The sequence below is a fragment of the Ochotona princeps genome, chromosome X (genome assembly GCF_030435755.1).
Source record: "Ochotona princeps isolate mOchPri1 chromosome X, mOchPri1.hap1, whole genome shotgun sequence".
NCBI lineage: Eukaryota > Metazoa > Chordata > Mammalia > Lagomorpha > Ochotonidae > Ochotona > Ochotona princeps.
Window position 1 is genome coordinate 39799163 of NC_080865.1, and position 72089 is coordinate 39871251.

Here is a 72089-nt window from a genome sequence, read left to right on the forward strand (position 1 = left end):
ACCCTAACCCTAACACAAACCCTAACCCTAACCCTAATTCTAACCCTAATTCAAACCCTAAATCTTAACCCTAACCCTAAACCTAACCCTTACTCTAAAATTAACCCTGACAATAACACAAACCGTAACTCTAACACAAACCCTAACCCTAACCCTAACCCTAACACAAACCCTAACCCTAACCCTAACTCTAATCCTAACACAAACCCTAAACCTAACCCTACCCTAATGCTTACTCCAATCTAACCCTAACCCTAACACAAAACCTAACCCTAACCCTAAGGCTAACACAAACCCTAACACTTAAACTAACATTAACCCTAAACCTACCTGGAACCCTAACCCCCACTGTAATCCAAATGGTTACAGCAACCCTAACCTGAACCCTAACCCTGACCATAAACTTAACCATAACCCTAACTCTAACCCGAACCATAACACAAACCCTAACCCTATGCCTACCTGAAACCCTAACCCCAACCGTAACCCAAAGGTTTACACCAAGTCTAAACCTAACCCTTCACTCTCTAACCTTAAGCCTATCCCTAATGCTACCTCAAACCCTAAACTTAACACTAACAAAAACCCTAACCCTAACCCTAACCCTTACCCTTACCCTATCCATAACGCTAAACCTAAACCTAACCCTAAGCCTAACCCTAACGCTAGCACTAATACAAACTCTAACCCTAACCCTAATACAAACCCTAACCCTAACCATAACTCTAACCCTTATTCAAACCCTAACCGTAACCCTAACCCTAAACCTAACCCTTACCCTAACACTAACCCTAACACTAACACAAACCCTAACACTAACACAAACCCTAACCCTAACCTAAACCTAACCCTAAGCCTAACCCTAACCCTAACTCTAACCCTAACACAAACCCTAAACCTTACCCTAACCCTAATGCTTACACCAAACCTAACCCTAACCCTAACACAAACCCTAACCCTAAACCTAACGCTAACAGAAACCCTAACACTAAAACTAACATTAACCCGAAACCTACCTGGAAACCTAACCCCCACTGTAATCCAAATGATTACATCAACCCTATCCCGAACGCTAACCCTGACCATAAACCTAACCCTAACCCTAACCCTAACCCTAACCCTAACACAAACCCTAACCCTAAGCCTACCTGAAACACTAACCCCAACTGTAACCCAAAGGTTTACACCAAGCCTAACCCTAACCCTTCACTCTCTAACCGTACACCTATCCCTAATGCTAACTGAAACCCTAACCCTAACACTAACACAATCCGAAACCCTTACCCTAACCCTATCCCTAACACTAACCCTAAACCTAACCCTAAGCCTAACCCTAACCCTAACACTAACACAAACCCTAACCCTAACCGTAACCTAACCCTAACCCTAACTCTAACCCTAATTCAAACCCTAATCTAACCCTAAACCTAAGCCTTACCCTAACACTAACCCTTACACTAACACAAACCCTAAACCTAACACAAACCCTAACCCTAACCCTAACCCTAACACTAACCTAACCTTAAGCCTAACCCTAACCCTAACGCTAACTCTAACACTAACACAAACCCTAACCCTGACCATAAACCTAACCCTAACACAAACCCTAACCCTAACCCTAACACAAACCCTAATCCTAAACCTAACACTAAAACTAACATTAACCCTAAACCTACCTGGAAGCCTAACCCCCACCGTAATCCAAATGATTACACCAACCCTAAACCGAACCCTAACCCTGACCGTAAACCTAGCCCTTGGGCTCGGCAGTGTGCCAACTGCTGCTCCTCACAGTGTGGCGGCTGGGGGCGTGTGCCCCTGCCGGGTCGGACCCAATGCTGAGGGCTCATGCCAAACACACTGCCACAAGGCAGTGAACGAGTCCTTGGCCTCACCCAGGACCCAGGAGAGCTCATTCCTCAGGGTAAGTGTGCCATGAGGGAACTTGGGAACTGGCTTAAAATTCCTAGCTCCACCCAGCTGCTAACATCTGGCAGCTAAGTGAGTTTGGGAGGGGTTTGGGCCTTGGGATTCGGGGGCAACTGCCGCTCCTCACAGTGTGGCGGCTGTGGGAGGTGCCCCTGCCGGGTCGGACCCAATGCTGGGGGCTCATGCCAAAGACACTGCCACAAGGCAGTGAACGAGTCCTCGGCCTCATCCAGGACCCAAGAGAGCTCATTCCTCAGGGTAAGTGTGCCATGAGGGAACTTGGGAACTGGCTTAAAATTCCTAGCTCCACCCAGCTGCTAATATCTGGCAGCTAGGTGAGTTTGGGAGGGGTTTTGGCCTTGGGATTCGGGGGCAACTGCCGCTTCTCACAGTGTGGCTGCTGTGGGGGGTGTCCCTGCCGTGTCAGACCCAATGCTGGGGGCTCATGCCAAAGACACTGCCGCAAGGCAGTGAACGAGTCCTCGGCCTCATCCAGGGCAGCCAGTGCACCATGTGGTTCCAGGCTGTGCCTGCTGGCCGCCTGGCCAGGAAGCTCTGTGGTAATGGAAGTCCAAATTGCTGCTTAGATAGCTCTAGGGTGACCCCACTGTTTCTGGGTTCTGAGTCAATCCTAAAGATTCCCAACGCCAGTAACTCTTCTTTTGGAGAACTTCTACTTACTCAATAATGCTGAGCTTTGAACACCTATAATGCAAAAGATAAGCCCCGGATTGTCTAGCAGGATATTTTTTTGCCTGACATGATGTTGGTTCAGGAGACTGGTCACATTCGGCAGGTCCATAATTTTAACTAGCACTCTAGAACCTTATCCTGGAGTGGACTCTGTGCAGGATGTGTGGGCCACACCCTGTAGAAAGTTTGGCCCCACTGGTAAACCTAAATTTTAGGTGGTTATGGACTAAGCTAGGTGTGACCAAGGAGCCTGCCATCAATCACAGGTAAAGGGATCCGCCATAGACTGGACTGGGCAAGGCAGCAGCACCCAAATGTGCATCCTGAATAGGCTGTGGGGTGGACCGTGCTGCAACATTCAGCAGCTCATACAAGGCCAAATGGGAGGCCAGAGTACACCAGGCACTGGCCTAAAAACCAATGGCATGTATGTAAACTGGGTTTGGGAGTGGATTAAGTGGAGGTACTTGGGAAGCTCCCCTGGCGAGTCATAGCTCTCACTGGTGAACACGCCGTCCAGATCTGGGGGTCAGACTATCAGGGCATAGTAGCTCCAAAATGTCTAAATTGGTAATGGAACGTAATGTACTGGGCAGGACTGAGCAAACCTTTGTTTACAAGCAAAACTAGAAACCAGCATGGAACACAGGTCATACCGAGCTAGGCTCTTTCACCTACTGGCCCTCAAAGCAACCACGGGCAGGTGCATGATTTACAGCTAGGAACAAGCCCAATCGGGGAGGTAACGGGACACCCTAACTAGGTTGAGGTTCCAACCAAGGGGCGTATGTGCTAGAATTGGAGCTGCGTTCTATCTAGGAAACAGTTGCAGTCACCCGAGGCACTAGTGTGGGCTGGGATTGGATGCACCAGGCCAGTTCAGACCCCAACACCATCTGGTGTCATGGAGAACCAGAGGGTAGATGTGGGACTGACTAGGCTGGGTCTCAACCCCAACTGAGCCATGCGTGAGCTGTATGTGGGTATGGACGAGCCATGGCCGGGCTGAAACATCCAACAACAAGAACCAGAATAGGGTGAAAGCCAGCCAGGAAAAGCCACTGTTCCTGCTAGGACAGGAGGTGAACTGAGTTGGATTGGCTCAAGGACCCCCTGGCATGCGCAAAACCTGCCATTGGGAGGGGTTCTGATGGAGGAGCCTGGGCAACTCCTCTGGCAGAACACAGTCCCTGCAGGTAAGCGCAAGAAGCATGATAGGAAACAGCCCAGAATAGGCCATGGAAAGTTTCCCACTGGCACACATTCAGCATGGGTCAGGAGCAGACCAGGCTGAATCAGTCCATATCACCCAGTGGCAAATCCGATCACCAGATCAGAGTGTGGGATGAGCCGAGTTTGGTCGCGACAAAACCAGTACACATTATGGAATGCCAGGGCGTGGTTGCCTGTACTGAATATGAATGCAGCACCCAACCAGCACGCATGAGATCCAGGAAGGAAGGGAGGGGCAGAACTGGCGGGGGGATTAAAGGGCTGGTTCCCTCGCCGGACAGCTACTCCCACTGGAGAGCGTGGGCTGGGATAGAGACAGACTAGACTATGCAAGGCTACAACACCTGTGCGCTGCATGTGGAATAGATCAGGGAAAAGCCAGGCTGGGCTGATTATTCCTGCTGGTGCAAGCATAAATTAGAGTGGGTGAGGGATGTTTGGGCATAGCAGCAGAAGCTGGCACTGGGGACTAATTCTGTCAAGTCAAATCACAGAACCACCTAAAGAGTGCATAAACCGGGACAGAAAGACCTGGGAGGGAAAAACTGGGTTCCCCCTTCTTGGGTCACTAGTCCCGTGGGAGGGCATGAAAACTAGGATGGGGGCTGGGATGGCTAGATAGAGAGGCACTCAACAACATCCATGAGGGCTGGATGGTTGAGTTGGTTAGATAGAACTAAGCTTTAATACCCATTGACAAGTGCCAGAGCCAAATGGGATGGGGGACAGACTGGTCTTCTGCTACACATACTAGCAAACCAGGGTAGGAGGTGGGCCTGGTGTGGGTTATCGTGGGTCGCCCCAACTAGGCTGCAGCTCCCACTGGTTAGTGTGAGGGCCGTGTACGTGCTGGGCAGAACCAGACTGGACTGCAACACCCATTGGTTCCAGTGCAACTCGGGACTGAAAACAGAACCAACCCAGCAATTGCAACCACCAGCTGATCGGGGTGATGGACTGTGCCGGGCCCTGTGCTTGCTAGAACATGCAAGAAACTAGTCTGGGAATACCTCAAAGTATCTTTGGAGATCTCCCCAATCGAACTGCTGGACTCAGAACTCTAATCAAGAAAAGACAGAAGACAGAGCAGATCAATCATTCATCTCAGCTATATGTTGGAAGAGAAAAATGGGGCAAACGGAGATTTTATGATGGACCATATCAATCAGTGGACGACGTCATAGAGTGAAACTGGCAGCGATTCATAACTGGAGAACTATTAACACCACTCGAGCACATATCTCAGAGCATGCCCCACATGTGGAACGCAGGGTGGGCAGGAAACTGGGTGGGGCTTCTCCCTCAATATCCACCTTTTCCTCACATACAAAATGGAAACAATATGCACATAATAGTATTACACACTTCCCTATCCCCCTGAAACATTTTTTCCTTCTTTTTTTTCTTTCACTGTAATTAACTATGTAAAGATTGTCAATACAACACAATAAAATAGAGTATAAAAAGAACCTAACCCTAACCCTAACACAAACCCTAAACCTGACCCTACCTGAAACCCTAACCCCAACCGTAATCCAAAGGCTTACACCAAGCCTAACCCTAAACTTAACACTTTCTAACCCTAAGCCTATCCCTAACCCTAACTCAAACCCTAACCATAACCCGAACCCTAACCCTAACCCAAACCCTAACCCTAACACTAACACTAACCCTAACACCAACCCTAACCCTAACCCTAACACAAACCCTAACCCTAACCCTAACGCTAACATAAACGCTAATCCTAAAACTAACACTAACCCTAAACCTCCTGGAACTCTAACCCCCACATTAATCCCAATAATTACAACAACCCTAATCTGAACCCTAACCCTGAACATAAAACTAACCCTAACACTAAACCTAATGCTTACACCAACCCTAACCTTAAGCCTACCTAAAACCATAACCCCAACCGTAACCCAAAGGGTTATACCAAGCCTAACCATAAACCTAACACTCTCTAACCCTAAGCCTATCGCTAACCCTAACTCAAACCCTAACCTTGACCCTAAACCTAACACTAACACAAACCCTAACCCTTACCCTAACCCTAACGCTAAACCTAACGCTAAACCTAAACCTAACCCCAAGCCTAACCCTAACCCTAACACAAACCCTAACCCTAACCATAAACCAAACCCTAATGCTTACACCAACCCTAACTCTAACCCTAACAAAAACCCTAACCGTAACCCTAACCCTAACACTACACCTGACACAAAACTGAACCCTAACCATAAAGCTAATGCTTACAATCACCCTAACCCTAACCCTGAACCTAACTCTTACCCTAACCCTAAGCATAAACCTAACCCTAACTCTAACCTTAACCCTTACACAAAACCTAACCCTAACCCTAATGCTTACACCAACCATAACCCTAACCCTAACACAAAGCCTAATCCTAACAATGACGCTAATATAAACGTTAACCCTAAAACTAACATTAACCCTAACCTACCTGGAACCCTAACCCCCACATTAATCCCAATAATTACCACAAAACTAACCCAAACCCTAACCCTGACTATAAACCTAACCCTAACCCTAACCCTAACCTAACCCTAACCCTAACACAAACCCCAACTCTAAGCCTACCTAAAACCCTATACCCAACCGTAACCCAAAGGCTTACACCACCCCCACGCTAACCCTAACACTCTCTAACCCTAAGCCCATTCCTAACCCTAACTCAAACTCTAACCATAAACCTAACAATAACACTAACACAGATTCTAAACCTAACCCGAACCCTAACCCTAACACTAACCCTAAACAAAAACCTAACCCTAACTCTAACCCTAACCCTAAGCCTACCCTAACCCTAACCCTAACACAAACCCAAACCCTAACCCTAACTCTAACCCTAACAAAAACCCTAACCCTAACCCTAACCCTAACTATACCCCTAATTCAAACCCTAACCCTAACCCTAAACCTAACCCTTACCCTAACACTAACACAAAACCTAACACAAACACCAAACCTAACCATAACCCTAAGCCTAGCCCTAACCCTAAATCTAACCCTAAACATAACCCTAAACCTAACACTAACGCAAATGCTTACACCAACCCTAAGCCTAACCCTAACACAATCTCTAACCCTAACACTAACGCTAACACAAACGCTAACCCTAAAACTATCATTAACCCTAAACCTATCTGGAAACTTCACCTCCACAGTAATCCCAATTATTACACCAACCCTAACCCAAACCCTAAACCTGACCATAAACCTAAGCCTAACCCTAACCCTAACACAAACCCTAACGGTAAGCCTACCTGAAACCCTAGCCAAATCGTAACCAACAGGCTTACACCAACCCTAACCCTAACTCTCTGTAACCCTAAGCCTATCCCTAACCCTAACTCAAACCCTAACCCTAACCCTAACCCTAAACCTAAACCTAACCCTTACCCTAACACTAACCCTAAACCTAACGCAAAACCTAAAGTTAAACCTAAGCCTAACCTTTACCCTAACACAAACCCTAACCCTAACGCAAAACCTAACCCTAATGCTTACAACAACTCTAACCCTAACCCTAACACAAACCCTAAACTAACCCTAAAACTAAACCTGACACCAACCCTAACCCTAACCATAAAGCTAATCCTTAAAAAAACCCTAACCATAACCTTAACCCAAACCCTAACCCAAACACTTACCTTAACCCTAACCCTAAACCTATCCTTAACAATAACGCTAACCCTAACACAAACACTAACCCTAACCCTAAGACTAACACAAACACTAACCCTAAGTCTAACCCTAACCCTAAACCGAACCCTAAACCTAACCCTAAGCTTGACCCCAACCTAACCCTAACCCTAATGCTTATACCAACCCTAACCCTAAACTTAAAACAAACCCTAACCCTAACTCTAACCTTAACAAAAACCCTAACCGTAATGCTAACATTAACCCTAAACATACCTGGAACCCTAAAACCCACTGTAATCCGAATGATTACACCAACCCTAATCCGAACCCTAACCCTGACCGTAAACCTAACCCTAACCCTCAACATAACCCTAACCCTAACCCTAACACAAACACTAACAGTATGCCTACATGAAACCCTAACCCCAACCGTAACACAAGTTTTACACCAAGCCTAACCCTAACCCTACAGTCTCAAACACTAAGCCTAACCCTAATGCTAACTCAAACCCTAACCGCAACACTAACACAAACCTAACCCTTACCCTAACCCTATACCTAACGCAAACCCTAAACCTAACGCTAACACAAACCCAAACCCTAACACAAACCCTAACGCAAACCTAACCTTAACCCTAAACCTAACACAAATCCTAGGCCTAAACCTAACCCTAACAAAAACCCTAACCCCGACCCTTACCTTAACCCTAACACAAACCCTAACCCTAACCCTAAGCAAAACCCGAACTCTAACACTGACCCTGACGCTAACCCTAACATTAACCCTGACCCTTACCCTAAACCTAATGTTTACACCAACCCTAACCCTAGCAATAACCCTAAACCTAACCCAGAGCCTAACACCAACCCTAACCATAACCCTAACCGTAATATTAATCCTAAACCTACCTTGAACCATAAACCATACCATAACCCAAATGCTTACCCCAACCCTAACCCTAACCCTTACCCTAAACCTAACCCTAAGCCTACCTGAAAACCTAACACCCACTGTAACCCAAAGGCTTACACCAAGCCTACTTCTAACCCTAAGACTCTCTAACTCTAAGCCTATCCCTAACCCTAACACAAACCCTAACCGTAAATCTAATGCTTACACCAAACCTAAAAATAACCCAATCTCTAAAATAACCCTAACCCTAAATCCAACATAAACCCTAACCTTAACCGTAACCATAATCCTAATGCTTACACCAACCCTAACTCTAACGCTAACCCAAACACAAAACCTGACCGTAACCCTAAACCTAACACTAAACCTAACCCTACACTACTGCTTACATCAACCCTAACACAAACACTAAACCTAAACCTAACCAGAACACAAACATCAACCCAAACCTAAACCCTAACCATAATGCTTACAAGAACCCCAAACCTAAACCTAACGCAAACCCTAACCCTAATCCTAACCCTGACATAAACCCTAACCCTAACCTTAACTCTAACCCTAACACAAACCCTAACCCTAACCCTAAGCATACCCTAACCCTATGGTTAAACCTACCCTAAGCCTAACCCAAACACAAACCCTAACCTTAACCCGAACACAAAGGAAAACCCTGAAACTAATATTAACCATAAACTTACCTGGAAACCAAACCCCCATCGTAATCCAAATGATTACACCAACCATAACCTGAATCCTAACCTTGACCGTAAACCTAACCAAAACACTAACTCTAAACCTAACACAAACCCTAACCCTAAGCCTACCTGAAACGCTAACCCCAACTGTAACCCACAGGTTCACACTAAGCCTAACCCTAACCCTCACACTCTCTAACCCTAAGATTATCCCTAACCCTAACTCAAACCCTAACAATAACCCTAAAAGTAACACTAAGCCTCACCCTAACCCTAAACATAACCCTTACCCGAAACCTAACCCTAACGCTAACACTAACTCTTACACAAACACTAACCCTAACCCTAAACCTAAACCTAACCCTAACCCTAACCCTAAGCCTAACCTAACCCTAACAATAACCCTAAACCTAACCCTAACCCTAATGCTTACACCAACCCTAAGCATAACCCTAACACAAACCGTAACCCTAGCCCTAACACTAACACAAACGCTAACCCTAAAACTAACATTAACCCTAAAAATACCTGGAAACCAAACCTTCACAGTAATCCCAATGATTACACCAATCCTAACCTGAACCCTAAACCTGACCATAAACCTAAACCTAACCCTAACCCTAACCCTAACCCTAACACAAACCCTAACCGTAAGCCTACCTGAAACCCTAACCACAACCGTAACCCAAAGTCTTACACCAAGCGAAACCCTAACCCTAACATTCTCTAACCCTAAGCCAATCCTAACCCTAACTCAAATCCTAACCCTAACACTAACCCGAACACTAACATAAACCCTAACACTAAACTTAACACTAACCCTAACTCTAACCCTAACACAAACCCTAACCATAACCCTAACCATAACCCTAAACCTAACCATAAAGCTAACCCTAAACCTAAACATAAGCCTAACCCAGTCCCTAACACTAACGCTAAAACTAATGCTTACACCAACACTAACCCTAACCCTAAAACAAACCCTAACCATAAGGCTACCTGAAACCCTAACCCCAACCATAACCCAAAGGTTTACAACAAGCCCAACACTAACCCTACACACTCTAACCCTAATCCTATCCCTAATTCTAACTCAAACCCTAACCCTAATTCTAACAATAACACAAACCCTAACCTAACCCTAACCATTACCCTAATTCTGACCCCAACCCTAACCCTAACCCTAACCCTAACACAAACCCTAACCCTAACCCTAACCCTAATCCTAAACCTAACCATAAAACTAACCCTAAACCTAACCCTAAGCCTAACCCCAACCCTAACCCTAACCCAAAAACTAATGCTTACACCAACCCTAAGACAAACCCTAACCCTAACACAAACCCTAACCCTAACCCTAATCCTAACAATAAGCATAACCCTAACACTAACATTAGCACTAAACCAACCTGGAACCCTAACCCCAACCGTAATCCAAATTATTACACCAACCCTAACGTGAATCCTAACACTGACCGTAAACCTAACACTAACAATAACCCTAACACAAACCGTTACCCTAAGCGAACCTGAAATCTCTACCCCAACCGTAACCCAAAGCTTTACACCAAGCCTAACACTAACCCGACACTCTCTAACCCTAAATCTATCCCTAATGCTAACTCAAACCCTAACACTAAACCTAACCCTAACCCTTACCATAACCCTATCCTTAAAGCTAACCCTAAACCTAACCCTAAGCCTAACCCTAACCCTAACCCTAACACAAAACCTAACCCTAACCTCAACCCTAACACAAACCCTAAACCTAACCCTAACTCTAACCCTAATTAAAACCCTAACCCTAACCCTAAAAATAATCCTTACCCTAACACTGACACTAATACTAACACAAACCCTTACCTGAACCCTAACCCTAACACAAACCCTAACCCTAACCCTAAGCCTAAGCCTAACCCTTTCATTAACACAAAACCTAACCCTAACCCCAAACAAAACCCTAATACTTACACCAACCCAAACACAAACCCTAACACAAACCCTAACCCTAACCCTAACCCTAATGCTTACACCAACAGTAACACAAACCCTAACCCTAACCCTAACACACACCCTAATCCTATCCCTAACCCTAAACCTGACACACACACTAACCCTAAATCTAATGCTTACAATAATCCTAAACCTAATGGTAACCCTAACCCTACCTCTAACCCAAACCCTTACCCTAACCCTAACCCTAACCCTAGCACAAACCCTAACCATAACCCTAACTCTTACACAAACCCTAACCCTAACCCTAACACTAACACAAACCCTAACCCTAAAACCTACATTAACCCCAAACCTACCTGGAACCCTCACCGTCACTGTAATCGAAATGATTACAACAACACTAACAAGAACCTTAAACCTGACCGTAAACATAACCCTAACACTAACCCTAACCCGAACAAAAACCCTAACCCAAAGCCTACCTGAAACCCTAACCCCAACCATAACCCAAAGGTTTACACCAAGCCTAACCATAACTCTAAACCTCTCTAAACCTAAGGCTATCCCTAAAGCTAATTCAAACCATAACACTAACCCCAACACTAACACAAAACCTAAACCTAACCCTAACCCTAAGCCTAACCCAACCCTAACCATAACCCTAACACAAACCCTAACACTAACACTAACGCTAACACAAACAATAAACCTAAAACTAACATTAACTCTAAACCTACCTGGAACCCTAACCCCACACTAATCACATGATAACACCAACCCTAACCCGAACCCTAACCCTGACCACAAACCTAACCCAAACCCTAACCCTAACCTTAACACAAACCCTAACCATAAGCCTACCTGAAACCCTAACCCCAACGGTAACCCAAAGGCTTACACCAAACCTAACACTAACCCTAACACTAACACAAACCCTAACTGAAACCCTTTCCCTAACCATTACACTAACCCTAACCCTTTCCCTAACCGTTACACTAACCCTATCCCTAACCCTAATGCTTACACAACACTAACACAAAACCTAACCCTAACCCTAACACAAACTCTAACACAAACCCTATCCCTAACCCTAGCACAAACCCAAACTCTAACCCTAACCCTAACATTAACCCTAACTCAAACCCTAACCCTAACACAAACCATAACCCTATCCCTAACACTAACTCTAAACCTAACCTATACACAAATCCTAAACCTAACCCTAAACAAAATCCTAACATAACCCTAAGCCTAACCCTAACCTTAACCATAACCCTAACACAAATCCTAACCCTATCCATAAAACTAACACAAACCCTATCCTAATCCTAACACTAACTCTAACCATAATACAAACCTAACCCTAACCCTAACCCTAACACTAACACTAACCCTTACACTAACACAAATCCTAGCCCTAAACCCTAACCCTGACCAAAACCCCAACCCTAAACCTAAACCTAACCCTAACCCTAAGCCTAAGCCTAAACCTAAACCTAACGCTAAATCTAACCCTAACCCTAATGCTTACACCAACCCTAACCCCAACCCTAACCAGAACGCTAACACAAACCCTAGCCCTACAACTAACATTAAACTTAAACCTACCTGGAACCCTAACCCCCAGAATAAGCCCAATGATTACACCAACTCTAACCCGAACTCTAACCCTCACCGTAAATCTAACCTTAACCCTAACCCTAACCCTAACACAAACACTAAACCTAAGCCTACCTGAAACCCTAACCCCAAACGTAACCCATAGGCTTACACCAAGCCTAACCCAAAACCTAACACTCTCTAACCCTCAGCCTATCGATAACCGTAACTCAAACCCTAACCATAACCCTAACAGTAACACTAACACAAACCCTAACGCTAACACTAACCCTAACCCTAACTCTTACCCTTACCCTAAACTGAACAATAAACCTAACGGTAACCCTAAACCTAACCGCAAGCCTGACCCAAACCCTAACACAAACCCTAAACCTAACCCTAACACTAACACTAACCCTAATGCTTACACCAACCCTAACACTAACCCTAACACAAACCCTAAACCTAACCCTAAACCTATTGCTTTCACCAATCCTAACAAAAAACCTAATGCTAACACTAACCCTAACGCTAACCCTAATCCTAACCCTAACCCTAACACTTTCCCTAACCCTAACACTAACCCTAAACCTAAACCTAACCCTAAGACTAACCCGAACCCTAACCATAATAAAATCCCTAACCCTAACCCTCACCCTAACAGAAACCCTAACCATAAGCCTACCTGAAATCCTATACCCAACTGTAACCCAAAGGTTTACACCAAGCTTAACCCTAAAGCTAACACTCTCTAACCCTAAGCCTATTCCTAACCCTAACTCAAGGTCTAACCATACCCTAACAGTAACACTAACACAAACCCTAACACTAACCCTTACGCTAACGCAAAACCTAAACCTAACCCTATGACTAACCCTTACCCTAACACAAAACCTAACCCTAACCCAAATCTAACCGAAATGCTTACAACAACGCTAACCCAAACCCTAACACAAACCCTAACTCTAACCCTAATGCTTACACCAACCATAACACAAACCATAACCCTAACCCTAACACAAACCATAACCCTAACCCTAACCCTAACCCTAAGCCTTAAACTAAGACTAACCCTAACCCTAAACCTAAACTTAATGCTTACACCAACCCTAAACCTAACCCTAAAACAAACCCTAACCGTAAACCCTAACCCTAAACCTGACACAAACCGTAAACCTACCCTAAACCTAATGCTTGCAATAACACTAATCCTAACCCTAACCCTAACCCTTACCCTAACCCTACCACAAACCCTAACCCTAACCGTAACACAAATTCTACCCATAACCATAACCCTAACACGAAACCTAACACTAAACCTAACACTAAGCCTAACCCAGCTCAAACACTAACCATAACCCCAACCCTAATGCTTGCACCAACACTAAACCTAACCCTAACACAAACCCTAACCCTAAACCTAATGCTTACACCAACCCTAACACAAACCCTAAACAAAACACTAACCCTAACACAAACCATAACCCTAACCCTATCAATAATCCTAAACCTAACACAAACCCTAACCCTAACCCTAACCCTAACCATAACCATAACTTTAACCCTAAACCTAACACAAACCCTAACCCTACCCCTACCCCTACCCCTACCCCTACCCCTACCCCTAACCCTAACCCTAAACCTATCCCTAACACAAACCCTAACCCTAATATTAAACATAAATCTAACCTTAACACAAACCCTAACCCTAACTCTAACCCAAACCCTAACCCTAACCATAAGCCTAACCCTAACCCTAATGCTTACACCAACCCTAACCCTATCCCTAACACAAATTCTAACCCTAACCCTAACGCTAACACAAACCCTAACCTTAAAACTAACATTAACCCTTAACCTACCATGAACACTAACCCCGTCAGTAATCCAAATGATTACACCAACCCTAACACGAACCCTAACCCTGACCGTAAACCTAACCCTTTCCCTAACCCTAACCCTAACACAAACCCTAACAATAAGCCTACCTGAAACCTTAACCCCAACCGTAAACCAAAGGCTTACACAAAGCCTAAACCTAACCCTAACACTAACACAAACTCTAACCCTAACCCTAAACCTAACCCTAATTCTTACACCAACATAACCCTAACCCTAACCCTAATGCTTACACCAACCCTAAACCTAACCCTAACACAAACCCAAACCCTAACCCCAACCCTAAACCTAATGCTTAAAATAATCCTAAACCTAACCCTAACTCTAACCCAAACCCTTACCCCAACCCTAATTCTAACCCTCACCCTAACCCTAACACAAAACCCTAAACATAACCCTAACCCTAAAACAAACCCTAACTCAAACCCTAACCCTAACACTAAACCTATCCCTAAGCCTAACCCTAACCCTAAACCTAACCCTAATGCTTAAAGCAACCCTAACCTTAACCCTAACACAAACCCTAACCCTAACACTAACCATAACCCTAACCCTAACACAAACACTAACTCTAACGGTAACCCTAACCCTGACACAAACTGTAACCCTAACCCTAAATCTAAACCTAACACAAACCGTAACCCTAACCCTAACAGTAACTCTAAACCTAATCCTAACACAAACTGTAACCCTAACCCTAACCCTAATCCTAAACCTAACCCTAACACAAACCCTAACCCTAACCCTAAATTAAACCTAATTCTAACCCTAAGCCTAACCCTAACTCTAACCCTAACCCTAAACATAACCCTAAGCCTAATGCTTACACCAACCCTAACCCAAACCCTAAAACAAAACTTAACGGTAAAAGTAACATTAACCCTATACCTACCTGGAACCCTAACCCCCACAGTAATCCAAATGATTACACCAACCCGAACCCGAACCCTAACCATGACCATAAACCTAATTGTAACCCTAACTCTAACCCTAACACAAAACCTAACACTAAGCCTTCCTGAAACCCTAAAACCAACCATAACTCAAAGGCTTACATGAAGGGTAAACCTAACCCTAACACTCTTGAACCTAAGCCTATCCCTAACCCTAATTCAAACCTTAACAATAACCCTAACCCTAACACTAACACAAACCCTAACCCTAAACCTAACCCTAACCCTAAACCTAACACTAAGCGTAAACCTAACCCTAACACAAACCCTAAACCTAACACTAAAAGTAACCCTAACGCTTACACAAACTCTAACCCTAACTCTAACACAAATCCTAACCCTATCCCTAACCCTAAACCTAATGCTTACACCAACCCTAACACAAACCCTAACCCTAAGACTAAACCTGACACAAACTCTAACCCTAATCCTAAACCTAATGCTTACAATAACCCTAACCCTAACCCGAAACCTAACACAAACCCTAAAGATAATTCTAACCCTAACCCTAACCAAAACTTAACCCTAAGCCTAACCCTAACCCTAACACGAACCCTAACCGTCAGCCTCCCTAAACACTAACCCCAAGCATAACGCAAAGTTTACACCAAGCCTAACAATAACCCTAACACTCTCTAAACCTAAGCCTATCCCTAATGCTAACGCAAACCCTACCCTAACCCTAACACTAACATAAATATTAACCCTAACACTAACCATTACCACAACCCTAAACCTAACTCTAACGCTAACCCTAAATCTATCCCTAAACCTAACCCTAACCCTAACCCTAACACAAACCTTAACCCTAATCTTAACCCAAACACAAACCCTAACTGTAAGCCTACCTGAAACCCTATACCCAACCTTAAACCAAATGCTTACACCAAGCATAACCCTAACCCTAACACTCTCTAAACCTAAGCTTATCCGCAAACCTAACTCAAGCCCTAACAATAAAACTGATCCTAACACTAACACAAAACCTCACCCTCACCTTAACCCTAACCCTAAATCTAACGCTAACACTAAACCTTACCCTAACACAACCCTGAACATAAGGCTAACACAAACTCTCACCCTCACCCTAACCCTAACCCTAAACCTAACACTAATGCTTACACCAACCCTAACCCTAACCCTAACAAAAACCTTAACCCTAACCATAACCTTAACCGTAAACCTAACTCTAAACCTAACCCTAAGAAAAACCCTACCCCTAACCCTAACCCGACCCCTAACCCTAACACTGACTTTAACCCTAACTCTAACCCTAACACAAACCGTAAACCTAACACAAAACCTAACGCTAACGCTAACACAAACCATAACCCTAAACGAACATTAACCCTAAACCTACTTGAAACCGTAACCCCCGCAGTAATCCCAATGATTACACCAACCCTAACCCGAACCCTAACCCTGACAGTAAACATAACCCTAACCCTAACCCTAACACAAACCCTATCTGTAAGCCTACCTAAACCCTAAACCAAACTGTAAACCAGAGGATTACACCAAGCCTAACCCTAACCCTAACACTCTTAATCCTAAACCTATCCCAAAACCTAACTCAAACCATAACCATAACCCTAACCCTAAGCCTAACACAAATCCTAACCCTAACCCTAACACAAATCCTAACCCTAACCCTAAACCGAACACTAATGCTTACACCAACCCTAACCCTAACCCTAACACAAACCCTAACCCTAACCCTAATGCTTACACCAACCCCAACAAAAACCCTAACGCTAACCCTAACCCTAAAACAAACACTAACACTAAACCTAACCCTAAACCTGAGAGAAACCCTAACCAACCCTAAACTTCATGCTTACAATAACTCTAACCCTAACCCTAAGGCTAACCCAAACTCTCAACCTAAACCTAACCCTAACCCTAACCCTAACCTTAACACACCAAAACCATAACCCTAACCCTAACTATAACACAAACACTAATCCTAAAACTAACATTAACCGTAAACCTACCTGGAACCGTAACTCCCACAGTAATCCCAATGATTACACCAACCCTAACCTGAACTCTAACCCTGACCATAAACCTAACCCTAACCCTAATGCTTGCACCAACCCTAACACAAACTCTAACTCTAACCCTAACCCTAACACAAACCCTAACTCTAAACCTAACCCTAACCCTATCAATAAACCTAAACCTAAGCCTAACCATAACCCTATCCCCAATCCTAACCGTGACCATAAACCTAACGCTAACCCTAACACTAACACAAACCCTAACCCTAACCATAATCCATGCCGTAACCCTAACCCTAAACCTAACGCTAACCCTAAATCTAACCCTAAGCCTAACTCTAAACCTAACCCTAACACAAACCTTAACCCTAATCCTAACCCTAACACAAACCATAACTGTATGCCTACCTGAAACCCTATTACCAACCATTACCATAAAGCTTACACCAAGCCTAACCCTAACCCTAACACTCTCTAAACATAAGCCTATCCGTGATCCTAACTCAAACCCTAACCATAACCCTCACCCTAACACTAACACAATCCCTAACCCTAACCCTAACCCTAACCATAACCCTAACCCTAAAGCTAACCGTAAGCCTAACTCTACCCTTAACCCTAACCCTAACCCTGACTCTAACCCTAACGCAACCCAAAGACTAACCCCAACACAAACCCTAACCCAAACCCTAACGCTAACACAAACCCTAATCCTAAAACAAACATTGACCCTAAACCTACCTGGAACCCTAACCCCCACCGTTATCCAAATGTTTACACCAACCCTAACCTAACGCTAACCCTGACTTTAAACATAACCCTAAACCTAACTCTTACCGTAAACCTTACCCTAACACAAACCCTAAACCTAAGCCTACCTGAAACCCTAAAACAAACCGTAACCCAAAGGTTTAAACCAAGCCTAACCCTAACCCAAACACTCTCTAACCCAAAGCCTATCCCAAATGCTAACTCAAACCCTAACACTAACCCTAACACTAACACAAAACCTAACCCTAACCCTAACACTAAGCCTTACCCAAACCTAACCCTAACCCTAACACAAACCATAACCCTCACACTAACGCTAACAGAAACCCTAACCCTAAAACTAACATTAACGTTAAACTTAACTGGAACCCTAACACCCAGAGTAATCCAAATGATTACACCAACCCTAACCTGAACCCTAACCCTAACTAGAAACCTAACCCTAACCCTAACCCTAACACAAACCCTAACAAAAACAGTAAGCCTACCTGAAACCCTACCCCAAGCGTAACCCAAAGGCTTATTCCAGGCCTACACCCTAACCCTCTCTAACCCTAAGCCTATCCCTAATGCGAACTCAACCCTAACCCTAACCATAACCTTAACGCTAACCCTAAAATTAACACTATGCATAACCCTAACCCTAACCTTAACACAAACCCAAACCTTAAGCATAACCCTAACGCTAATGCTTACACAAACCCTAACCCTAACCTAACATAATCTTAACCCTAAACCTAATGCTTACACCAACCCTATCACAAACCCTAACCCTAACACTAACCATTACAAAAACCATAACCCTAAGGCTAACCCTAACCCTGACACAAACCCTAACCCTAACCCTAATACTAACCCTAACACAAACCCTAACCCTAACTCTAACCCTAACCCTAACACAAAGAGTAAGCCTAACCCGAAACCCTAACCCTAACCCTAACTTTAAACCTAACACTAACCCTAACCTTAACCCTAACATTAAACCTAACCCCAAACCTAATGCTTACACCAACCCTTACACAAACCCTAACCCTAACCCTAACACAAACACTAACCCGAACTCTAACCCTAAACCTGACAGAAACCCTAACCCTAACCCTAAACCTAATTTTTACAATAACCCTAACCCTAACCCTAACCCTAACGCTAAACCAAAACCTTCAACTAAACCTAACCCTAACGCTAACACTAACCATAATAGTAACCCTAACACAAACACTAACCCTAAGCCTAACACAAACCATAACGCTAACCCTAACCCTAACACTAAACCAAACCCTAAGACTAACCCTAACACTAATCCTAAGCCTAACCCTAACCCAATTCTAACCCTAACCCTAACACAAAACCTAACCGTAACCCTAACGCTAACACAAATCCTAACCCTAAAACTAACATTAACCCTAAACCTACCTGGAACCCTAAACCCCACAGTAATCCCAATGATTACACAAACCCTAAACCGACCCCTAAAAATGACCATGAACCTAACCCTAACCCTAACACTACCCATAACACAAAAACTAATCGTAAGCCTACCTGAAACCTTAACCCCAACCGTAACCCATAGGCTTACACCAAGACTAACCCTAACCCTAACATACTCTAACACTAAGCCAAACCATAACCCTAAAGCTAACCTTAACCCTGACACAAACCCTAACTCTAACTCAAAACTAACCCTAACACAAGACCTAACCCTAAGCCTAACACTAAACCTAACCCTAACCCTAACTCTAACACTAACCCTAACACAAACCGTAACCCTAACCCGAACCCTAACTCTAACCCAAAACGTAACCCTAACACAAAACCTAACCCTAAACCTCAATATAACCCTAACCCTAAGCCTAACCCTAACCCTAACTCTAACCTTAACGTTAACCCTAAACCTATACCTAACCCTAATGCTTACACCAACCCTAACACTAACCTTAACCAAATTCTAACCCTAACATTAACCCTAATGCTTACCCAACCCTAACACAAACCCTAACCCTAACCCTAACACAAACACTAACCCTAACCCTAACGCTAACACAAACCCTAATCCTAAAACAAACATTGACCCTAAACCTACCTGGAACCCTAACCCCCACCGTTATCCAAATGTTTACACCAACGCTAACCTAACGCTAACCCTGATTGTAAACCTAACCCTAACCCTAACCCTTACCATAAACCTTACCCTAACACAAACCCTAAACCTAAGCCTACCTGAAACCCTAAAACAAACCGTAACCCAAAGGTTTAAACCAAGCCTAACCCTAACCCAAACACTCTCTAACCCAAAGCCTATCCCAAATGCTAACTCAAACCCTAACACTAACCCTAACACTAACACAAAAATTAACCCTAACCCTAACACTAAGCCTTACCCAAACCTAACCCTAACCCTAACACAAACCATAACCCTCACACTAACGCTAACAGAAACCCTAACCCTAAAACTAACATTAACGTTAAACCTAACTGGAACCCTAACACCCAGAGTAATCCAAATGATTACACCAACCCTAACCGGAACCCTAACCCTAACTAGAAACCTAACCCTAACCCTAACCCTAACACAAACCCTAACACAAACCGTAAGCCTACCTGAAACTCTAACCCCAAGCGTAACCCAAAGGCTTATTCCAGGCCTAACCCTAACCCTCTCTAACCCTAAGCCTATCCCTAATGCCAACTCAACCCTAACCCTAACCATAACCCTAACGCTAACCCTAAAATTAACACTATGCCTAACCCTAACCCTAACCTTAACACAAACCCAAACCTTAAGCATAACCCTAACGCTAATGATTACACAAACCCTAACCCTAAGCTAACATAATCTTAACCCTAAACCTAATGCTTACACCAACCCTATCACAAACCTAAACTAACACTAACCATAACAAAAACCATAACCCTAACGCTAACCCTAACCCTGAAACAAACACTAACCCTAACCCTAATCCTAACCCTAACACAAACCCTAACCCTAACTCTAACCCTAACCCTAACACAAAGAGTAAGCCTAACCCGAAACCCTAACCCTAACCCTAATTTTAAACCTAACACTAACCCTAACATTAAACCTAACCCCAACCCTAATGCTTACACCAACCCTTACACAAACCCTAACCCTAACCCTAACACAAACACTAACCCGAACTCTAACCCTAAACCTGACAGAAACCCTAACCCTAACCCTAAACCCTAAGACTAACCCTAACCCTAATCCTAAGCCTAACCCTAACCCAATTCTAACCCTAACCCTAACACAAAACCTAACCGTAACCCTAACGCTAACACAAACCCTAACCCTAAAACTAACATTAAACCTAAACCTACCTGGAACCCTAAACCCCACAGTAATTACAATGATTACACCAACCCTAACCCGACCCCTAACAATGACCATGAACCTAACCCTAACCCTAACACTACCCATAACACAAAAACTAATCGTAAGCCTACCTGAAACCCTAACCCCAACCGTAACCCATAGGCTTACACCAAGCCTAACCCTAACCCTAACACACTCTAACACTAAGCCAAACCATAACCCTAAAGCTAACCTTAACCCTGACACAAACCCTAACTCTAACTCTAAAACTAACCCTATAACAAGCCCTAACCCTAAGCATAACACTAACCCTAACCCTAACCATAATCCTAACTCTAACACTAACCCTAACACAGACTGTAACCCTAACCCGAACCCTAACACTAACCCAAAACGTAACCCTAACACAAACCCTAACCCTAAACCTCAATATAACCCTAACCCTAACCCTAAGCCTAACCCTAACCCTAACTCTAACCTTAACATTAACCCTAAACCTATACCTAACCCTAATGCTTAAACCAACCCTAACACTAAGCTTAACACAAATTCTAACCCTAACATTAACCCTAATGCTTACCCAACCCTAACACAAACCCTAACCCTAACCCTAACACAAACACTAACCCTAACCCTAACCCTAACCCTAAACCTGACAGAAACCTTAACCCTAATCCTAAACCTAATGCTTACATAACCATAATCCTAACTTTAAGCCTATCCGTAACCCTAACACAAACCCTGACCCTAACCTTGGACAAACCCTAACACAAACCCTAACACTAACCCTAACCCTAATCATAAACCTAACCCTAAGCCTAACCCTAAGCCTAACCCTAACCCTAACCCTAACCCAACCTTACCATAACCCTAACACAAACCCTAAATCTAACCCTTTCGCTAACACAAACCCTAGCCCTAAAACTGACATTAACCCTAAACCTACCTGGAACCCTAAACCCCACAGTAATCCCAATGATTACACCAACCCTAACCGCACCCTAACCCTGACCATAAACCTAACCTTAACCCTAATACTAGCCATAACAAAAACCCTAATCGTAAGCCTACTTGAAACCCTAACCCCAACCTAAACCAATGGTTTACACCAAGCCTAACCCTAAACCTACACTCTCTAACAGTAAGCCTATCCCTAACCCTAACTCAAACCATAACCATAACCCTAACCCTAACACAAACCCTAAACCTAACCCTAACCCTAACCCTAAACGTAACGCTAAGCCTATACCTAACCCTAAGCCTAACCCTAACACTAACAAAAAACCTAACCCTAACCCTAAACCAAACCCTAATGCTTACATCAACCCTAACCCTGACACTCTGTAACCCTAAGCCTTTCCCTAATGCTAACTCAAACCCTAACCCTAACCATAACACTAACACAAACCCTAACCCTAACCCTAACCCTAACCTTTCCCTAACCATAAGCCTAACCCTAACCCTTACCATAACACAAACACTAACTGTAAGCCTACCTGAAACCCTAAACGCAAATGTAATCCACAGGTTTACACAAAACCTAACCCTAACCCTAACATGCTCTAACCCTGTGCCTATCCCTAACCCTGACTCAAACCCTAACCTTAACCCTAACCCTAACTCTAACACAAGAACTAACCCTAACCCTAACCCTAACCTTAACGCTAACCCAAAACCTGACACAAACCTTAACCCTAAGCCTTACCCTAAGCCTAAACCTAACACAAAACCTAACCCTAACCCTAAACATAACACTAAACCTAACCATAACCAAAACCATTTTCCTAACCCTTACAATAACCCTAAACCTAACCCTAAACCTAACCTTAAGCCTAAACCTAACCCTAACGCTAACACAAACCCTAACCTTAAAATTAACATGAACCCTAAACCTACCTGAGAACCCTAACCCCCAACGTAATCCACATGATTACACTAACCGTCACCCGAACCCTGACCCTGAACGTAAACCCAATCCTAACACTAATGCTAACCCTAACCCTGACACAAACCCTAACCCTAAGCCTACCTGAAACCCTAACACCAACCTTAACCCAAAGGTTTACATCAAGCCTAACCCTAACCCTAACACTCTCTAACCCTAAGCCTATCCCTAATGCTAACTCAAACACTAACCCTAAACATAACACTAACACATAAACTATCCCTAACCCTAACCCTAAGCCTAACCCTATCCCTAACACAAACCCTAAACCTTACACTAAAACTAACACAAACCCTAACTATAAAACTAACATTAACCCTAAACATGCCTGGAACCCGAAACCCCACACTAATCCCAATGATTACACCAACCCTAACCGAAAACTAATCCTGACTATAAACCTAACCTTATCCCTAACTCTAATCATAAAAAAAAACCCCTAACCATAAGACTACCTGAAACCCTAACCCCAACGGTAACCCAAAGTGCTACATCAAGCCTAACCCTAACCCTAACACTCTCTAACCCTAAGCCTATCCGTAATGCTAACTCAAACCATAACTCTAACCCTAACACAAACTCTAACAGTAGGCCTACCTGAAACCATAAGCCCAACCGTAACCCAAAGGCTTACACCAAGCCTAACCCTAACCAAAACACTCACTAACCCTAAGCCTATCCCTAAATGTAACTCAAACCCTAAACATAACCCTAACCCTAACATTAACACAAACCCTAACCCGAACTCTAACCCTAAAGCTAACACAATCTCTAAACCTAACACACCCCTAAACCTGACAAAAACCCTAACCCAATCCCTAAACCTAATGCTTACAATAACCCTAACCCTAACCGTAACCGTAACCCAAACAATTAACCTAACCCTAACCCTAACCCTAACATAAAACCCTAACCCTATCACAAAACCTAACCCTAACCCTAACCCTAACACAAATCCTAACCCTAACACTAAACCAAACCCTAGAACAACCCTAACACAAAAAATAACCCTAACCCTAACCCAACACAAGCCCTAACACTAACCCTAAACCTAAACCTGACACAAACCCTAATACTAACCCTAAACCTAATGCTTACAATATCGCTAATCCTAACCCTCACCCTAAGCCTAAACCTTACCATAAACCTAACCCTAACCCTAAGACAAACCTTAACTTTAACCATAACCCTACAACAAACCCTAACCATAATCCTAACCCTAATACTAAACCTAACCCTAAGCCTAACCCTAACCTTAACACTAACCATAATCCTAACCATAATGCTTACACCAACCCTAACCCTAACCCTAGCACAAACCCTAACCCTAAACCTAATGCTTACATCAAACCTAACACAAACCCTAACCCTACACTAACCCTAACACGAACCATAACCTAACACTAACCCTAAACCTGATACACACCCTAAACCTAACCCTAAACCTAACCCTAACACAAACCCTAACCCTAACCCTAACCCTAACCTTAACACAAACCTTAACCCTAACCCTAACCGTAACCCTAATCCTAAACCTAACACTAACACTAACCCTAACCCTAACACAAACCCTAACCGTAATTTAGTCCTAAACCTACCTTGAGCCCTAACCCTTCCGTAACCCAAATGCTTACACAAACCCTAACCCTATCCCTAACGCTAACGCTAATCATAAGCCTACCTGAAACCCTAACCCCAACCATAACCCAAAGGCTTACACCAAGCCTACCCCTAACCATCAGATTCTCCAACTATAAGTCTATCGCTAACTCTAACACAAACCCTAACTGTAAATGTAATGCTTACCCCAACCCCCAACCCTAACCCTAACCCTAAGAGTAATCCAAACCCTAACCCTAAATCCAACACAAACCCTAACCTTAACCGTAACCCTAACCATAATGCTTACACCATCCTAACTGTAACGCTAACCCGAAAACTAACCCTAACCGTACCCCTAACCCTAACACTAACTCTAACCCTAACCTTAACCCTAATGCTTAAACCAACGTTAACACATAACCTAACCATAAACCTAACACAAACACAAAACAATACCCTAACCCTAACCCTAAACCTGACACAAATCCTAACCCTAACCCAAAACCTAATGCTTGCACCAACTCTAACCCTAACCCTAACCCTAAACCTAACACTTACCCTAACACTAACCATAACACAAACTCTAACCCTAACACAAACCCTAACCTTAATCTTAACCCTAAACCAAACCCTAACCCTAAAACTAACATAAACCCTAAACCTACCTGGAACTCTAACCCCCAAGTAATCCAAATGTTTACACCAATCCTATCCCGAACCTTAACCCTGACAATAAACCTAAACCTAAACCTAATCCTAACCCTAACCCTAACACAAACCCTTACCCTAAGCCTACGTGAAACACTAATCCCAACAGTAACCCAAAGGCTTACACCAAGCCTAACCGTAACAATAATACTCGCTAACCCTAAGCCTATCACTACTCCTAACTGAAACCCTAACCTTAACCGTAAACCTAATGCTTACACCAACACTGACCATAACACTAAACCTCTAACTCTAACCCTAACCATAACCCTTACACTAACCCTAACCCTAAAACAAACCCTAACCCTAACCCTAACCCTTACGCTTACACCAACCATAACCTTAACCTTAACCCTAAACCAAACACAAACCCTAACCCTAAACCTAAACCTATCCCTTACCCTAGCCTTAACACTAACACAATATATAACCCTAACCCTAACCCTAACCCTAACTGTAACCTTAAACCTAACCCGAACGCTAACCTTGACCTCTACCCTAACCCTAACACTAAGCCTAACTCTAAACCTACTGCTTACACCAAACCTAAACCTAACCCTAACACAAACCCTAACATTAACCCTAACCATAACATTAATGCTAAACCTACATTGAACCATAACCATAACAGTAAGCCTACCTAAAACACTAACCCAACTGTAACCCAAAGGCTTACACCAAGCGTAACTCTAACCCTAACACTCTCTAACTCTAAGCATATACCTAACCCTAACCAAACCCTGACCGTAAACGTAATGCTTACACCATCCCTAACCCTAAACCTAACTTTAATCCTAATCCTAACCCTAACCCTAACACAAACCCTAAAGCTAAAGATAACCCGAACTCTAAACCTGACTGTACCCCTAACCCTAACCCTAACCCTAAGCCTACCACTAACCCTAACACAAATCCTAACCCTAAATATAACCCTAATGCTTAACCAACCCTAACAATAACCCTAACACCAATCCTAACCTAACCCTAACCCTAATGCTAACACTAACCCTATGCCTAAATCTAAACCTAATGCTTACATCACCCCTAACCCAAAGCTAACCCTAATCCTAACACTAACACAAACCCTAAGACAAACAATAAACCCTAATGCTTACACCAACACTAACACAAAACCTAACCTCAACCCTAACACTAACACAAATCATAACACTAACCCTAACACTAAACCTGACACAAACCCTAACCCTAACCCTAAACCTAATGCTTACACCAACCGTAAACCTAACCCTAACTTTAAACCTAACACTTACCCTAACCCTAACCCTAACGCTAACACAAAGCCTAACCCTAACACAAACCCTAACACTAACTCAAACACTAACCCTAACCCTAAACATAAACATAAACATAAACCTAATCCTAATGCTTACACCAACCCTCACCCTAACTCTAACACAAAACCTAACCATAAAAATAACATTAACCCTAAACCTATCTGGAACCCTAACCCCCACCATAATACAAATGATTACACCAACCCTAACCCTAATCCTAACCCTCACCATAAACCTAACCCTAACCCTAACTCTAACCCTAACACAAACCCAAACCCTAAGCCTGCCTGAAACTCTAACCCCAACCTTAACCGAAAGGCTTACACCAGGCCTAACCATATCCCTAACACTCTCTAACCCTAAGCCTATCCCTAACTCTAACTCAAAACCTAACCCTAACCCTAAACCTAATGCTTACACCAACCCTAACCCTAACCCAATGTCTCACCAAAACCCTAACGCTAAGACAAACCCTAACCATATCCGTAACCATAACCCAATGCTCTAAAACTAACCTTAACCCAAACCCTAACCATACCCCTCACGCTAACACTAACCCTAACCCTAACCCTAACCCTAAAGCTTACAACAACCCTAACACAAAACTTAAGCATAACCCTAACACTAAAGCAAACCATAACCCTAACCCTACCCCTAAACCTGACACAAACCCTAACCCTAACACTAAACCTTATGCTTACGCCAAACCTAGCCATTACCCTAACCTTAACCCTAACCCTAACACAAACCTTAATGCTAACCCTAACCCTAACCTAAACACTAACCCTAACCCTGTCCCTAACCCTAACACTTACACCTACCCTAACCCTAACCCTAATCCTAAAACTAACATTCACCCTAAAACTACCTGGAATGATAACCCCCTCACTAATCCCAATGGTTACACCAACCCTAACCCGAACACTAACCCTGACCATAAACCTAACCCTAACCCTAACTCTAACACAAACCCTAACCCTAAGCCTACCTGAAACCCTAACCCCAACTGTAACCCAAAGGCTTACTCCAAGCTTAACCCTAAACCTAACACTCTCTGACCCTACGCCTTTCCCTAACCCTAACTCAAACCCTAACCCTAAGCCTAAACCTAATGCCTACACCAACACTAACAATAACCCTAACTCTAACTCTAACCCTAAACCTAAACCTAAATCTTATCCTAACCCTAACATAAACCGTAACCCTAACTCTAATTCTAATGCTTACACCAACCCTAACTCTAACAGGATTAAGGTTCAGGTTAGGGTTAGGGTTAGGGTTATGGTAGGGTTACTGTTAGAGTCTGTGTTAGGGTTACGGTTAGGTGTGGTGTAAGCATTAGGGTTACGTTTAGGGTTGGCTTAAGAATTAGTGTTAGGGTTAGGGTTAGGGTTAGTGTTAGTGTAATCATTTGGATAACGATTGCTGTTAGGGTGCCAGGTAGGTTTAGGGTTAATGTTAGGGTTAGTGTTAGGGTTAAGGTTTGTGTTAGGGTTATGGTTAGGGTTAGGGGTACGGTTAGGGGTAGGGCAAGATCTAAGGTTAGTGTTAGGGTTGGTGTAAGCATTAGGGTTATGATAAGGGTTAGTGTTAGTGTTGGGTTTATGGTCAGGGTTAGGTTTAGATTTACAGTTAGGGTTAGTGTTTCCGTTAGGTTTACGGTCATGGGTAGGGTTCGGGTTATGGTTAGATTTACAGTTACTGTTAGGCTTATGATTAGGCTTAATGTAAGGATTAGGTATAGGGTTACAGTTACGTTTAATGTTAGACTTAGGGTAAGAGTGATGGTTAGGTTTATGCTTTGGTTTAGGGTTAGAGTCAGGGTCAAGGTCAGTATTAGGGTTTTGGGTTAGGGTTAGGGTTAGAGTTTATGGTTGGTGTAATCATTTGGATTAGGGTTTGAGTTAGAGTTCCAGGTACATTTAGGGTTAATGTTAGGATTATTGTTAGGGTTTGTGTTAGGGTTGGTGTAAGCATTAGGGTTAGGTTAGGAGTAGTGTTTAGGTTAGGTTTAGGGTTAGGGTTAGGGTTGGCCTAGGCATTAGTGTTAGCGTTAGGGTTAGGGTTAGGGTTAGGGTTAGGGTTAGTGTTGGTGTAATCATTTGGATAACGATTGCTGTTAGGGTTCCGGGTAGGTTTAGGGTTAATGTGATGGTTAGGGTTAGGGTTAAGGTTTGTGTTAGTGTTAGGGTTAGGGTATGGGTTAGGGTTTGTGTTAGGGTTATGGTTAAGGTTAGGGTAAAGGTTAGGGTTAAGGTAGGAGTTAGGGTTAGTGTTAGTTTTGGTGTAAGCATTACGCTTAGGATTAGGGTTAGTGTTACGGCTATTGTTACGGTCAGGGTTAGGGTTAGAGTTACAGTTAGGGTTAAGGTTATGATTAGGCTTAAATTAAGGATTAGGTATAGGGTTACAGTTACGTTTAATGTTATACTTAGTGTTAGGGTGAGGGTTAGGTTTAGGCTTTGGTTTAGTGTTAGAGTTAGCGTCAAGGTAAGTATTAGGGTTAGGGTGAAGGTTATGGTTAGGGATGGTGTAATCATTTGGATTATGGTTGGGGTTAGGGTTCCAAGTAGGTTTAGGGTTAATGTTAGGGTTAGGGTTATGGTTTGTGTTAGGGTTAGATTTAGGATTAGGCTTAGGGTTGGTGTAAGCATTAGTGCTAATGTTACGGTTTGGGTTAGGTTTTGCGTTACGGTTAGGGTTAAGTTTAGGTTTAGGGTTACAATTAGGGTTAGGGTTATTGTTGTTGTAATCATTAGGTTTATGGTTAGGGTTAGGGTTTTTGTTACGTTTAGGGATAGGCCTAGGTTTAGAGAGTGTTAGGGCTACTGTTAGGCTTGGTTTAAGCCTTTGAATTACGGTTGGGGTTAGGGTTTCAGGTAGGCTTAGGGTTAGGGTTAGGTTTAGGGTTAGGGTTTGCTTTAGGGTTTGTGTTATGGTTAGTGTTAGGCTTAGGGTTAGAGAGTGTGAGCGTTAGGGTTAGGTTTAGGGTTTGTGTTAGTGTTATTGTTAGGGTTAGGTTTATGATAAGGGTTAGGGTTAAGATTACGTTTTGGGTTAGTTTTAGGGTTAGAGTTTGTGTTAGGGATAGGGTTAGGTTTAGTATTAGGGTTAAGGTTAGGGTTCGGGTGAGGGTTAGGTTTAGGATTAGGGTTAGTGTTGGTGGAAGCATTAGGCTTAGGGTTAGTGTTAGTGTTAGGGATATTGTTAGGGTTCGGGTTCGGGTTAGGGATAGGTTTTGTGTTAGGTTTAGTGTAAGCATTAGGGTTTTTGTTAGGGTTAGGGTTAGTGTTTCGGTTAGGTATACGGTCATGGGTAGGGTGCTGGTTAGGGTTAGATTTACAGTTATTGTTAGGCTTATGATTAAGTTTAAGGTAAGGATTAGGTATAGGGTTACAGTTAGGTTTAATGTTAGAATTAGGGTTAGGGTTAGGGTTAAGTCTAGGTGTTATGGCTTAGGGTTAGCGTTTGGGTAAGTGTTAGGATTAGGGGTAGTTTTAGGTTAAAATTGGTGTAAACATTAGGGTTAGGTTTAGGGTTAAGCATACAGTTAGGGTTAGTGTTAGTGTTAAGGTTAGGGTTAGGGTTAGGGTTAGTGTTAAGGTTAGGGGTATGGTCAATGTTAGGGTTCGGGTTAGCGCTACTATTAGGGTTGGTCTAAGCATTAGGATTAGGGTTATGGTTAAGGTTAGGTTTTGTGTTAGGTTTAGGGTTAAGGTTCTGGTTAGAGTTAGATTTAGGGTTAGGGATTTTGTAAGCATTTGGTTTACAGTTAGGGTTTGTGTTAGGGTTAGGTTTAGGCTTAGGTTTAGAGAGTCTTTGCGTTAGGGTTAGGCTTGGTGTAAGCCTTTGGGTTACGGTTGGGGTTAGGTTTTCAGGTAGGCTTTGGGTTAGGGTTGGGGTTAGGGTTGGTGTAAGCATTTGGGTTACGTTTGTAGTTAGAGTTCAAGGTAGGTGTAGGATTAATGTTACGGTTAGGGTTAGGGTTTTTGTTAGGTTTAGCGTTAGGGTTAGGTTTATGGTTAGGGTTAGGGTTTGTGTTATGGTTAGAGTTAGGGTTAGGGTTAGTCTTTGTGTTAGGATTAGGGTTAGGGTTGGGATTAGGGTTCCGTTTATGGTTTCTGCTAGGGCTAGGTTTAGGGTTAGGTTTTGTGTTAGGGTTAGGGCTAGATTTGGTATAAGCATTAGGGTTAGGATTAGGGTTAGGTTTTGGGTTTGTGTTAGCATTAGGGTTAGGTTTAGGGTTAGGATTATGGTTAGGATTACGATTTGTGTAAGCATTACATTTAGGGTTAGGGTTAAGGTTTGTGTCAGGGTTAGGGTTAGGGTTTGTGTTAGGGTTGGGGTAAGCATTAGGGTTAGGTTTAGGGTTCGGGTTACTGTTAGGTTTAGGGGTACGGTTAGGGTTAGGGTTCTGGTTAGCGTTAGAGTTAGGGTTGGTGTAAGTTAGGGTTAGGTTTACGGTGAAGGTTAGGGTTTGTGTTAGAGTTAGGGTTAGGGTTATGGTAAGCTAAAGGGTTAAGATTAGGGTTACTTTTAGAATTACGATTAGGGTTAGGGTTGGTGTAAGCATTAGATTTATTGTTAGGGTTAGCTTTTGAGTTAGGGTTAGGGATGGGCTTATAGTTAGAGAGTGTTAGGGTTAGGCTTAGGCTTGGTATAAGCCTTTGGGGTTTGGTTGGTGTTAGAGTTTCATGTAGGCTTAGGGTTAGAGTTTGTGTTAGGGTTACGGTTAGGGTTATTGTTAGGGTCAGAGAGTGTTAGGGTTAGGGTTAGGGTTGGTGTAAGCATTTGGGTTACGTTTGGGGTTAGGGTTCCAGGTAGGTTTAGGATTAATGTAACTCTTGGGGCTATTGTTAACCCTAACCCTATATCTAATACTTACACTAACCCTAACCCTAACCCTAACCCTAACACAAAAACTAACCCTAACCATAACCTTAATATTAATCCTAAACCTAACTTGAACCCTAAACCCAACCGTAACCCAAATGGTTATACCAACCTAACCATAACCCTAACACTAACACTAACCTTAAACCTAATGCTTACACCAACCATAAACATAACCGTAACCCTAACAAAACCCTAACCCTAAGCTTAACTGTAAACCTAATGAATACACCAACAGTAAATTTAATCCTAATACATAACCTAACCCTAACACTCACCCGAAGCCTAACCATCACCATAACCCGAACCCTATCACTAACACAATCCCTAAACCTAATGCTTAAACTATCCCTAAATCTAACACTAACACAAACCCTAACCCTAACACAAAACTTAACCCTAACCATAACCGTAATATTAATCCTAAACCTACCTTGAAACCTAAACCCTACTGTAACACAAATTCTTACACCAAGCCTAACACTAACCCTAACCCTAATCCTTAACCTTAACCCAAACCCTAAACCTAACCCTAACCCTAACCATAACCATAACCCTACCCCTAAGGCTTACACCAACCCTAACCGTAGCCTAACATAATCCTAACCCTTAACCTAGTGCTTACACTAACCGTAACACAAACCATAACCCTATCGCTAAACCTAACCCTGACACAAACCCTACCCTAACATTAAAACTAACCCTAACACAAACCGTAATTCTAACCCTAACCCTAACCCTAACCCTAACTCTAACCCTAACCCTAACACAAACCGTAAACCTAACCCGAAACCTAACCCTAACCAAAAACCTAACACTAACACAAACCCTAACCCTAACACTAAACATAACCCTAACCCTAACCCTAAGCCTAACCCTAACCCTAACTCTAACCTTAACATTAACCCTAAACCTATACCTAACCCTAATGCTGACACTAACCCTAACGCTAACCCTAACACAAATTCAAACCCTAACATTAAATCTAATGCTTACCGAACCCTAACACAAACCCTAAGCCTAACCCTAACACAAACACTAACCCTAACCCTATCCCTGACAGAAACCCTAACTCTAATCTTAAACCTAACGCTTACATAACCCTAACCCTAACCCTAAGCCTATCCGTAACCCTAACACAAACCTAACCCTAACCCTAGCACAAACCCTAACCATAACCCTAAACATAAACCTAAACCTAAGCCTAAACCTAACCCTAAGCCTAACCCTAACCCTAACCCTAACCCTAACACACCCTAACTGTAACCCTTACCCTAACACAAACCCTAACCCTAACCCTATTGCTAACACAAACCCTAACCCTGAAACTGATATTAACGCTAAACCTACCTGGAACCCTAACCCCCACTGTAATCCAAATGATTACACCAACTCTAAACTAACCCCAAACCTAACCCTAAGCCTGACAATAAACCTAACCCTAACCCTAACCCTAATACAAAAGGTAACCCTAACCCTTAACCTAACCCTTACCCTAACTCTAACCCTAACACTAACATAAACCCTAAACCTAACCCTAACCCTAACACAAATCCTTACCATAACCCTAAACCTAACCTTAACATTAACGCTAAACCTATACCTAACCCTAAAACTTACACCAACCCTAACCCTAACCCTAACGCTAGCACAAACCGTAACCATAACCGTAACCCTAACCCTAACCCTAATCCTAAACCTAACCCTAAGCCTAACCTTAACCCTAACCCTAACCCAACCTTAACCCTAAACCTAACACAAACCCTAACCCTAACCCTAACCCTAACACTAACACTAACCCCAAAACTAACATTAAGCCTAAACCTACCTGGAACCCTAACCCCCACAGTAATCCCAATGATTACACCAACCCTAAACGGAACCCTAACCCTAACTATAAACCTAACAATAACCGGAACCCTAACACAAACCCTAACTGTAAGCTTACCAGGAAACCCTAACCCCAACCGTAACCCAACGGCTTACATCAAGCCTAACCCTAACCCTAACACTCTCTAACCCTAAGCCTATTCCTAACCCTACCTCACACCATAACCATAGCCCTAACCTTAACACTAACACAAACCCTAACCTAAGCCTAAGCCTAAGCCTAAGCCTAACCCTAACCCTAACCCTAACCCTAACCCTTAGCATAACCCTAACCCTAAACATAACGCTAACCCTAAACTTTACCCTAAGCCTAACCCTAACCCTAACACAAACCCTAACCCTAAACCTAACCCTAATGTTTACACCAACCCTAACCTTACCTTAACACAAACCCTAATCCTAAACCTACCTGAAACCCTAACCCCAAGCGTAACCCAAAGGTTTACACCAAGCCGAACCCAAGCCCTAACACTCTCTAACCATAAGCCTATCACTAAAGCTAACTGAAACACTAACAATAACACAACCCTAACACAAACCATAACCCTAACCCTAACCCTAATCCTAACCCTAACACAAACCCTAACCGTAATCCTAAACATAAACCTAATGCATAAAATAATCCTAAACCAGCCCTAACCCTAATCCAAACCCTAGCCCTAACCCTAAACCTAACCCTAACCCTAATGCTTACACCAACCCTAACCCTATCCATAACACAAACCCTAACCCTAACCCTAACGCTAACACAAACCCTAACCCTAAAACTAACATTAACCCTTAACCTTCCGGGAAGCCTAACCCCCACAGTAATCCCAATGATTACACCAACCCTAACACGAACCCTAACCTTTACCCTATCACAAACCCTAACCATAAACCTAACCCTAATGTTTACACCAACCCTAACCATACCCTAAAACAAACCCTAATCCTAAACCTACCTGAAACCCTAACCCCAAGCGTAACCCAAAGGTTTACACCAAGGCGAACCCTAGCCCTAACACTCTCTAACCATAAGCATATCACTAATGCTAACTCAAACCCTAACCCTAACCCTAACACAAACCCTAAACCTAACCGTAAGCCTAATCCTATCCCTAAACCTAACACAATCCCTAACCCTAACCCTAACCCTAATGCTTACACCAAACCCAAAACCTAACCCTAACACAAACCGTAAACCTAACCCTAAAAATTACACCAACACTAACACAAACCCTAACCCTAACATTAACCCTAACCTTAACCCGAACCCTAACACTAACCCTAACACAAATCATAACCCTAACCCTAAACCTAAACCTAACCAAAACCATAACACAAACACTAAACCTAACCTGAAGCGTAACCCTAACATTTACACGAACCCTAAACCTAACCCTAACGCAAACCCAAACCCTAAACCTCACCCTAACACTAACACAAACCTTAACCCTAAACTTAATCCTAACATTAACCCTAAACCTACCTCTAATCCTAAAAGCAATCGTTATTCAAATGATTACACCAACTCTAACCCTAACCCTAACACTAACGCTTACCCCAACTCTAACCCTAACCCAAACCCTAACACTAACACAAACCCTAACCATAACCCTAACCGTAACATTCACCCTAAACCTAGCATGAACCCTAACCCCAACCGTAAACCAAAGGATTACCCCAAGCTTAACCATAACCCTAACACTATCTAAACCTAACCCTATCCCTAATCCTAACACAAACCCTAACCCTAACATTAAACCTAATACTTACAAACCCTAACCCTTACTCAAACTATAACCCTAACCTTAACCCTTAATCTAACACAAACCCTAATCCTCACCGTAACACTAATGCTTACACCAACCATAACTCTAATGCTAACCCAAACCGTAACCCTGATCGTACACCTAACTCTAACGCTAACCCTAAACCTAACCCTAACCATAATGATTACACCAACACTGTCCCTAAACCCAATGGTAACCCAAATGCTTACCCCAACACTATCCCTAATCCTAACACTCTTAACCCTTAAGGCCAACTGTAACCCTAAGAAACACCCTAAGCCTAACCCTAAACGTAATGCTTACACGAACCCTAACCCTAAACCTAAACCTAACACTCACGCTAACCCTAACCTTAACCCTAACCCTAACACAAACCCTAACCCTAACCCTAACTCTAACCCTAAGGCTTACACCAACGATAACCCTAACACACAACCTAACCGTGACGCTACCCTAACCCTAACCCTAACTCTAAACCTAAACTTAATGCTTAAACAACACTAACCCTAAACCGATTCCTCACCCTCACACTTACCCTAACCCTAACAAAAAACCCTAACCCTAAATTTAATGCTAACCCTAATGTTTACACAAACCCTAACCCTAACCCTATGCTTAACACAAACACTAAACCTAACGCTAACGCTTACTCTAACCCTAACCTTTACCCTAACGTTAACCCTAAACCTAAAGCTGAGCCTAACCCTAACCATAACCCTAACACAAACCCTAACCCTAACCCAAACCCTAACACAAACCCTAACCCTAACCCTAACGCTAACACAAACCCTAACACTAAAACTAACATTAACCCTAACACAACCCTAACCCTAAACCAAAACCTAACCCTAATGCTTACACCAACCCTAACACAAACCCTAAACCTAAACCTAAACCTAACCCTAACACAAACACTAACACTAACCCTAACCCTAACCCTAACACAAACCCTAACTGTGAGCCTACCTGAAACCCTAATACGAACTGTAACAAATATGCTTCCAAGAAGCCTAACCCTAACCAAAACACTCGCTAACCTTAAGCCTATCCCTAAACCTAACTCAAACCCTAACCATAACCCTAAGCCTAACATTAACACAAACCCTAACCGTAACCCTAAGCCTAACATTAACACAAACCCTAACACCAACCATAACCCAAACCATTACACTAACACAATCCCTAACGGTAACCCTAACCCTGACACAAACCCTAACACTAACACTAACACTCACCCTAAACCTAACCTTAACACAAACCCTAACTCTAAACCTAAACCTAACCCTAAACCTAAACCTAACACTCGCTAACCCTAAGCCTATCCCTAAAACTGGCTCAAACCCTAACTATAACCCTAACCCCAACATTAAAACAAACCCTAACCCTAACCCTAACCCTAACCCTAACCCTAAACCTAACACAATCCCTAACGGTAACCCTAACCCGACACAAACCCTAACCCTAACCCTAACCCTAACCCTAACCCTAACCCTAAACCTAACCCTAACACAAACCCTAACCCTAAACTAACCCTAACACAAAACCTAACCCTAACACAAACCCTAACCCTAACCCTAACGCTAACACAAACCCTAACCCTAAAACTAACATTAACCCTGAACCTACCTCGAACCCTTACCCCCACAGTAATCCCAATGATTACACCAACCCTAACCCGAACCCTAACCTTGACCATAAACCTAACCCTAATCATAACCCTAAACCTAACACAAACTCAAAACGTAAGCCTACCTGAAACCCTAACCTCAACCGTAACCCAAAGGCTTACACCAAGCCTAACCCTAACCCTAACACTTTCTAACCCTAAGCCTATCCCTTAGCCTAACTCAAACCCTAACAATAACCCTAGCCCTAACGCTAACACAAACACTAATCCTAAACCTAATCCTAACCCTAAGCCTAACCCTAACCGTTACCATAACCCTAACCCTAAACCTAACGCTAACCCTAAACCTATCCCTAAGCTTACCCCTAACCCTAACACAAACCCTAACCCTAACCCTAACCCTAATGCTTAGAACAACCCTAACACAAACCATCACCCTAACCCTAACACAAACCCTAAACCTAAACACTAACCCTAAACCTGACACAAACCCTAAACCTAACCCTAAACCTAATGCTTACAATAACGCTAATCCTAACCCTAACTCTAAACCTTAACCTAACCATAAACCTAAACTTAAACCTAACCCTAGCACAAACACTAACCCTAACCCTAACACAAACCCTACCCATAACCATAATCCTAACACTAACCCTAACACTAAACCTAAGCATAAGCCTAAACTTAACCGAAACCATAACCATAACCCTAAACCTAATGCTTACACCAACCCTAAACCTAAGCCTACACAAACCCTAACCCTAAACCTAATGTTTACACCAACCCTAACACAAACCCTAACCCTAACACTAACCCTAACACCAACCATAATCCTAACCCTCACCCTAATCCTAACCCTAACACAAACCCTAACCCTAATCCTAACCCTAACTCTAACTCTAAACCTAATACAAACCGTAACCCTAACACGAACCCTAAACCTCACCCTAACCCTAAACCTAACCCTAACACAAACACTAACCCTAATCCAAAACATAAACCTAATGCTTAAAATAATCCTAAACCACCCCTATCCTTAACCCAAACCCTAACCCTAACCCTAAACCTAACCCTAACCCTAATAATTACACCAACCCTAACCCTATCCATAACACAAACCCTAAACCTAACCCTAACGCTAACACAAACCCTAACCCTAAAACTAACATTAACCCTTAACCTACCAGGAACCCTAACCCCCACAGTAATCCGAATGATTACACCAACCCTAACCCGAACCCTAACCCTATCAAAAACCCTAGCCATAAGCCTACCTGAAACCCTAACCCCAACCGTAAACCAAAGGCTTACACCAAGCCTAACCCTAACCCTAACTTTCTTAAACCTAAGCCTATCCCTAAACCTAACTCAAACCCTAACCATAAACCTAACCCTAACACTAACACAAACCCTAACCCTAACACAAACCCTAAACCTAACCCTAAACCGAACCCTAATGCTTACACAAAAGCTAACCCTAACCCTAACACTAAACCTATCCCTAAGCCTAACCCTAACCCTAAACCTAACCCTAATGCTTAAAGCAACACTAACTTTAACCCTAACACAAACCCTAACCCTAACACTAACCATAAGCCTAACCCTAACACAAACACTAACCCTAACCTTAACCCTAACCCTGACACAAACTGTAATCCTAAACCTAAATCTAAACATGACACAAACCGTAACCCTAACCCTAACCCTAACGGTAACTCTAAACCTAATCCTAACACAAACTGTAACCCTAACCCTAACCCTAAACCTAAACCTAACCCTAAACAAACTGTAACCCTAACCCTAAATTAAACCTAATCCTAACCCTAAGCCTAACCCTAACTCTAACCCTAACCCTAAACATAACCCTAAGCCTAATGCTTACACCAACCCTAACCCAAACCCTAAAACAAACCCTAACGGTAAAAGTAACATTAACCCTTACCTACCTGGAACCCTAACCCCCACAGTAATCCCAATGATTACACCAACCCTAACCCGAACCCTAACCCTGACAGTAAACTGAACCCTAACCCTAACCCTAACCCTAACACAAATCCTATCTGTAAGCCTACCTTAACGCTAAACCAAACTGTAAACCAGAGGATTACACCAAGCCTAACCCTAACCCTAACACTCTTAAACCTAAGCCTATCCCACAACCTAAATCAAACCATAACCATAACCCTAACCCTAAGCCTAACACAAACCCTAACCCTAACCCTAACCCTAACACAAATCCTAACCCTAACCCTAAACCGAATCCTAATGCTTACACCAACCCTAACCCTAACCCTAACACAAACCCTAACCCTAACCCTAACCCTAATGCTTACACCAACCCCAACAAAAACCCTAACGTTAACCCTAACCCTAAAACAAACACTAACACTAAACCTAACCCTAAACCTGAGAGAAACCCTAACCCTAACCCTAAACCTAATGCTTACAATAACTCTAAACCTAACCCTAAGGCTAACCCAAACCCTTAACCTAAACCTAACCGTAACCCTAACCCTAACCTTAACACACCCCAAACCATAACCCTAACCCTAACTCTAACACAAACACTAATTCTAAAACTAACATTAACCGTCAACCTACCTGGAACCGTAACACCCACAGTAATCCCAATGATTACACCAACCCTAACCCGAACTCTAAACCTGACCATTAACCTAACCCTAACCCTAATGCTTGCACCAACCCTAACACAAACTCTAACTCTAACCCTAACCCTAACACAAACCCTAACTCTAACCCTAACCCTAACCCTATCCATAAACCTAACATGCACTCCTATGTTCATAGCAGCACAATCACTAATTGCAAAAACATGGAAGCAACCAAAATGCCCATCAACAGAGGATTGGATAAGAAACCTATGGTTCATCTACTCCATGGAATACTACTCAGCTATTAAAAAAAACAAAATGCAGTTCTTTGTGGCCAAATGGGCCAAACTGGAAACCATAATGCTAAGGGAAATGAGCCAATCACAAAAGGTTAAATACCACATGTTTGCCTTAATTTAAGATGATATGATGTTATGTATAACATGTTATGTTTTGAATGTTATATGTTGTGTATAAACTAAAATTGAAGTATAGGTGAGGTGGTCACAGAAGGTGGCTGGGAACCCGCATTTACTTTTATCATATTGGTTACTCATTACTATGTCAATTAATTCCATAATGATGTAAATTTTTGCTGATGGTATGTTGGAGCTTTCAATTGACTGGGATGATACTCTGCTGGCTCTGTCATCAGACCAGAGAGGGTATACCTAAGAAACCGTTGAACTTGACGGGACAATAAGATGCTGGACTCTATGTTTGGTATACGCTTGCAATGGGGAAATCTCAACTGAACTTGAGCTGTGGTTATGCAATAAGGTGGAGGAATCCACCATGGTGGGAGGGTTTGGGGAGGGGTGGGGAGAACCCAAGTATCTATGTAACTGTGTCACATAATACAACGTAATTACTGAAGTTAAATAATAAATAATTAAAAAAAAATAAGACAATGTAATTACTGAAGTTAAATAATAAATAATTAAAAAAAAAACCTAAACCTAAGCCTAACCATAACCCTATCCCCAATCCTAACCGTGACTATAAACCTAACGCTAACCCTAACACTAACACAAACCCTAACACTAACCCTAATCCTTGCCATAACCCTAACCCTAAACCTAACGCTAACCCTAAATCTAACCATAAGCCTAACTCTAACCCTAACCCTAACACAAACCTTAACCCTAATCCTAACACTAACACAAACCCTAACTGTAAGCCTACCTGAAACCCTATTACCAACCATTACCATAAGGCTTACACCAAGCCTAACCCTAACCCTAACACTCTCTAAACATAAGCCTATCAGTGACCCTAACTCAAACCCTAACCATAACCCTCACCCTAACACTAACACAAACCCTAACCCTAACCCTAACCCTAACCCTAAACCTAACCGTAAGTGTAACTCTACCCTTAACCCTAACCCTAACCCTGACTCTAACCCTAACGCAACCCAAAGACTAACTCCAACACAAACCATAACCCAAACCCTAACGCTAACACAAACCCTAATCCTAAAACAAACATTGACCCTAAACCTACCTGGAACCCTAACCCCCACCGTTATCCAAATGTTTACACCAACGCTAACCTAACGCTAACCCTGACTGTAACCCTAACCCTAAACCTAAACCTTACCATAAACCTAACCCTAACACAAACCCTAAACCTAAGCCTACGTGAAACCCTAAAACAAACCGTAACCCAAAGGTTTAAACCAAGCCTAACCCTAACCCAAACACTCTCTAACCCAAAGCCTATCCCAAATGCTAACTCAAACCCTAACACTAACCCTAACACTAACACAAAAATTAACCCTAACCCTAACACTAAGCCTTACCCAAACCTAACCCTAACCCTAACACAAACCATAACCCTCACACTAACGCTAACAGAAACCCTAACACTAAAACTAACATTGACGTTAAACCTAACTGGAACCCTAACACCCAGAGTAATCCAAATGATTACACCAAACCTAACCGGAACCCTAACCCTAACTATAAACCTAACCATAACCCTAACCCTAACACAAACCCTAACACAAACCGTAAGCCTACCTGAAACCCTAACCCCAAGCGTAACCCAAAGGCTTATTCCAGGCCTAACCCTAGCCCTCTCTAACCCTAAGCCTATCCCTAATGCGAACTCAACCGTAACCCTAACCCTAACGCTAACCCTAAAATTAACACTATGCCTAACCCTAACCCTAACCCTAACATAAACCAAAACCTTAAGCATAACTCTAACGCTAATGCTTACACAAACCCTAACCCTAACCTAACATAAACTTAACCCTAAACCTAAGGCTTACACCAACCCTATCACAAACCCTTACCCTAACACTAACCATAACAAAAACCATAACCCTAACGCTAACACTAACCCTGACACAAACCCTAACCCTAACCCTAAAACTAACCCTAACACAAACCCTAACCCTAACTCTAACCCTAACCCTAACACAAAGAGTAAGCCTAACCCGAAACCCTAACCCTAACCCTAACTTTAAACCTAACCCTAACCCTAACCTTAACCCTAACCCTAAACCTAACCCCAACCCTAATGCTTACACCAACCCTAACACAAACCCTAACCCTAACCCTAACACAAACACTAACCCGAACTCTAACCATAAACCTGACAGAAACCCTAACCCTAACCCTAAACCTAATTTTTAAATAACCCTAACCCTAACGCTAAACCAAAACCTTCACCTAAATCAAACCCTAACGCTAACACTAACCCTAATAGTAACCCTAACACAAACACTAACCCTAACCCTAACACAAACCCTAACCCTAACCCTAACACTAAATCAAACCCTAAGACTAACCCTAACCCTAATCCTAAGCCTAACCCTAAACCAATTCTAAACCCAACCCTAACACAAACCCTAACCGTAACCCTAACGCTAACACAAACCCTAACCCTAAAACTAACATTAACCCTAAACCTACCTGGAACCCTAAACCCCACAGTAATTCCAATGATTACACCAAGCCTAACCTGACCCCTAACAATAACCATGAACCTAACCCTAACCCTAACACTACCCATAACACAAAAACTAATCGTAAGCCTACCTGAAACTCTAACCCCAACCGTAACCCATAGGCTTACAACAAGCCTAACCCTAACCCTAACACACTCTAACACTAAGCCAAACCAAAACCCTAAAGCTAACCTTAACCCTGACACAAACCCTAACTCTAACTCTAAAACTAACCCTAACACAAGACCTAACCCTAAGCCTAACACTAACCCTAACCCTAACCCTAACCCTAACTCTAACACTAACCCTAACACAAACTGTAACCCTAACCCGAACCCTAACACTAACCCAAAACCTAACCCGAACACAATCCCTAACCCAAACCCTCAATATAACCCTAACCCTAAGCCTAACCCTAACCCTAACTCTAACCTTAACATTAACCTTAAACCTATACCTATCCCTAATGCTTACACCAAGCCTAACACTAACCTGAACACAAATTCTAACCCTAACATTAACCGTAATGCTTACCCAACCCTAACACAAACCCTAACCCTAACTCTAACACAAACACTAACCCTAACCCTAACCCTAACCCTAAACCTGACAGAAACCCTAACCCTAATCCTAAACCTAATGCTTACATAACCATAACCCTAACCCTAAGACTATCCGTACCCTAACACAAACCCTAACCCTAACCTTGCACAAACCCTAACACAAACCCTAACCCTAACCCTAACCCTAATCATAAACCTAAACCTAAGCCTAACCCTAAGCCTAACCCTAACCCTAACCGTAACCCAACCTTACCATAACCCTAACACAAACCCTAAATCTAACCCTATCGCTAACACAAACCGTAACCCTAAAACTGACATTAACCCTAAACCTACCTGGGACCCTAACCCCTACAGTAATGGAAATGATTACACCAACCAGAAAACGAACCCTAACCCTACCATAAACCTAACCCTAACCCTAACCCAAACCCTGACACAATCCCTAACAGTAAGCCTACCTGAAACCCTAACAACAACCGTAACCCAAAGGCTTACACCAAGCCTAACCCTAACCCTAACACTCTCTAACAGTAAACCTGTCCCTAACCCTAACTCAAACCCTAACAATAACCCAAACCCTAACACAAACCCTAACCCTAACCCTAACCCTAACACAAACACTAGCCATAACCCTAACCATAACCGTAACCCTAACACTAAACCTAACCCTAATACTAACCCTAACCCTAACCCTAACACAAACACTAGCCATAACCCTAACCATAACCGTAACCCTAACACTAAACCTAACCCTAATACTAACCCTAACCCTAACCCTTACCATAACCCTAACCAATTTCTAACCCTAACCCTAACACAAACCCTAACCCTAACCATAACGCTAACACAAACCCTATCCCTAAAACTAACATTAACCCTAAACCTACCTGGAAACCTAAACCCCACAGTAATCCCAATGATTACACCAACCCTAACCCGCACCTTAACCCTGACCATAAACCTAACCCTAACCCTAACACTAGCCATAACAAAAACCCTAATCGTAAGCCTACCTGAAACCCTAACCCCAACCGTAAACCAATGGCTTACACCAAGCCTAACCCTAACCCTACACTCTCTAACCCTAAGCTATCCCTAACCCTAACTCAAACCATAACCATAACCCTAACACTAACACTAACCAAACCCTAAACCTAAACCTAACCCTAACCATAACCCTAACCCTTACCATAACCCTAACCCTAACCGTTACCCAAAACCTAACCCTGAACGTAAACCTAACCCTCACACTAATGCTAACCCTAACCCTAACACTCTCTAACCCTAAGCCTATCCCTAATGCTAACTCAAACCCTAACCCTAACACTAACACTAACACAAAACCTAACCCTAACCCTAATCCTAAGCCTAACCAAATCCTAACACTAACACTAACACTAACACAAACCCTAACCCTAACCCTAACAATAACACTAACACAAACCCTAACCCTAACCCTGAACCTAACGCTAACCCTATACCTAACCCTAAGCCTAACCCTAACCCTAACAAAAAACCTAACCTTAACCCTAAACCAAACCCTAATGCTTACATCAAACCTAACCCTGACACTCTGTAACCCTAAGCCTATCCCTAATGCTAACTCAAACCCTAACCCTAACCATAACACTAACACAAAACCTAACCCTAACCCTAACGCTAACCTTTACCTAACACTAACCATAAGCCTAACCCTAACCCTAACCATAACACAAACCCTAACTGTAAGCATACCTGAAACCCTAAACCCAAATGTAATCCGAAGGTTTAAACAAAGCCTAACCCTAACCCTATATGCTTTAACCCTGTGCCTATCCCTAACCCTGACTCAAACCCTAACCTTAACGCTAACCCTAACACTAACACAAGAACTAACCCTAACCCTAACCCTAACCCTAACGCTAACCCAAAACCTGACACAAACCTTAACCCTAAGCCTAACCCTAAGCCTAACGCTAACACAAAACCTAACCCTAACACTAACCCTAACACAAACCCTAACCCTAACTATAACCAAAACCCTTTCCCTAACCCTTACAATAACCCTAACCCTAACCCTAAACCTAACCTTAAGCTTAAACCTAACCCTAACGCTAACACAAACCCTAACCCTAAAACTAACATTAAACCTAAACATACCTGGAACCCTAACCCCTACCGTAATCCACATGATTACACTAACCGTCACCCGAACCCTAACCCTGAACGTAAACCTAACCCTAATACTAATGCTAACCCTAACCCTGACACAAACCCTAACCCTAAGCCTACCTGTACCCTAACACCAACCTTAACCCAAAGATTTACACCAAGCCTAACCCTAACCCTAACACTCTCTAACCATAAGCCTATCCCTAATGCTAACTCAAAAACTAACCCTAACCCTAACACTAACACATAAACTATCCCTAACACTAACCTTAAGCCTAACCCAACCCTAACCCTTACCCTAACACAAACCCTATCCCTAACCCTAACCCTAACCCTAAACCTAACACTAACTCTAACCCTAACCCTAACACAAACCGTAACCCTCACCCGAGCACTTATCCTAACCCTAAACCTAACCCTAACACAAACCCTAATCGTAAACCTAAACATAAACCTAACCCTAACCCTAAGCCTAACCCTAAACGAAACTCAAACCTTCACATTAACCCTAAACCTAAAACTAACCCTAATGCTTACACCAACCCTAACTCTAACGCTAACACAAATCCTAACCCTAACATTAACACTAATGCTTACTCCAACCCTAACACAAACCCTAACCCTTACCCTAACACAAACACTAACCCTAAGCCTAAGCCTAAACCTGATAGAAACCCTAACCCTAACCCTAAACCTAATGCTTACAAAACCCTAAACCTAACCCTAAGCTTAACCGAAAACCTAACACAAACCCTAACCCTAAACCTAGCACAAACCCTAACCATAACCCTAACCCTAACATTAACACAAACACAAACCCTTACTCTAACCCTAACACTAACACAATCCTTAACCCTACCCCTAACCCTAAACCTGACACAAATCCTAACCCTAACCCTAACCCTTACCCTAACCCTAACTCTAATACAAACCTTAACCCTAATCCTAAGCCTAAACTTAACCTTTGCAATAATCCTAACCCTAACACTAACACAAACCCTAAAGCTAAACCTAACCCTAACACAAACCCTAACCCTAACCCTAACTCGAAACCTAATGCTTACACCAACCCTAAGACAAAACCTAACCCTAACCCTAACCCTAACCCTTACGATAAACCTATCCCTAAGCCTAACACTAACACTAACCCTAATGCTTACAGCAACCCTAACCCTAACCCTAACACAAACCCTAACCCTAACAATAAAACGAAACCTAACCCTAACGGTAACTTTAACCCTGACACAAACCGTAACCCTACCCCTAAACATAACCCTAACCCTAACCCTAAGCCTAAGTCTAACCCTAACGCTAACCTTAATCCTAACCCTAAAACTAACCCTAACCCTAATGCTAACACCAAACCTAACCCTAACCCTAACACAAACCATTACCCTAACCCTACATGAAACCCTAACCCTAACCGTAATTCAAAGGCTTACACCAGGCACAACCCTAAATCAAACACTCGCTAACCCTATGCCTATCCTTAAACCTAACTCAAACCCTAACCATAACCCTAACCCTAACATTAACACAAAACCAAACCCTAACTCTAACCCTAACCCTAACACAATCCTTAACCCTACCCCTACCCTAAACCTGACGCAAATCCTAACCCTAAACCTAACCCTAATGCTTACATCAACCCTAACCCTAACCCTAACCCTAACACAAACCCTAACCATAACCCTAACCCTAACCCGAACCCTAACCCTAAGCCTAACCCTAACCCTAACCCTAAAACTAACCCAAACCTAAGCTTAACCCTAAAACAAACCGTAACCCTAACCCTACCGCTAACACAAACCCCAACCCTAAAACTAACATTAACCCTAAATCTACCTGGAACCCTAACCCCCACAGTAATCCCAATGATTACATCAAACCAAACCCAAACCCTAACCCTGACCATAAACTTAACCCTAAACCTAACCCTAACACAAACCCTAACCGTAAGCCTACCTGACACCTTAACCATAACCATAACACAAAGGCTTACACCAAGCCTAACCCTAACCCAAACACTATCTAACCCTAAGTCTATCACTAACACTAACTCAAACCCTAACCCTAAGCCTAACCCTAACACTAACACAAACCCTAACACTAAACTTAACCCTAACCCTAACCCTTACCATAACCCTAATCCTAAACCTAGCACTAACCCTAAACCTAAACCTAACGCTAATTATTACACCACCCTAACCCTAAGCCTAACCCTAACCTTAACTCGAACCCTAACCCTAACTCTAAAACTGACACCAACCCTAACACAAACCCTAACACTAACCCTAACCTTAACCCTAACCCTAGCCCTAAACCTGACACAAACGCTAAAGCTACACATAAACCTTAGCCTAACCCTAACCTAAACCTAACCCTAACCATAACACAAACCCTAACCCTAACCCTAACACAAACCCTAACCATAACCCTAAACCTAATGCGAAACCTAACCCTAAGCGTAACCCTAACCCTAACCCTAACCCTAAAACTAACCCAACCCTAAGCCTAACCCTAAAACAAACCCTAACCCTAACCCTACCGCTAACACAAAACCTAACCCTAAAACTAACATTAACCCTAAACCTTCCTGAAACCTTAACCAACACAGTACTCCCAATGATTACACCAAACCTAACCCACACCCTAACCCTGACCATAAACCTAACCCTAACCCTAACACAAACCCTAACCGTAAGCCTACGTGACACCTTAACCCCAACCGTAACCCAAAGGCTTACACCAAGCCTAACCCTAACACTAACACTCTCTAACCCTAAGTCTATTACTAACCCTAACTCAAACCCTAACCCAAAACCTAACCCTAAACCTAACCATAACCCTGATGCTTACACCAACGCTAACCCTAACCCTAACCTTAACACAAACCCTAACCCTTACTCTAACCCTAACATAAACCCGGAACCTAAACCTAACCCTAAACCCAGTTGTAACCCAAACGCTTACACCAACAATAACACTAAATCCTAACACACTATACCTTTAAGCCCAACTCTACCCTTACACAAACCCTAAACCTAACCTTAAAACTAATGCTTACACTAAACCTAACCCTAGGCCTAAAACTCAATCTCACCCTAAACCTAACCCTAACACTAACAAAAACGCTAACACTAATGCTTACACCAACCCTAACCCTATCCCTAACTCTAACTGTAAAACTGACCGTAACACTAACCCTAACACTAACCCTAACCCTTAACCTAATGCTTACACCAAATCTAAACCAAAAACTAAACCTAAATCTAACCCGAAACGTAAAACAAACCCTAAGCTTAACACTAAGCCTAACCGTAATGCTTACACCAACCCTAACTTTAACACTAACACAAACCCTAAAACTAACCTTAACACAAACTCTAACCCTAACACTAACCCTAACCCTAATGGTTACACCAACCATAACCCTATCCCTAACACAAGCCCTCACCCTAACCCTAAATCTAACCCTAACACAAACGTAATCCTACCGTAACCACAATCGAAACCCAAATGGTTACACCATCCCTAACCCTAACACAAACCCTAACCCTAACCCTAAAACTAACCCTAACCCAAACCCCAACAGAAACCGTAACCCGTAGGTAACCCTAACCCTAACTCTAACCCTAACCCTAAACCTAATGCTTACACCAACGCTAACCCTAACTCAAACCCTAAACATAACCTTAGCCCTAAACCTAACACTAATCCTAACTCTAAAGCTAACCCGAACCCTAAACCTGACCGTACCACTAACCATAAAACTAACTGAAACCCTAAACATACCCTAGTGCTTACAGCAACCCTAACACAAACCCTAACCCTAACCCTAACATAAACCAAAACACTAACCCTAAACCTTACCTGACACAAACAATAAACCTAACCCTAAACTTAATGCTTACACCAACCTTAACCCTAATTCGAAACGTAAACCAAACACTAACCCTAAACCTAAACCTACACCTAACCATAAGCCTCTCCCTAAGCCAAACCCTAAGCCTAACCCTAATGCATACACCAACACTACACATAAAACTAACACAAAACCTAAACCTAACCCTAACCCTAACACAAACCCTAACCATAACCCTAAGCCTAACACTAATGCTTACCCGGACCCAAACTATAACCCTAACCCGAACCTTAACCATGACCATAACCCTAACCCTAACCCTAACCCTAACTCAAAACCTAACACAAACCCAACCCTAACCCTAACCCTACTTCTGACACAAACCTTAACCCTAATGATTACACCAACCCTAACCCTAACCTTAACTATACCAGTAACCCTAATGCTTACAACAACCCTAAATCTAACATTAACACAAACCCTAACCTTAACCCTAAACCTGACACAAACCCTAACCCTATCCCTAAACCTAATGATTACACCAACGCTAACCCTAACACTAAACTCAACCCTAAACATAATCCTAACACATAACATAACCCTAAGCCTAATTCTAACACTAACCCTTACACCAACACTAACCCTAACCATATCACTCTTTACCCCTAAGCCTAACCCTAACCCTATTACAAACCCTAACCCTAAACCTAATGCTTACACCAACCCTAACCCGAACCGTAACACATACCCAAACCCAATCCTATCCCTAAAACTAACCCTAAACCTAGACCGAACCCTAACCCTAAAACTAATCATAAACCTAACGCTAAACCTAATGCTTATAGCAACACTAACCCTAACCCTAAACCTCACACACACCCTAACCCTAACCCTAACGCAAACACAAACCCGAACCCTAACCCAAACCCTAACACAAACCTTAAAGCTAACCTTAACCCTAACCCAAATCTTAACCCGTACCGTAACCCTAACCCTAACTCTAACCCTAACCCAAAACATAATGCCTAGACCAACGCTAACCCTAACCCTAACACAAACCATAACCATAACCTTAGCCCTAAACTTAACCCTAATCCTAACCCTAATGCTTCCACCAACCCTACCTGTAAGGCTAACCTGAACGCTAAACCTGACCGTACCTCTAACCCTAATTGTAGCCATAACCCTAACAATAACCTAATGCTTACAGCAACCCTAACACAAACCCTAACCCTAACCCTAACACAAACCAAAACCCTTACCCTAAATCTTACCCTGACACAATCACTAAACCTAACCCTAAACCTGATGCTAACAGCAAACCTAAAATTAACTTGAAACCTAACCCAAACGCTAACCCTAACCCTAAACCTAACTCTAACCCTAAGCCTCTCCCTAAGCCTAACCCTAAGCCTAACCCTAATGCATACACCAACCCTACACATAAAACTAACACAAAACCTAAACCTAAACCTAACCCTAACACAAACCATAACCATAACCCTAAGCCTAACACTAATGCTTACCCTGACCCTAACTGTAACCCTAACCGGAACCTTATCCCTGACCGTAACCCTAACCCTAACAAAAAACCCTAACCCTAACCCAAACCCTAATCCTTAGACCAACCCTAACACAAACCCTAACCCTTACCCTAACACTAAACCTAACCCAAACCCTAACCCTAACCCTAACCCTAACCCTAACCCTAACCCTAACCCTACTCCTGACACAAACCCTAACCCCAACTCTAACCCTAACCCTAATGCTTACAACAACCCGAATCCTAGCCCTAAACAAACCCTAACCCTAACCCTAACACAAACCATAACTATAGCACTAACCCAAATCGTATCCTAAATGCATAACCAACACTAACCTTAACCCTAACACTCTCTACAGCTAAGCCCAACGATAACCCTAACACAACCTAAACCTAATGTTTACACCAACACTAACCATAACCCTAAATTTCAATCTCACCCTAATCCTAACCCTAACCATAAAACAAACCATAATTCTAACCCTAACCCTAACCCTAATGCTTACACCAAACCGAACGCCAACCCTAACACAAACCCTAACCGAAACCGTAACCCTAACCCTAAACCTAACAGGAAACCTAACCCTAACACGAACCTGAACCCTAACGCTCACCCAAACCCAAACATGGACCATAACCCTAACCCTAAACCTAATGCTTACACCAACACTAACCCTAACCCTAAGGCAAACCCGAACCCTAACCCAAAAACAAACCCTACCCCAACCCGAAAGCAAACACAACCCTGAAAGTAACCCTAAACCTAACGGTAAACCTAAACCTAAACCTAATGATTACACCAACCGTAACCATATCCCTAAACCTAACCCTAACACAAACCCTAAACCTAAACGTAACCCTACCCCTAATGCTTACACCAACCCTAACTCTAACCCTAACCCGAACCCTAGGCCACCGTAACCCTAAACCTAACACTAAACCTAACCCTTAACCTAACCCTAATGCTTACACCAAACCTAACACAAACTCTAACCCTAAACCTAATGCTTACACATACCCTAACTCTAAGCCTAACCCGAAACCTAAACCTGACTGTAACCCTAACCATAACACTAACCCTAACCCTGACACAAAACCTCACCCTAAAACTAAACCTAAAGATTAGACCAACCCTAACACTATCCCTAACCCTAACCCTAACCCTAATGCTTACACCTACCCGGACATAACCCTAAAACAAACCATAACCCTAACCCTACCACTAGCACAAACCCTAACCGTAAAACTAACATTAATCCTTAACATATCTGGAACTCTAACCCCCACAGTAATCCCAATGATTACACCAAACCTAACCCGAACCCTAACCCTGACCAGAAACCTAACATTAACCTTAACCCTAACACAAACACTAACCGTAAGCCTACATGAAACCTTAACACCAACCGTAACCCAAAGGCTTACACCAAGCCTAACCCTAACCCTAACACTCTCTAACCCTAAGTCTATCACTAACCCTAACTCAAACCCTAACCATAACCCTAACCTTAACACTAACACAAAACCTAACACAAAACCTAACCCTAACTCTAACCCTAACCCTATCACAAACCGTAACCCTAAACCTAACCCTAACACAAAACCCTTACAGTAACCCTAATCCTATCTCTAACCCTAAGCATAACACTAAACCTAACCTTAATCCTAATGCTTACACCAACCCTAACGCTAACCCTAACACAAATCCTAACACTAAGCCTACCTGAAACCCTATCCCCACCTTAACCCAAAGGCTTACACCAAGCCTAACCCTAGCCCTAACACTCTCTAACCCTAACGCTATCCCAACAACAAACTCAAAACCTAACCCTAAACCTAACACTAACACAAACCCAAAACCCTAAACTTAACCATAATCCTTACCTTAACCCTAACCCTAATGCTAACCCTAAACCTAACAATAAGCCTAACCCTAGCTCTAACTCTAACACAAACCCTAACCCTAACCCTAAAACTAACGATAAACATAACCCTAACCCTAACCCTAACCCGAACCCTAACACTAACACATACCCTAAACCTAACCCTAGGTCTAACACAAACCCTAACCCTAACCCTAACCATAAGCCTAACCTTAACTTTAAACCTAACCCAAAACCCTAACCCTAAACCTAACCTTAACCCTGATGCTTACACCAACCCTAAACCTAACCCTAACATAAACGCTAACCCTAACCCTAAGGCTAACACAAACCCTAACCCTAAAACTAACATTAAGCCTACACCTACCTGGAACCCTAAACCCCACCGTAATCACAATGATTACAACAACCCAAACCCGAATCCTAACCCTGACCATAAACCTAACCCTAACCCTAACCCTAACACAAACCCTAACCTGAAGCATACCTGAAACCCAAAAAACAACCATAACACAAAGGTTTGCACCAAGACTAACCCTAGCCCTAACACTCTCTAACCCTAAGCCTATCCCTAATGCTAACTCAAACCCTAACCCTAACCCTAACACTAAAACAAAACCTAACCCTAACCCTCACAAAACCCTAACCCTTAACCAAACCCTAACCCTAACCCTAACCCAAAAACTAACCATAAGTCTAAACCTAACCTTACTCTAACACAAACCCTAACCCTAACCCTAATCTAATCCTGACCATAACACTAACCCTAACCCTAACGCTAACGCTAATATAAACCCTAACCCTAACCCTTACACTAAACCTAAACCTTAAACTAATCAACCTGAAAACTAACACAAACCCGAACCCTTACCCTAACTCTAACACAAACCCTAACCCTAGCACTAACACTAAGCCTAATCCTAACCCTAACTCTAACCCTAACCCTAAAACTAAACCTAAGCTTAACCCTAATGCTTACACCAGCCTAAACCTAACCCTAACACAAACGCAAACAGAAACCCTAACGATAACACAAACCCTAACCCTGAAACTAACATTAACCCTAAACCTACCTGGAACCCTAACCCCCACAGTAATCCCAATGATTACACCAACCATTACCCGAACCCTAACCCTGACAATAAACGTAATCCTAACTCTTACCGTAACACAAACCCTAACCCTAAGCCTACCTGAAACCCTAACCCCAACCTTAACCCAAAGGATTACACAAAGCGTAACACTAACCCTAACACTCTCTAAACCTAAACCTATCCCTAATGCTAACGAAAACCCTCACTCTAACCCTAACACTAACACAAACCCTAACCCTAACCCTAACACTAACCGAAACCCTAACCCAAACCCAAACACTAAACCTAACCCTAACCCTAAACCTAACGCTAACCCTAAACCTAACCCTATGCGTAACCCTAACGCTAACGCAAACCCTAACAATAACACTAAACCTAACCCAAATGCTTACTCCAACCCTAACCCTAACCCAAACACAAACCCTAACCCTAAGCCTAACCCTAACACAAACCTTAACACTAACCCTAACCCCAAACCATAACCCTAACTCTAACCCTAACACTAAACCTAATGCTTACAATAACCCTAACTCTAACCCTAGCCCTAACAGTAACACTAACCCTCACCCTAACCATAACCCTAACCCTAACACAAACCCTAAACCTAACCCTAACCCTAAGCCTAACCCTAAACTTAACTCTAACCTTAACCCTAACCCTAAACCTAACCTAACCCTAATGCTTACACCAACCCTAACCCTAACCCTAACCCTAACGCTAACACAAGCCCTAACCCTTAATCTAACATTAACCCTGAACCTACCTCGAACCCTAACCCCCACAGTAATCCCAATGATTACACCAACCCTAATCCGAACCATAACCCTGACAGTAAACCTAACCCTAACCCTTACCCTAACACAAATCCTAACTGTAAGCCTACCTGAAATCCCAAACCCAACTGGAACCTGAAAGACTACAACAAGCCTAACCCTAACCCTACACTCTCTAACCCTAAGCCTATCCCTAAACCTAGTTCAATCTCTAACCACCACCCTAACCCTAACATTAACACAAAGCGTAGCCGTACCCTAACCCTAACCCTTTCCCTAACCATAACCGTAAAACCTAACCCTAACACTAAACCTAACCCTAAGCATAACACAAACCCTAAAACTAACTCTAACCCTAAACCTAAACCTAACCCGAATGCTTACACCACCCTAACCCTAACCCTAACACAAACCCTAACCCTAACCCTAACCATAAAACTGACACAAACCCTAACACAAACCCTAACACTAACACAAACCCTAACCCTAACCCTAACCCAAAACCTAACTCAACCCTAAGCCTAACAATAAAACAAACCCTAACCCTAACCCTACCGCTAACACAAACCCTAACCGTAAAACTAACATTAACCCTAAACCTACCTGGGACCCTAACCCACACAGTAATCCCAATGATTACACCAAACTTAACCCAAACCCTAACCCTGACCGTAAACCTAACCCTAACGCTAATGCTAACAAAATCCCTAACCGTAAGCCTACCTGAGACCTTAACCCCAACCTTAACACAAAGGCTTACACCAAGCCTAACCCTAACCCTAACACTCTCTAACCCTAAGTCTATCACTAACACTAACTCAAACCCTAACCCTAACCCTAACTCTAACACAAACACTAACACTAAACTTAACCCTAAACGTAACCCTAACACTTACCATAACCCTAATCCTAAACCTAACGCTAACCCTAAACCTAACCCTAAGCCTAATCCTAACCCTAACACAAACCCTAACCCTAACCCTAAACCTAACCCTAATGCTTACACCAACCCTTACCCTAACACTAACACAAACCCTAACCCTAAGCCTAACCTTAATGCTTACAACAACTCTAACACAAAACCTAACCCTAACACAAATCTTAACACTAACCCTAACCCTAAACCTACACCTGACACAAACCCTAACCCTAACCCTAAAGCTAATGCTTACAATAACCCTAACCCTAACCCTAACCCTAACCCTAACCCAAACCCTTTCTCTAACCCTAACCCTAACCCTAAACCTAACCCTAAACTTAACCCTAACCCTATCCCTAACACAAATTCTAACCATAACCCTAAACCTAACCCTAACCCTAACCCTAACGCTACATGTAACCCTAACCCTAACCCTAACCCTAACACTAACCATAGCCCTAACCCAAATGCTTACACCAAGCCTAACCCTAACTTTAACACTCTCCAGCCCTTGGGACTATCCATAACCCTAACTTAAACACTAACCATAACCCTAACCCTAACACAAAACCTAACCCTAACCCTAACCCTAACCCTAACCCTAACCCTAACATTAACCTTTACCCAAACCCTAACACAAACCCTAACCCTACGCCCTAAACCTAACACGAAGGCTTACACCAACCCTAAGCCTAACCCTAACACAAAACTTAACCGTAAATATAATGCTTACACCAAACATAACCCTAATCCAAACTCTAAACCTAACCCTAACCCTAAATCTAACACACATCCTAACCTTAAACGTAACCCTAACCCTAAGGCTTACAGCAAACCTAACTGTAACGCTAACCCAAACCCTAACACTGACCGTATCCCTAACCCTAACTTAAACCCTAACCATAATCCGAACCCTAGCACTAAGAAAAACCTTAGCCCTAACCCTACCCCTAACACTATCCCTTACCCTAACCCTAAACCTAACCCTAACCCTAACCCTAAACCTAACCCTAAGCGTAATCCTAACCCTAACACAAAACCTAACACTAACCCTAAACCTAACCCTAATGCTTACACCAACCCTAACCCTAACCCTAACACAAACCCTAACCCTAACCCTAACACTAAAAGTGACACAAACCCTAACCCTAACCCTAAACCTAACCAAATACTTACACCAACCCTAACACAAACCCTAATCCTAACCCTAACCCTAACACAAAACCTACACCTAACCCTAACCCTAACATTTAACCTAAAGCTAAACTCAACGTAACCCTAACCCTAACCCTAACCCTAACACAAACCCTAACCCTAAGCCCTAAACCTAACCCGAAGGCTTACACCAACCCTAAGCCTAACCCTAACACCTAACCTAACCGTAATAATAATGCTTACACCAAACCTAACCCTAAATCTAACACAAACCCTAACCTTAACCGTAACCCTAATAATAATGCTTACACCAACCCTAACTGTAACGCTAACCCAAACCCTAACACTGACCGTATCCCTAACCCTAACTTAAACACTAAAAATGCTCCGAACCCTAACACTAACAAAAACCTTAGCCCTAACCCTAACCCTAAACCTATCCCTTACCCTAACCCTAACCCTAAGCCTAATCCTAACCCTAACACAAACCCTAACCCTAACCCTAAACCTAACCCTAATGCTTACACCAACCCTAACCATAACCCTAACACAAACCCTAACCCAAACACTAACCCTAATGCTTACTCCAACCCTAACACAAACCTTAAACTTAACCCTAACCATAACACAAACCCTAACCCTAACACTGAAAGTAACATAAACCCTAACCCTAACCCTAAACCTAACCAAATACTTACACCAACCCTAACACAAACCCTAAACCTAACCCTAACCCTAACACAAACCCTAAACCTAACCCTAACCCTAACATTAAACCTAAAGCTAAACTTAACCTAATCCTAAGCCTAACCCTAACCATAACACAAACACTAACCCTTAGCCCTAAACCTAACCCGAAGGCTTACACCAACCCAAAGCCCCAGCCTAACACATAACCTAACCGTAAATATAATGCTTACACCAAACCTAACCCTCACCCAAACTCTAAACCAAACCCTAACCCTAAATCTAACACACACCCTAAACTTAACTGTAACCCTAACACTAATGCTTACATCAAACCTAACTCTAAGACTAAACCAAACACTAACCCTGACCGTAGCCCTATCCCTAACCATAACTTAAACCCTAACCATAATCCGAACCCTAACACCAACAAAAACCCTAGCCTTAACCCTAACCCTAACACTAACCCTTACCCTAACCCTAACCCTAACTCTAACCCTAATACTAACCCTAAGCCTAATCCTAACCCTAACACAAACCGTAAACCTAACCCTAAACCTAACCCTAATGCTTACACCAACCCTAACCCTAACACAAACCCTAACCCTAACATAACCCTAATGCTTACAACAACCGTAACACAAACCCTAAACCTAACCCTAACCCTAACACAATCCCTAAACGAAAACCTAACACCAAAAATATCAAAAACCCTAACCCTAACCCTAAACCTAATCCTTACAATAATCCTAAACCTAACCCTAACCCTAACCCTAACCCTAATCCTAAACCTAACCCTAACCCTAAACCTAACCCTAACCCTAACTCTAACCATAAACCTAACCCTAAACCTAACCCTAATGCTTACACCAACCCTAACCCTTACCCTAACCCTAACCTTAACCTTAACAATAACACAAACCATAACCCTCACCCTAACCAAAACCATAACAGAAACCCTAACCCTAACCTGAAGCGTAACCTTAATGCTTGCACCAACCCTAGACCTAAACCTTACGCAAACCCTAACCCTAACCCTAACACAAACCCTAACCCTAACTTTAACTCTAACATAAACCCTAACCTTAACCGTAACCCAAACCCTAATGTTTACACCAACCCTAACTCTAACGCTAACCCGAACCCCAACCCTGACCATACACATAACCCTAACACTAAACCTAACCTTAGCCCTAAACCTAATGCTTACACCAACCATAACACAAACCCTAACCCTATCCCAACACAAACCCTAACCCTAATCTGAAACATAACCCTAATGCTTACAAAAACCCTAACCCTAACCCTAACACAAACCCTAACCCTAACCTAACACAAACCCTAACCCTAACCCGAACCCGAACCCAAACCGTGACCCTGACCCAACACTAACACTAAACCTGACCCTCAACCTAATGCTTACACTAACCCTAACACTTACAATAACCCCAATCCTAACCCTAAGACCAACCCTAACCGTAACCCTAACCGTAACATTAATCCTAAACCTACCTTGAAAACTAACCCCTACCGTAACCCAAATGCTTACACCAAACCTAACCCTAACACTAATACAAACACTAACCCAAACCATATCTCAAAGGCTTGCACCAAGCCTAACCCTAACCTTAAGACTCTCTAACCCTAACCCTAAACCTAACCCGAATTCTACTCTAAGTCTAACCCTACCACAAACCCTAAACATAAACCTAACCCTAACACAAATCCTAACCCTAACACTAACCGCAACCCTAACACAAACCCTTATACAAACCCTAAACCTAACCCTAAACCTAACCCTAATCCTAACACTAACACAAACCCTAAACCTAATCTAACCTTACACAAACCCTTACCTTAACCCTAACTCTAACCCTAAACCTAACCCTAAAATAATCCTAACCCTAACCCTAATTTTAACCCTAACAAAAACCCTAAACCTAACCCTAACCCTAATGCTTAAACCAATCCTAACACAAACCCTAAAACATACCCTAACCCAAACCCTAAAGCTAAACAAAACCTAACCCTAAAAGTAACTTTAACCCTAAACCTACCTGGAACTCTAATGCACACAGTAATCAAAATGATTACACCAACCCTAACCCGAACCTTAACCCTGACCATAACCCTAACCCTAACCCTAACAAAAACTCTAACCTAAGCCTACCTGAAACCCTAACCCGAACAACAACGCGAAGGCTTTCACCAAGCCTAACCCTAACCTTAACACTCTCTAAACCTAAGCCTATCCCTAAACTTAACTCAAACCCTAACCATAACCCTAACCCTTATCTAACCCTAACCCTCAATCTAACGCTAACCCTAAACCTAACGCTAAGCCTAAGCCTAACCCTAACACAAACACTAACCCTAACTCTAAACCTAACCCTAATGCTTACACCAAACCTAACCCTAACCCTAACACAAGCCCTAACCCTAATCCTAACCCTAACCTTAATTCTTACACAAACCCTAACAAAAACCCTAACCCTAACCCTAAAACAATCCTAAACCCTAACCCTAACACTAAACCTGACACAAACCGTAACCCTAATCCTAAACCTATTGCTTACCATAACGCTTACCCTAACCCTAACATTAACACAAACCATGACACAAACCCTAACACAAACCATAACCCTAACCCTAACCGTAACCCTAACCCTAACCCTAATCCTAAACCTAACCCTAACCCTAACACTAACCCTAACACTTTCAAACCTTAAGCCTATACCTAATGCTAACTCAAACACTAACCCTAACCCTAACACTAACACAAACCCTAACCCTTACCCTAACCCTAACACTTACATTAATCCTAACCCTAACAGTAAGCCTAAACCTAAACCTTAGCCTAACCCTAACCCTAACAAACACCCTAAACCTAACTTTAAACCAAGCCCTAATACTTACACCAAACATAACACTAACCCTAACACAAACGCTAACCCTAAACCTAATGCTTACACCAGCCATAACACAAACCCTAAAAATAACCCTACCCCTAACACAAACCCTAACCCTAAACCTGAAACAAACCCTAAACCTAACCCTAAACCTAATGCTTACAATAACCCTAACCCTAACCCAAAACCTAAACCTAATCCGAACCCTTACCCCAAACGTAACCCTAACCTGAACCCTAACCCTAACCCTAACCCTAACACAAACCCTAACCCTAACTCTAACCATAACGCTAATGCTTACCCCACCCCTAACTCTAACGCTAACCCGAACCTAAACCCTGACCGTACCCCTAACACTAACACTAACTAAAACCATAAACCTAAACATGTCACAAACCCTAACCCTAACCCTAACCAAATGCTTACACACACCCTAACCCTAACCCTAACACAAAACCTAACCCTAACCCTAACCGTAAAACATACCCTAACACTAAAAATAACATTAAACCTAAACCTACCTGGAACCATAAACCCCACTGTAATACAAATGATTACACCAACCCTAAACCGAAACCTAACGCTGACCCTTACCCTAACCCTAACCCTAACCATAACCCTAACACTCTCTAACCTTAAGCCTATCCCTAATGCTAACTCAAACACTAACCCTAACACTAAAACAAACCCTAACAATAACCCTAACCCTAACACTTACCGTAACCCTAATCCTACCCTAAGCCTAACCATAAGACCTTCACAAACCATAAAACTAATCCTAACACAAACCTTAACCCTAACCATAAACCTAAACCTAATGCTTACAAAAACCCAAACACAAACTCTAACCCTAAACCTAACACTAAACCTTAAACAAACTGTAACGGTAACACAAAACCGAAACCTAACTCAAAACCTTACCGCAAACCTAACCCTAACCCAAACCCTAACCCTAACCCTAACCCTAACACAAACCCTAACGCTAATGCTTACCCCACCCCTACCTTTAACGCTAACCCGAACACTAACACTGACCATACCTCTAACCCTAACACTAACTCTAACCATAAACCTAAACATGTCACAAACCCTAACCCTAACCCTAAACCTAAAGCTTACACTAACCCTATACTTAACACAAACCCTAAACCTAATCCTAACCCTTACCCTAACCCTAACCCTAACCCTAACCCTAACCCTAATGCTTACACAAACCCTAACACAAACCCTAACCCTAACCCTAAACATAACACAAACCTTAATCCTAACCCTAACACTAAACCTGACACAAACCCTAGCCCTAACCATAAACCTAACATTAACCGTAACCCTAACAAAAAAAACGCTTACCCAACCATAACCCTAACCCTAACCGTAACCTTAACACTAACCCTGACACAAACCTTAACACAAACTATAACTATAACCCTAACCCTAACCCTTAACCTAACCCTAACCGTAACCCTAACGCTAACCCTAATGCTTACACACATCCTAAACTTAACCCTAACACCAACCCTATCCTTAACCCTAACCGTAAAACAAACCCTAACCTTAAAACTAATATTAACGCTGAAACAACCTGGAACCCTAACCCCCACCTTAATCAAATTATTACACCAACCCTAACCCGAACCCTAACCCTGACAGTAAACCTAACCCTAATCATAACCATAACCCTAACAAATACCCTAACGCTAACCCTAAGCCTACCTGAAACCCTAACCCCAACCGTAACCCAAAGATTTACATCAAGCCTAACACTAACCCTAACACTCTCAAAATTAAGCTTATCCCTAATGCTAACTCAAACACTAACGCTAACCCTAACACTAACACAAACCCTAACCCTAACCCTAACCCTAACCCTTGCCCTAACCCTAACCCTAACGCTAACCCTAAACCTAAACCTAAGCCTAACACTAACCCTAACACAAACCCTAACCCTTACCCTAAACCTAACCCCACCCCTAATACAAACCCTAACCCTAACCCTAACCTTAACCCTAAGACTAAACCTAACCCTAAAGCTTACACCAACTCTAACCCTAAACCTAACACAAACCCTAACCCTAACCCTAACGCTAACACAAACCCTAACCCTAAAACTAACATTAACCCTAAATCTACCTGTAACCCCACATATTACACCAACCCTAACCCGAATCTTAAACCTGACAATAAACCTAACCCTAACCCTAACCTTAACCCTAACACAAACAATAACCGTAAGCCTACCTGAAACCCTAACCCCAACCGTAACCCAAAGATTTACATCAAGCCTAACCCTAACCCTAACACTCTCTAAACTTAAGCCTATCCCTAATGCTAACTCAAACACTAACCTAACCCTAACACTAACACAAACCCTAACCCTAAACCTAACCCTAACCCTTGCCCTAACCCTAACCCTAACGCTAACCCTAAACCTAAACCTAAGCCTAACACTAACCCTAACACAAAACCTAACCCTAGCCCTAACCCTAACACAAACCCTAACCCTAACCCTTAACCTAACGCTACCCCTAATACAAACGCTAACCCTAACCCTAACCTTAACCCTAAGCCTAAACCTAACCTTAATGCTTACACCAACACTAAACCTAACCCTAATGCTTACACCAACCCTACCCTTAACCCTAACACAAATCCTAATCCTAACCCTAACGCTAACATAAACCCTAACCCAACCCTAATCCTAACCCTAACCCTAAAACTACCATTAACCATAAACCTACCTGGAACCCTATTCCCCACAGTAATTCGAATTTTAACGCCAACCCTAACCCAAACCATAAACCTGACCATAAACCTAACCCTAACCCTACACATACCCTTACCCTAACCCTAACTCTACTCCTAACGCTAACACAAACCCTAACACTAACCCTAACAATAACCTTAGCCCTAACCGTAACCATAACCCTAAACCTAACCCTAAGCCTAACACTAACTTTAACCCTAACCCAAACACTAATGCTTACACCAACCCTAAACCTAACCCTAAAACAAACCATAACCCTAACACAAATCCTAAACCTAAAACTAGCATTAACCCTAAACCTATCTGGAACCATAACCCTTCAGTAATCCAAATGATTACACCAACCCTAACCCGAACACTAACCTTGACCGTAACCTAACCTTACCATAACCGTAACCCTAACAGAAACCCTAACCGTAAGCCTACCGTAAACCCTAACCCCAACCGTAACCCAAAGGTTTACACCAAGCCAAACTCTAACCCTAACACTCTCTAACCATAACTCAAACTCTAACCCTAACCCTAACACTAACACAAACCCTAATCCTAACCACAACACTAACACAAACCCTAACCCTAACCCTTATACAAACTCTAACCCTTACACTAACCCTAAACCTAAACCTTACCATAACCCTAACCCTAACAGTAACACAAACACTAAACCAAACACAAACCATAACACAAATCCTAACTCTAACCGTAACCCTAAAACTAACCCTAAGCCTAATACTAACCCTAACCCTACTCTAACCCTAACACTAAACCTAACCCTAACCCTAATGCTTACACCAACCATAACACTAAAACAAAACCTAACCCTAACCCTAAACCTAATGCTAACACAAACCCTAACCATAAAACTAAATTTAACCCTACAACTACCAGGAACCCTAACCCCCACCTCATCGAAATGATTACACCAACCCTAACCCGAACCAAAACCCTGACCAGAAACATAACCCTAACCCTAACCCAAACCCTAACAAAAACCCTCACCTTAAGCCTACCTGAACCCTAACCCCAACCGTAACCCAAAATGCTTACGGCAAGCTTAACCCTAACCCTAACACTCTTAAACCTAAGCCTATCCCTAAGCCTAAATCAAACCATAACCCTAAACCTAACCCTAACCCAAATGCTAACACTAAACCTAACCCTTAGCCTAACCCTAACCCTAAACCTAACACAAACCCTAATCCAAACCCTAACCCTAACACAAACCCTAACCCTAACCCTAAACCCTACGCTAACCCTAAGCAAAACCTAACCTAATCCATAACACAAATCCTTACCCTAACCTGAAGCGTACCCTAATGCTTACAAAAACCCTAACCCTAAACCTAACGCAAACCTAACCCTAACCCTAACCTAACACAAATCCTAACCCTAACTCAAAACGTGGCCTAGTGGCTAAGGTCCTCGCCTTGATCCCATATGGCCGCTGGTTCTAATCCCGGCAGCTCCACGTCCTCTCTATCTCTCCTCCTCTCAGCATATCTGACTTTGTAATAAAAATAAAATAAATCTTTAAAAACAAACAAACAAACAAACAAACAAAAAAAAAAACAAAAAACCTAACACAAACCCTATACTTGACCCCAACTTTAACCCTTACACAAACCCTAACAATAACCTGAACCCGAATCCGAACCTTAACCCTGATCCTGACGCTAACCCTAACACTAACCCTAACTCTGAACCTAATGCTTACACCAACCCAAACCCAAACAATAACCCGAACCCTAACCCGAACACCAACTCTAACACTAACCCTAACTGTAACATTAATCCTAAACCTACCTTGAACCCTAAACCATACCGTAACCCAAATGCTTACACCAACCCTAACCCTAAACCTAACCATAAAACTAACCTTAAACCTAATCCTAAGTCTAACCCTAACCCTAACCCTAAACCTAAAACTAATGCATACATCAACCCTAACCCTAAAACAAACCCTAACCCTAACCCTAATCCTAACACAAACCCTAACCAAAAAACTAACATTAACCCTAAACCAACCTGGAACCCTAACCCCCACCGTAATCCAAATGATTACACCAACCCTAACCCAAACCCTAACCCTGACCGTAAACCTAACCCTATACCTAAAACTAACACAAACCCTAACTGTAGAATACCTGAAACCCTATACCCAACCGTAACCCACAGGTTTAAACCAAGCCTAACCCTAACCCTACATTCTCTAACCCTAAGCCTACCCCTAATGCTAAATCATACACTAACACAAACACAAACCCTAAACCTAACCCTAACCCTAAACCTAAGCCTAACACTAACCCTAACTCTAAGCCTCACCCTAAACCTAACACAAACCCTAACCTAACCCTAAATCTAATACTTACACCAACCCTAAAACAAACCGTAAACTTAACACTAACCCTAACACTAACCCTAATCCTAACCCTAACACTTACCATAACCCTAACCCTAACCCTAAACCTAACCCTAAAACTAACCCGAACCCTAACCCTAACACAAACCCTAACCCTAACCCTAACCCTAAGCCTAAGTCTAACCCTAACCTTAACTCTAAACCTAGCCCTAAACCAAAACCTAACCCTAACCCTAACCCTAATGCTTTCACCAAACCTAACCCTGACCATAACACAAACCCTAACCCTAAGCCTAACTCTAACGCTAACCTTAACCCTAAAACTAACAGTAACCCTAAACCTATCTGAAACCGTAACCCCCACAGTAATTCAAATGATTACACCTATCCTAACCCAAACCCTAACCCAGCACGTAAACCTAACCCTAACCATAACCCTAATCCTAACCTTAACCCTTACCCTAAGCCTACATGAAACCCTAACCCCAACCATAACCCAAAGTGTTACACCAAGCCTAACCCTAAAGCTAACACTCTCTAATCCTATCCCTATCCCTAATGCTAACTCACACCCTCACACAAACACCAACACAAACCCTAACCCTAACCCTAACCCTTACCCTAACCCTAACCTTAACGCTAACCCTAAACCTAACAATAAGCTTAACCCTAACCTTAACCTTAATACAAACCCTAACCCTAAACCTAACATTAACACAAACCGTAACACTAACCCTAACACTAACTCTAACTCTAATACAAACCCTAACTCTAACCATAACCCTAACCCTAACTCTAATGCTTACACCAAACCTAACACAAACCCTAACCCTAACCCTAACACAAACCCTAACCCTAATTCAACACAAACCCTTTACCCTAACCCTAACCCTAACCAAAAACCCTGACACAAACCCTAACCCTAACCCTAAACCTAATGCTTACACAAACATTAACCCTAACCCTAAACCTAACCTTAAACCTAAGCCTAACTCAAACCTTAATACAAACACTAACCCTAACCTGAGGTGTCACCCTAATGATTACAAAAACAATAACACTAACCCCGACACAAAACCTAACCCTAACTCGAACATTAACACAAACCCTAACCGTAACCCTAAACCTAAACCTAATGCTTACACCAACCCTAAACCTAAACCTAACACAAACCCAAACCCTAATCATAATGCTTACACCAACCCTAACACAAACCCTAACCCTTAATCTAAAACTAAACCTGAAACAAACCCTAACCATAAACCTAAACCTAATGCTTACAATAACCTTAAAACTAACAATAACCCTAACCCTAAACCTAACCCTAACCAAAACCCTAACCCTAACCCTAACCCTAACCCTAACCCGAACCCTAACCCTAACCCTAACACAAACACTAAACCTAACCCTAACCATAACACTAACACTAATGCTTATACCAACCCTAACTCAAACGCTAACCCTAAACCTAACCCTACACAAACCTTAAACCTAACCCTAACCCTAACACAAGCCCTAACCTTAACCCTGACACTAAGACTAACCCTAACCCTAAGCATGTCACAAGCCCTAATCGTAACCCTAAATCAAATGCTTACACTGGGCCAGGCGGCGTGGCCTAGCGGCTAAAGTCCTCTCCTTGAAAGCCCCGGGATCCCATATGTGCGCCGGTTCTAGTCCCGGCAGCTCCACTTCCCATCCAGCTCCCTGCTTGTGGCCTGGGAAAGCAGTTGAAGATGGCCCAATGCATTGGAACACTGCACCCGTGTGGGAGACCCGGAAGAGGTTCCTGGTTCCCATCATCGGATTGGCGCGGATCGGCGCGCATCGGCCTGTTGCGGCTCACTTGGGGAGTGAATCATCGGACGGAAGATCTTCCTCTCTGTCTCTCCTCCTCTGTGTATATCTGGCTGTAATAAAATGAATAAAATCTTTAAAAAAAATGCTTTCACTAACCCTAAACCTAAAACAACCCGGACCCAAAACCTAACCCTTATCCTAACCCTAACCCTAACCCTAATGCTTACACCAACCCTAACACAAACCCTAACCCTAACCCTAACTCTAATACAAACCCTAACACTAAACCAGACACAAACCCTAACCCTAATCCTAAACCTAATGCTTACCATAACACTAACTCTAACCCTAATCCTAACCAAACACTTACTTAACCACAACCCTAACCGTAACCCTAACACAAACCATGACACAAACCCTAACAAAAAGTATAACCATAACCCTAACCATAACCCTAACCCTAAACATAAACCTAACCCTAAACCTAACCCGATCACTAACCCTAACTCTAATGCTTACACCCACCCTAACACTAACACAAACCCTAACCGTAAGACTAAGCCTAACCCTAACCCTAAAGCTTACATGAACCCAAACACAAACCCTAACCATAACCATAAACCTTACACAAACCCTAACCCTATCCCGAACACTAAACTTGAAAGAAACTCTAACCCTAACCCCAAACCTAATGCTTACAATAAGCCGAACCCTAACCCTATCACTAACCCTAACCCAAACCCTTACCCTAACCTAACCCTAACTCGAACCCTAACCCTAACCCTAACCCTAACCGTAACACAAACCTAACCCTAACACTAACCCTAATGCTTACACAAACCCAAACACAAACCCTAACCTTAACCCTAACCCTAACCCTAACCCAAACACTAAACCTGACTCAAACCCTAACCATAACACTCAACCTAATGCTTAAAATAAAAAAAAAACCTAACCCTAACCCTAACCCTAACCCTAAACTAAACCCACACCTAACCCTAACCCTAAGACTAACCCTAACCCTAACCCTAACCCTAACACAAACCTTAACCCTAACCCTAACCCTAACAAAAATCTTGGCCCTAACCCTAACCGTAACCCTAAACCTAACCCTAAACTAACACTAACCCTAACCCTAAACCTAATGCTTACACCAACCTTAACCCTAGCCCTAAACCTAACCCTAACCCTAACCCTAACCCTAAATCTAACCCTAAACTAATGCTTACACCAACCCTAAGCCTAACCCTAACACAAACCCTAACCTTAACCCTACCTGAAACCCTACCAGCAACCGTAACCCAAAAGTTTACCCCAAGCCTAACACTCACCCTACACTTTCTAAACCTAAGCCTATCCCTAATGCTAACTCAAACCCTAACCATAACACTAACACAAAACCTAACCCTAAACCTAACCCTAACCCTTACGCTAACCCTAACCTTAACGCTAACCCTAAACCTAACCCTAATCCTAACCCTAAACCTAATTCAAATCCTAACCCTAACCGTAACCCTAACCTTACCCTAACACTAACACTAACACAAACCCTAACCAGAACACTAACCCTAACACAAACCCTAACCCTAACCCTAATCCAATCTCTAAGCCTAACACTAACGCTAACTCTAACACTAAACATAACCCTAAACCTAACCCTAACCCTAATGCTTACAACAACCCTAACCTTAACCCTAACACAAAACAGTAACCCTAACCCTAACGCTAACACAAACCCTAACCCTAAAACTAACATTAAACCTAAACCTACCTGGAACCGTAACCCCAACAGTAATACCAATATTTACACCCACCCTAACCCGCACCCTAACCCTAACCCTAACAAAAACCCTAACCCTAAGCCTACCTGAAACCCTAATCCCAACCGTAAAACAAAGGCTTACAACAAGCCTAATAATAAACCTAACACTCTGTAACTCTAAGCCTGTCCCTAACCCTAACTCAAACCCTAACCATGAACCTAACCCTAACACTAACACAACCCCTAATCCTAAACTTAACCCTTACCCTAAACCTAACCCTAAACCTAACGCAAACCTTAACCTAACTCTAAGCCTAACCCTAACCATAACACTAACCCTATCCTTAACCCTAATGCTTACAACAACCCTAACCCTAACCCTAACACAAAGCATAACCCTAAAACGAAAATTAATGCTTACACCAAACCTAACACAAACGGTAACACTAACACAAACCCTAACGCTAACCCTAATCCTAACCCTAACCCTAACCCTTACCCTACCCTAACCCTAACCGTAACACTAAGCCTAAGCCTAACCTGGACCATAACCATAACACACACCCTAAACCTAACCCTAACCCTAACAAAAACCCTAAATGTAAGCTTACCTGAAACCCTATACCCAACCGTAACCCAAAGGCTTACACCAAGCCTAAACTTAAACCTATCACTCTCTAACCCTGAGCCTATCCCTAACTCTAACTCAAACCCTAAGCATAACCAGAAACCTAACCCTAACACAAACCCTAACCCTAAACCTAAACCTAACCCTAACTCTAACCCTAAACCTAACCCTAACCCTAACTCTAACCCTAACCATAACCCTAACCCTAACACAAGCCCTAACCCGAAGCCTACCTGAAACCCTAACCCCAACTGTAACCCATACGTTTACACCAAGCCTAACCTTAACCATACACTCTCTAACCCTAAGCCTATCCCTAATGCTAACTCAAACCCTAACCCTAACACTAACACAAACCCTAAACCTAACCCTAACCCTTACCATAACCCTAACCGTAACGCTAACCCTAAACCTAACACTATGCCTAACACTAACCCTAACACTAACACAAACCCTAACCCTAACCCTAACCCTAACCCTTACCATAACCCTAACCCTTAACCTAACGCTAAACCTAAACCTAACCCTCACATTAACCCTTACGCTAACACAAACCCTAACCCTAACATAACACAAACCTTAACGCTAACCCTAACCCTAACACTAACCCTAAAGCTTACACCAACCCTAACACAAAGCCTAACCATAACCCTAACCCTAACCCTAAACCTAAACCTAAACCTAACCCTAAGCCTGACCCCAACCCTTAGCCTTACCCTAAATCTAATGCATATACCAAGGACAACCCTAACCCTAAAACAAACCCTATCCCTATTACTAACAATAAAACAAACCTAACCCTAAAACGAACGTTAACCCTAAACCTAGCTGGAACCCTAACCCCACCGTAATCCAAATGATTACACCAACCCTAACACTAACCCTAACCCTGACCATAAACCTAACACTAACACTAACCCCAACCATAACACAAACCCTAACCCTAAGCCTACCTGAAACCCTAACCCTACTGTAACCCAAAGGTTTACACCAATCCTAACCCTAACCCTACACTCTCTAACCCTAAGCCTATCCATAATGCTAAATCAAACCTTAACCCTAACACTAACACAAACCCTAACACTAACCCTAACCCTAACCCTAACCCTATCCATAACGCTAACCCGAAACCTAACCCTAACAAATACCCTAACCATAACCCTATCCCTAATCCTAACTCTAACCCTAATTCAAAGCCTAACTCTAACCCTAACCCTAACATAAACCCTAAACCTAACCCTAACCCTAACCCTGAGCCTAACCCTAACCCTAACTCTAACCCTAACCCTAACCCTAAATCTAACCCTAAACCTAATGCTTACAACAACCCTAACCCTAACCCTAACACAAAAACTAACGCTAACTCTAACAAAAACACAAACCCTAATCTTAAATCTAAGATTAACCCTAAACCTACCTCGAAACCTAACTTCACAGTAATCCCAATGAACACAAACCGAACCCGAAACCTAACCCTGACCGTAAACCTAACCGTAACCCTACCCTAACAGAAACCCTAAACCTAAGCATATCTGAAAACTTAACACCAACCGTAACCCAACGGCTTACACCAAGCCTAACCCTAAACCTAACACTCTCTAACCATAAGCCTATCCCTAACCCTAACTCAAACCCTAACCCTAACCCTAACCCTAACCCTAAGCCTAACCCTAACCTTAACTCTAACCCTAACCCTAAACCTAAACCTAAACCTAACCCTAACCCTAATGCTTTCACCAACCCTAACCCTAACCATAACAAAAAACCTAACACTAAGCCTAACTCTAACCTAACGCTAACCTTAACCCTAAAACTAACAGTAACCCTAAACCTACCTGGAACCGTAACCCCCACAGTAATCCAAATGATTACACCAACTCTAACCCGAACCCTAAACCAGAACGTAAACCTAACCCTAACCAAAACCCTAACCCTAACCCTTACACTAAGCCTACCTGACACCCTAACACCAACCATAACCCAAGGTTTACAAAATGCCTAACCCTAACGCTAACACTCTCTAACCCTAACCCTATCCCTAATGCTAACTCACACCCTCACCTAACACCAACACAAACCCTAACACTACCCCAACCCGTATCCTAACCCTAACCTTAACGGTAAACCTAAACCTAACCCTAAGCTTAACCCTAACCCTAACACAAACCCTAACGCTAACCTAACCCTAACACAAACCCTAACCTTAACCCTAACACTAACTCTAACCCTAATACAAACCCTGACACTAACCCTAAACCTAAACCTAACCCTTACCCTAACACTA